Genomic DNA, 60,948 nt, shown 5'->3' with positions numbered 1-60,948 from the left:
TTTAAAAATTATGTATTATTTTATTTAAACTTAATTTTAAATTTAAGATAAGTAGATATTTAAAGGGTAAACTACAAAAATAATTATCTTTGTGTGCCTCAAATTATATTTTAGTCATTTATGTTATTTTTTTGTTACGAAGTGACTAATCTACCATTAAGCTTCGTTACCTTCCTAACGGCGGTCCTACATGGTAGTTCAAATGAGTTTTAAATGTCAACTTGGATATCTTACATGATAGTCTAAATTAAATTTATCTAATTAAAAACCTATTTTTATCTCAGCAACTAGATATCCAAGTTGATATTTAAAACCTATTTGGACTGTCGTGAATGAGGTAATGGAGTTTAATGGTAAAGTGACCATTTCGTAACAAAATGATAACGTAAGTGACTAAAATGTAACATTTCAAACATAAGTGACTAAAATATAATATGAGTCAAATAAAAGTGACTATTTTTGCAGTTTACCCATATTTAAATTAAAAATAAATTTTTATTTTAATTAGTACATTATATCTACCTGTTTGAGAAAGAATATAATGTCAGTTGTCGCAGGGCAGTGAAGTAGTGTTGAAATGAAATCAAAAGAGAAGAGCAGATAAAGATGGAGGGGATTCAACTGTGAATAAATCCCGCTTACATTGGCTTGGCATCTGGCTTCATTGTGAGACAAAACATGCGGGAATCAAGACAGAGGTAAGTAAGTGCCTGTTTGCATTATTTCCACATGGTCATGGTCATAGGAACATAACCAAAGCTGTAGCTGTTGAAGAAGAAACAAATGGCTGCGCTTCCTTCTTCAATTCACGTTCACCTACCCCTTCCCATGTATAAAGATGAGCCCATATCTTTCAACAAACCCAAATTGCAGTATCGGGCTATTGTGAATAAATTGGACCTCGCCCGTAAAGTGGTTGATGAAATTCCCCAACCAAAGGCTTACGCCTGGAACCAGTTGATCCAAACCCATCTCTCCAATAACAATCCTCACAATGCTCTCTCTGTTTATCATGGGATGATGCTTCGTGGTATCCGTCCCGACCATCATACTCTCCCCCGCGTCTTAACGGCTTCCCGTCTTTGCTCCAACTTAGCGCTTGGGAAACAAGTTCATGCCCATGCTTTCAAGTTTGGCTTCTCCTCCGACCTCTATGTCATCACTGCTTTAATAGAATTGTATGGTCGTTTGCACGCTGTCGAAACTGCAAAATGGGTGTTGGATAATGCACCCACTTCCAATTCTGTTGCTCGTACTATACTAGCTAAGTTGTACTTAGTGGACAATAAACCCCACTTGGCTATTGAAATATTTAACCAAATGCTTAGATTGAAGGCTGACATTGATCCAGTGGCATTGGTCACTGCTGCTGGCACATGTTCCCTCTTAAAGTCACTGCAACAGGCAAGAAAAGTGCATCAGATTGCTAGGGAATGTGGTTTGGAATTTCATCTACTTGTTAGCAATTCACTAATGAAAATGTATATTGATTGTGATAGTCTTGAGGAAGCTCGATCTTTGTTTGATGCAATGCCATCTAGAGATCTTATTTCATGGACGGAGATGATTCAAGGGCATGTCAAAAACGGGGGATATAACGAGGCCCTCAAATTGTTTCGTCTAATGACTAAGGCTCGAATCAAACCTGATTCCCTCACGGTTACAAGCATTCTTCCAGCTTGTGCAAGAGTACCGGCTCATAAGCAAGGGAAAGAACTACATGCTTACTTGTTTAGGAATGGAATAGACATGAATCTAACAGTCCAGAATGCTTTTATGGACATGTATGTCAAATCAGGTTTCATTGAATTAGCATCAAATGTTTTCACTTCCATGGTGGAGAGAGATATTATCTCTTGGACTATAATGATATCGGGATATAGCTTGAATGGACAGGGGGCACAAGGACTAGGATTGTTTTTGGAGATGGAGCAAGACTCCAGCTTAGAGATAGATGAGTTCACATATGCTGCAGTTCTCCATGCTTGTGTGACTGCTTGCAGGGTCGATGTAGGAATGTCTTACTTTGATCATATTAAGGCACCTACTGTTACACATTGTGTTCTGATGGTATCCCTTCTAGCTCGTGCTGGACTCTTCAATGACGCACGCACCTTTATTAAGGAACACCAGATTGAGAATAGGGTGGAGGTATTAAGAGCTTTGTTAGATGGATGCAGGATCCACCAGCAAGTAACGATGGGGAAGCGAATTGTTGAGCAGCTTTGTGAGTTGGAGCCTCTCAATGCTGAGAACTATGTTTTACTGTCGAATTGGTATGCGGAGAATGCAAAATGGGACATGGTTGATAAACTAAAGACAACAATCAAAGACATGGGTTTGAAACCTAAAAGAGCATACAGTTGGATAGAGTTTCGAAACAAAGTTCATGTGTTTGGAACAGGAGATGTTTCCCATCCCAGATCTGAGATGATACATTGGAAGTTGCAGCATTTGATGAAGAAAATGGAAGAAGAAGGAGGAGATAGACCTAGTTCGATATTTAGCTTCCATGATGTCGATGAAGAACGTGAATGTATTCTAATCGGACATTGTGAAATATTAGCCATATCTTTTGGGCTTATCAGCACACAAGAAAGAGCAACTGTTCGTGTTACAAAGAATCTCCGAGTATGTGGAAGCTGCCATGACTTTACAAAGGCCATATCCAAGATAGTAGAAAGAGAAATTATTATAAAAGATCCTAATTGTTTCCACCATTTTAAGAATGGTCACTGTTCATGTGGAGGTCTTTGGTGATTTCTTTTTTGCACCTTATATCTATCTGTTTATCTATCTATCTATATATATACTTAGAGCTTTCTGCTGATACCTAATAACAACATTTAAAAAAAAGGTTAATACATACGATGGCACTTGAACATGGCGCTTTGTACCTATTTGGTACCTAAACTTTCTTTTATGGACTTGATAGGTTTTAAACTTAAAAATCATAAGTTAACTTGATACTCATTTATAGGTATGTAACACCGTTAAAAATATGATGATGTGGCATTGACGACCAATAATATGAAACACATATGTTGACATGTGCATTTGAATAATCATTTATTTAGATTTATTCTTGATAAATTTTTTTTTAATTTTTTTTAAATTAATATTAAACTATATATCTCGAGGCAAATTTATTCAAGAAAATAGATAACTTAAAAGAAAGCCTTTTGTTAAAAACGCATATAGCGAAAGGCTCGTCATGGATTGGAAAATTATGCATCTGAGTATGAACAATGGGAATGCTACAGCTATTACTCCTTCAATCAGTAAGTGCAAATTGATTTTTTTTTTTAAAAAGAATTGGGTTTGGGCGGTTGGGTCAAGCTGAAGTTTGAGTAAAATCCACTACTTGTGATATTTACAAAAGTTCCTAATTATATATATGTTAAGTTCTGGATTAATATTTGGTACAATGATAATGTATTTTTTTATTTCACAAGTAGATTTAAAAATTGATTATGTGTCTCTTATTTTTTTATATTTTACTAAATTCTTATAAAATATTTATCAACCTTTTGACTTTACTTGTGAAATCTAAAAACTTCAAAAATATTTTCCCTTAAATTTTTGCTTTCAATAAATAAATATATAAATATATTAAGTTTTATATCTAAACTCTAAAAGAATAATCTTATCTATTTCAAAATAAAAAAATAAAACAACTAAAAAATATAATTTTATTTACTTCAAAATAAAATAATTAAATTAAATTCAAGCCTCTTATTAAACTTTAAAAAATTGGGGGCAGTTGGAATCGAGGTGAAATGTATGTGGATTGGAGAGGAAAGTGGGTTTCACAATTCATAATGGCACTTTTGAGCCTTCTATTCTTCAACCTGTTCTTTCTCCTTCTATTCATCACTACATTCCAATAAAGGGGTTTTTCTAAGATACACAAACCCCGATGAGCAATTCATGAACCAACGGGATAAAATATAAATGTAAGGCTGAGTAATTATTAAAGCAGTAATGCATTTTTTTTTAAATTTTCTAAATGTGTCTGTCTCATAAATTATGTCATATTTAATAGTATAAATTATAATTGTACGATTATATAATTTATATTCTTTTAAAATATTAGCTACTATAAAATTAATATGATAAAAAATTATGTCATTGTTATTATGATACACTACATATTTGTTGGATTATTCCCTATTTAATATTTAACATATGCTCATTATCCTTGATCAAATTCATCATCCGAATGTGAATATGCATCATTAAGATTACCAAGATCTCATCCTTCCATATACTCTTCAAAGTATGAATAATCTCAATGTTACCTATGATTGAAGTTATGAAATATGCAACATTCTAACACTATCTAACATTATTTTTTTATGTTATACTAATGTGATATTGTTAATATGAGAAATATTTTTTTAGAACAACAATGTCTTCTCAACCACATTTTGAAGCATTGAATATTTTAAATTAAAGAGTTCGCGAGTTGTCTATGGTGCTTCTGCTTGGCACCATTTTCTCAAATGGTATCATACTCCTTGATACGATATTTTGTATTTGAATAATTAGCATCAACCTTATAATATTTGGGTTCATATTTCAAAGTTTGTAATTTTAATTATAAAAACTTAAATAAACTTAATTAGAAGAAAAACTTATATTAAGTTATATCCCTATTTATAATGCGTATATTAAGCAAAAAAATAATATAAATTTTATAATATATATAATCATTATAAAAAAAGTTTTACAAATGGCATAATGTCAAATTTAACCCTCAATGTTTACATTTTTTGTCAAGTTGGCCTTTTTTTGTTAAATTTGGCATTCAACCTTTTAAAAAAAAGAGTCAAATTTAACCATTAACCTTTAGAAAATAGTTAAATTGTTGTTTTTTTTAAATGAAAATACTAACTAAAAGGTTAATTTTTAAACATGGTAGCTCGAATGAGAATTCACCTGTACTTCATGCTATTTTTTTTGAATTTGTATGAAACTTTTTAAAAAAAAAAATTAAATTTTAAATTTTAAATTTTTTAAATTATTTGTTGACACGGCATATAAGACAAATAGTGCCATGTCAGCATAGAAGTACACGTGAACTGACATATGTTAAAGAAATTAATGTTTTAGTCAACATTTTTGTTAAAAAAAGCAATTTGACTCTTTTTTGAAATGTTGAGGACCAAATTTAGCAAAAATGTAAATATTGAGGACTAAATTTAACATTATGCCTTTTACAAATTGTCCAAAAACTTTGGAAACACCTCTTATAAATAATACAATTTTTTACTTAATTTTAGAAATTTATGTATTTTTATAAATAAGTAATTTTAAAAAAAGCTATAACATTTTTATGAATAAATATATTATTTTTTATAATATATAACATGGATACATAAATAAGTTCTGTATATTTCTTAGCTATAAATTTTTATAAATAAATATATTATAACATTTTTATAACATGTAAATCATTTTTTATAACTAACTTTTTTTTTGTTATAACTTCATAAAATAATATAATATACTTTCAAAAAAATTTTAGGATTTAAATAATATAAATTTTTGTTATAACTTCATAAAATACATAAATTATTTTTTTGAGCAATATACACAAATTATTTCCATAATATATTTTTTTTAGGATTTACAATGTAAGAAATTATTGGTCATAATCATCCCAAATACTCATTCTTGTTCACGCTTATAATATAGTTTTTATAGTTTGTATAAAAATATTTTTAAAAAATTAGATTTGAGTGTAATTACCTACATAATTACTCCAATTGTCACCCCCCTTAAGAATTGAAAAGTGTAATTGAGATGCTCCAAGTACATCTAATTTTGTGGGATCCTTCACTCTTTATCCGACTCATTTATGAATTTCCTCAAAAAATTCATTTTGTTAAATATTTCTAACAAAATGATCACTCTTTATCCGGCTCATTTCTGGATTTCCATTTTCATGCCATCCAAAATTTTAGGGGGTTAAATTTTGGTACACCATAATATCTAAGAACATTCTCTTAGAGGTTGTGGTATTTTGTTAGAAATATTAGTATTGGCATGAAAATTGATTTTTTGGTATTCCCTATAAATTTTGATATACCAAAAAATATATAAAGATATGCTATTAGAAATTTTGGTATTTCATTATAAACATTTGTATTATTGGCATGACAAATAAATTTTTGGTATACCAAAAATTCTAACAAAAATTGTATGAAATTTTAGTATTCTCTTAGATATTTGGACATACCAATAACTAAGGATATGATATTAGAAATTTTGGTATAATTGTTTAGAAATTTTGATATATCAAAACATTTAAGGATATGCATTTAGAAATTTTAGTATATTGTTAGAAATATTTATATTAACACTACTAATTCGTGGCTCTAGTAGATTAATAATTATTTCCCATAATTGATTTAATAACAGTCTTCCCCAAACTACAATCCTCAGAGTACTTGCCTACTTCGTTATAACTATATTACAACATGACCCGTATACTTGCAAACACTGCCTCAAATCTATATATTTAGTTGCAGTATTCACACTCTAGACGTTGGTACGCCCAGAGCCTTTTTGAAACACCAAAACAAATTGATTCTTCAGGGACTAATCATCAATTTTTGCTTTTCCTCGATTAACTTCGTTTTAATCCAATCTGTGATCTATACAATTATTTTATATAACCAATCAATACCAAACATTTTCATATTATGACATGATATGAACAAACCTATATGAACTCAATTTTTTGACATCCCTAAAATGTTATATTTTATTGAATTTAATCATTAAATTCAGGATAGTCATAGTTGTAAATTCCTAGCTTCAGATTAAAATTCAATTTCATATATTTTCATTAGGGACTTTATACCTTCTATTTCTATCCTAATTTCATGACAAGTTTTAATTTTATTCAATTTGGTCCCTAATGTAACAAAGTTACAAATAAGCTAAATTAACTTTACAATCTAGTCCTTTTCATAATCTAATCTTAAAACCTATCAATTTCAAGCTTAATTCTTCAAGAAATCAATAATGGCAACTTTCAAAATCTTTAACAGTTTTACAAATTAGTACATGGGCTAGTTAAATCAAATCCCACGACCTCAAACCTATAAAAATTATAAGAAAAGGACTTTAATTACATACCAGTTCGCTTAGCCAAATGTCAAAAGCTTAAAAGGATTTTTCTCCTTTCTTTCCTATGAAGAATCAGCCATGTATAGAAGAAAAGATAAAGACATTCTCTTTCCTTCCACTTAAAAGCTATTTATATGGTAATTAACACATAATTAACTTAATATTTCTTAATTAATGAACATAATCACATACTTAACTTCTATTAGTAGAGATGATCATCATTTCCCACTAACTTTCACCAAATATTGGTTTAATTACCATTTTAGAATCTTTAGTTAATTTCTATTTAAATCCCCAAGTTTTTAGTAAATTAATAATATATAGCTATTGAACTTTACAATTTAGTCCCTAAGTCTTAATTAGCTATAATTCGGTAAAATTTATGGACCAATCTTTAATATATTTTTATATTAGCTCTATAATATTCATATTTAATATTTACGATCTCGGTTTATAAAAGTAGGTTTCTAAAATCGTATTTTTCGGTATCATTGAAAATCGAGCTATTACACTGCTATATAAAAATGTGATACAATGCATGAATGATATGTGAAAGCATGATAATGAAATGAAAGTGATATGAAAATGATATGTAATTAATAAATTATATGTAAACTTGTGCATATTGATATCATAAATGCCCTGTTAAACGATTTTGGATACAGTTATGGGTATAATTGATATTTCACAGGATTCATTATATGAAGATATCATAGTGTTGGTTGTATATTACTTCTGTTATAAACTAATGAGTGTTGGGCACATATTACTTTGGTACTTACAAATAAGCATTGGTGCGCATATATATATATACTTTAGCTGTGACAGCCCAAAATTGACCCTAGTCGGGAAGTGGTTTCGGGACCGCTAAACCGAGTCATAAAAATAATTAGCTGTCATATTTGATGCTTATTATATGTATATATGCATGTGTGAAAATTTCATGTTTGAATTTTGTTAATTGTAAGTGAATTTTATTAAATAAGACTTATGTGAGAAAAATTAGAAATGTGCTAGGCAAATGTGAAGTGGCCTATTAATGCCTGTTATGAAAATGATGGGTTTGCATGTCAAATTACCCAAAATTTGAGCTAGTGGCCGGCCATGCTATGGGTGGAAACATGTTGGGAACATGTTGGCTTAGTGTGTTATGTTAGAAAGAATAAATAAAGGGTTAGTAATTAAGTAATGAAAAGGGAGGGGTGATGAAAACAAAGTTGTCTCCCCCTTACTCCCCATTGCCGTGACTAGAGAAAGGGGAGGAAAAACAAAATTCTTCCTTTGTTGTTCAACATGGCCGAATGGAAGGAAGAAGAAGAGGGGAAGTTCGGCCAAGGTGGTTCTTGAGATTAAGGTACGTTCAATGTTGCTTTTGGAGGTTTACACATCCTTTGGAGGGTTAGCCTACTTCTATTTATCTCATGGATGAAATTAGAGTTGTTGGAGAGTTAGGATTCGGCTAAGAGGCTTCAAAACTTTAGTTGATGCCTTGATACTACTAGCATGTTAGCTATATGGGTGTGTTAAGTTACTTGAAATGCTAGATAAATTTGAACTCCCTACCAAATTCTTTAGGCAACCCATGTTAGAAATTTCGGTATTGAGATGCCTAGATCTTTCGGCCATTGTAGCTATGGAGGAATAAAGTTTTTGTTTCTTGTTAAATTGGATGAATCTTGTTGTATGAGTGCTTAAACAAACTATAATTAAATGGATGCATAAATTCAAAGTGGGAAGAAATGGGCTATTATATTTGATGCTAATGTCGAATATGAAGATGATGAACTTGAATAAATAATATTCAGCTAGCATGATAAGTTATGAAATATTAAGTAGATGATATAATTGATTGATGAAGTGGCTAATAAGGATTTCTAATGAAATTGTTGCCAAGGCCGAATGTATCATGAAGTAAATAAAAAAATTCTAAATGTGCATTATGTGCTTATATGTGTATTCGACCAGGGAAGTTTGACATGAAACTTTGATAGGTTTGAGAGATGAATGACCGAATGAGCTAGAGGTTATGTATGGATGAATTTTATGCACATGTGTGTGTGTGGCATTAGTAGCTAATGGCATTCGGCATTGTTTAATTAAAATTAGAAATGAATGCTTGAAAGTCAAATAGGTCACTCTAATGACCAAATATGCTAAAAGCTAATATATGGACAAATGATACGAACGAATTGTTTTTGAAATGTATATGGTTGCTATATATATGTGTTTGATTGAGAAGTAAATTTGTTTGATTTAGCTCAAGAGCCTAGAGGATCAAAGTTGGATAAGGGAAAGGAAAAAAGTGATCGAAGAGCCGTCGTAATCGTTCGGCAACTTCCGAGGTAAGTTTTAAGTGATTAAACGTTGAGTAAATTCAATTATAAAGGGACATGATGAGTTGATTTAATAAGATATGATGTGGCCATGATATGTTCTAAGCTCAAATGGTAAGTTCTTAAGTGTTTGAGCTTGGGAATTCAAGGGTAATTTGAAATAGTCTGCTTAGGACAGCAGCAGTAACGTGACTTTAGAAAATCACCATAAATTTATGGATTTGAATTAGAGGCTGAATGAGACATGAAATTAAAGCTTAATGAGTCTAGTTTCAAATGAAATCAAATACAACACATTTTGAATTCTGTAAAATGAGAAATTTGATTGGTAGTGAAGAGTGGTCAGATTAGTCAAACAGTGAAACAGGGGAAACTTTAAGAAAAATCTGGTATTGATTGGCCAAACATAAAATTCTGGAAATTTTATGAATGGAAGATATACGAGTCTATATTCAGGAAAAATTAACGGAAAGTGATTTGGAGTTTTGTAGCTCCAGTTATAAATAATTTAGTGACTATTGCTCAGGAAAAATAGCTTGTGCTGAATTTGAGATTATGTTGTGAACCTTGATAAACTTGTTTTAGTTGCTCATAAGCTATTGATTAAACCCATACTTGAATTCTAAATCGTGATATTGCAAGTTTATGAGTATTCGAATATGAAATGATGATAAGGCCTAATGGCCGATGTGATGAATGTGAAAGTGTATATATGTGATAAGGCCTAATGGCCGATGTGATGAATGTGAAAGTGTATATATATGTGATAAGGCCTAATGGCCGATGTGATGAATGTGAAAGTGTATATATGTGATAAGGCCTAATGGGGCCTAATGGCCGATGTGATGAATGTGAAAGTGTATATATATGTGATAGGGCCTAATGGCCGATATGATGAATGTGAAAGTGTATATATGTGATAGGGCCTAATGGCCGATGTGATGAATGTGAAAGTGTATATATGTGATAAGGTATATATGTGATAGGGCCTAATGGCCGATGTGATGAATGTGAAAGTGTATATATGTGATAAGGCCTAATGGCCGATGTGATGAATGTGAAAGTGTATATATGTGATAAGGCCTAATGGCCGATGTGATGAATGTGGAAGTGTATAAATGTGACAGGGCCGAGTGGCCAACATGATGGATGTGAAAGTGTATAAATGTGATAAGTCCCGAAGGGCATTTGTGTCAGTACTATATCCGGGTTAAAACCCCGCAGGCTTTATGCGAGAATATTATCACTGATTAATGTCCTTAAGCTTCGTGCTTGTACTATATCCGAGCTCTAAAGACCTGATGACTACGTGTGGGGATTTTGTCCGGGTAAGACCCGATAACTTCGTGTGGAGATTATGTCCGGGTAAGACTTCGTAATAAGAATTGCTTATAAATATATTCAATGCGAAAGGTTAAACAGGTATGTACTCCAAGTTTATATGTGAGCTTGATTTGCACTAAATCATAAGGTAGTTATGTGATGCATACGAGAGCAATCTATGAGACTATTCCTATGATTATGTGACATCGGATCAGTGTGGGAGGTGATGTGAAATCATACGATATATCTATGTCACATGAGCTCACTTTTATGTGGAAGTTTGTCTGCCTATTGTATATGATGAGATGTGCAGATTCGGTAAAGGGATGGTATGCCCGAAGGAAGAGTGAAATAAAAATACGAACAACTATGTTATAATTTGATTGTTATCTGTTGACACTGCTTAAAACTTACTAAGCATTGTAATGCTTACTCCGTTTACTCTGTTTCCTCTGTTTTATAGATCTCATTGCGAAGCTACAGGCTCGGGGATCGTCAGCAACTAGTCACACTATCACTATCCACTGTTTGGTACTGCTACGTTTCGGATTGTCTTATGGCATGTATAAAATAGACTAGTGGCGGAAGAATATTTTGGTTAATGTATATAGCCATGCGAAAATGGCTTATATATGTTTGAGCATAATGTTATAATCATTTGGTATGGAATGGTTAATCACTATCATAATTTGTGCTATTTATGCTAAAAGGGCTAGTTGAATCATGGAAACTATGAAATAGGTAAAGTCTACCTTAAAGGCAGATGCCGGCAGCAGCAGTGATTTAGATTTGGGAAAATCACTAAAAATAGTAGGTTTGGAATTAAATAATGAATAAATTATGTAAACGAACCTTGATGAATCTATTTTCATAGGAAAGTAACAAAACGATCATATGGACAGTATGTTAAGAGATATTTAGGTTCTCGTGAGACAGGGCCAGAACGGTTTCTGGATTCCCTGTTCCGACTTTGGAAATTCTTTATAAATTAACCAGAGATAATTAGGAGTCATTCCATATATGTATAGATTCCTCTCTGAGTCTAGTTTCTATAGAAACAAACGGCATCAGTATTGAAGCTCTGTGCAGGGAGATATCCAAGTCGTAATGCACAAAGGTCAGTGTAGTCGATCCCTGTAACATGGGAGACTTTGACTAATAAACTGTACTAATTGGCCCAACCAAAAATTCTGGAAAAAAATATGTAGATGGGCATATGAGTCTAGTTTCAGGTAAAATTTACGGAACTGGATTTCGAGTTTCAGAACTCAAGATATGATTTTTAAAGCGACTAGTACGCAGACTGGCAGCTTGTCTGGGAAATTTTTTTTTAAATGGTTTGAAGTCTGTTAACACCTCGTGTTCGACTCCGGCGACGGCCTCGGGTTCGGGGTGTTACATTTTATTGGTATCAGAGCTACGGTTTAGTCGATTCTAGGACTAACGTAGCACGCGTGAGTCTATTTATACATGCCATAAAGTGATAAAATGATAGTGTGATGATTTTTGGCTATTAAAATGTGTTTGCTGTATTGTAATGAATCTTGATCCCGATCGAGCTGTAGCAAGCTTCTGACTATGAGAATTTGCGATATAACTTCATTTAGATATGCCTAAATTATTAAGTTGATCAGGTACGTATCATGTACTCGTATTTGAATTTCGATTTGGATTGAATTATAAGGGTATAAGTGATGCAATTTTGAAGGAGTGTTATGACTATAAATGTGATTTTTTTGTATGTGGCTATGGAACTGGAAGCTGAATGGTCGATAAGCATGTTGCGTTTGTATTCAAGTAGTGTAAATGATATACTAATGTGTATTGCTATATGTGTATATGTATGTAGAGACGAAATTGTCGAATGTAAAAAGGCAGTGAAGCGTATAGAGTGGTTGGTTTTCAGCACTAAGTGTGCGGGCAATAAGTGTTCACGGTTGTGAGATTGGCACTAAGTGTGCGGGCAATAAGTGTTCACGGTTGTGAGATTGGCACTAAGTGTGCGGGCTTGAAATGCATAGCACTAAGTGTGCGAGTTTAAAGTACATGGCACTAAGTGTGCGTGGTTGATTATTAAGCACTATGTGTGCGAACCCACTATATATATATTTTCTATCAATTATTTATATTAAGGGTGCGACCTTACCGAGTCGATTTCGGACAGCGGAAAGGGGTAAGTCCTTGAGTAATAGAGCTTAAATTATGATTTGATTAGATCATGTTTTAAGCAAATCAAAATCATGCTCTTTGTGTGTGGCTATTGAGCCGAAATTGCAAGAATGATAAGTGTCTTGTGTTTGAGTTTTGCTAATGAAAATGAAATACGAATGTGTCATGATTTATTGTTAAATGTGCATGGTTATTCGAATGATGTCTGGGCTAAGTCCCGAAGGCTTTGTGCTAAGTGACCATATCCGGACTAAGATCCGAAGACATTTGTGCGAGATACTAATTCCGGGCTAAGCCCGAAGGCATTGGTGCGAGTTACTAAATCCGGGCTAAGTTCCGAAGAGCATTCATGCTAGTGATGTATCCGGGCTAAGTTCCGAAGAGCATTCATGCTAGTGATGTATCCGGGCTAAGTTCCGAAGAGCATTCGTGCTAGTGATATATCCGTGCTAAACCCCGAAGAGCATTCGTGCTGGTGTTATATCCGGGCTAGGTCCCGAAGAGCAATCATGCTGGTGACGTGTATTCGGGCCTTCGTGCCTAGTAGGCTTCGTGCCGGTAATTTGAGCAAAGTTTAAGTATTCATTACTATACGAATTCAAATTTAAATGAGATGATATGTTTAAAAGTGTAGATACATGATGTTTATAGACTTGGTTAAGTCATATCAATGTGTATTAACGAATGAATAAGAGCACTATGTATGTGAATAATTAGAGGCACTGTGTGTGTGCGAATTCCTCTAACCGAGCACTATGAGTGCGAGATCGGTCAGTGGGCACTAAGTGTGTGAAGTGGAATTCATGTAAGACCTCGTTTGGGACGAAGGCATTGATTTGAGATAGTGTGTAAGACCATGTCTGGGACATGGCATCGACTCGATATGTGAGAATATGTAAGACCATATCTAGGATATGGCATTGTAAGAGCTATATGTGCTATTGCTGAATGGACACTATTTTGTTAATCTTGTTCAAGAAATTATTTTGATTAAGTTTCGACATTCGAAAGTTTGAAAGAATTTTTGATGAATGTTGATAATTTTGGATACACGAGTTATGCGCTAGAATAAATCTCATGCCAGAGTATTATATTAGGCTTTATGCCTATTCGACTGTATACGGGTAACGTTAACTATGATTGAATGTGCTAAATGAACTAAATGTTCAGGTACGTGAAAGTTGAATTTTCTTTTGGAAATGAAATAAGTTGAATAGTGAGATATGATGGAGTTATTAAGGATATTTATTGGGATGTTTGAGTATATGTGTACTTTTGGTCAGATTACAGCTTATACATGAATGAAAATGTGGGTTACAAATATGTGGGTTGATGATGTGAATTATACATGTTAATATGTGCTTAATATGTGTTTGAAATGCATTTGTGAATTAAATTAAGTGATTATTGCTTATGAAATCAAGAAAATGAGATATATGTGCATACTTGCAGAAATGTTTATGTATTTGTCTTAGGATAAGAAAATGATTTTACGGATCGATGCGAAATCAGTAATGAATTACAATTGCTATCGATGAGCTAATGTTTATATGGATATAATTCAATAAGAGGACGTTATCCTAAACTATGCATCGGTAGAAATTTTCGGGGACGAAAATTTCTTAAGTGGAGGAGAGTTGTGACAGCCCAAAATTGACCCTAGTCGGGAAGTGGTTTCGGGACCGCTAAACCGAGTCATAAAAATAATTAGCTGTCATATTTGATGCTTATTATATGTATATATGCATGTGTGAAAATTTCATGTTTGAATTTTGTTAATTGTAAGTGAATTTTATTAAATAGGACTTATGTGAGAAAATTTAGAAATATGCTAGGCAAATGTGAAGTGGCCTATTAATGCCTGTTATGAAAATGATGGGTTTGCATGTCAAATTACCCAAAATTTGAGCTAGTGGCCGGCCATGCTATGGGTGGAAACATGTTGGGAACATGTTGGCTTAGTGTGTTATGTTAGAAAGAATAAATAAAGGGTTAGTAATTAAGTAATGAAAAGGGAGGGGTGATGAAAACAAAGTTGTCTCCCCCTTACTCCCCATTGCCGTGACTAGAGAAAGGGGAGGAAAAACAAAATTCTTCCTTTGTTGTTCAACATGGCCGAATGGAAGGAAGAAGAAGAGGGGAAGTTCGGCCAAGGTGGTTCTTGAGATTAAGGTACGTTCAATGTTGCTTTTGGAGGTTTACACATCCTTTGGAGGGTTAGCCTACTTCTATTTATCTCATGGATGAAATTAGAGTTGTTGGAGAGTTAGGATTCGGCTAAGAGGCTTCAAAACTTTAGTTGATGCCTTGATACTACTAGCATGTTAGCTATATGGGTGTGTTAAGTTACTTGAAATGCTAGATAAATTTGAACTCCCTACCAAATTCTTTAGGCAACCCATGTTAGAAATTTCGGTATTGAGATGCCTAGATCTTTCGGCCATTGTAGCTATGGAGGAATAAAGTTTTTGTTTCTTGTTAAATTGGATGAATCTTGTTGTATGAGTGCTTAAACAAACTATGATTAAATGGATGCATAAATTCAAAGTGGGAAGAAATGGGCTATTATATTTGATGCTAATGTCGAATATGAAGATGATGAACTTGAATAAATAATATTCAGCTAGCATGATAAGTTATGAAATATTAAGTAGATGATATAATTGATTGATGAAGTGGCTAATAAGGATTTCTAATGAAATTGTTGCCAAGGCCGAATGTATCATGAAGTAAATAAAAAATTCTAAATGTGCATTATGTGCTTATATGTGTATTCGACCAGGGAAGTTTGACATGAAACTTTGATAGGTTTGAGAGATGAATGACCGAATGAGCTAGAGGTTATGTATGGATGAATTTTATGCACATGTGTGTGTGTGGCATTAGTAGCTAATGGCTTTCGGCATTGTTTAATTAAAATTAGAAATGAATGCTTGAAAGTCAAATAGGTCACTCTAATGACCAAATATGCTAAAAGCTAATATATGGACAAATGATACGAACGAATTGTTTTTGAAATGTATATGGTTGCTATATATATGTGTTTGATTGAGAAGTAAATTTGTTTGATTTAGCTCAAGAGCCTAGAGGATCAAAGTTGGATAAGGGAAAGGAAAAAAGTGATCGAAGAGCCGTCGTAATCGTTCGGCAACTTCCGAGGTAAGTTTTAAGTGATTAAACGTTGAGTAAATTCAATTATAAAGGGACATGATGAGTTGATTTAATAAGATATGATGTGGCCATGATATGTTCTAAGCTCAAATGGTAAGTTCTTAAGTGTTTGAGCTTGGGAATTCAAGGGTAATTTGAAATAGTCTGCTTAGGACAGCAGCAGTAACGTGACTTTAGAAAATCACCATAAATTTATGGATTTGAATTAGAGGCTGAATGAGACATGAAATTAAAGCTTAATGAGTCTAGTTTCAAATGAAATCAAATACAACACATTTTGAATTCTGTAAAATGAGAAATTTGATTGGTAGTGAAGAGTGGTCAGATTAGTCAAACAGTGAAACAGGGGAAACTTTAAGAAAAATCTGGTATTGATTGGCCAAACATAAAATTCTGGAAATTTTATGGATGGAAGATATACGAGTCTATATTCAGGAAAAATTAACGGAAAGTGATTTGGAGTTTTGTAGCTCCAGTTATAAATAATTTAGTGACTATTGCTCAGGAAAAACAGCTTGTGCTGAATTTGAGATTATGTTGTGAACCTTGATAAACTTGTTTTAGTTGCTCATAAGCTATTGATTAAACCCATACTTGAATTCTAAATCGTGATATTGTAAGTTTATGAGTATTCGAATATGAAATGATGATAAGGCCTAATGGCCGATGTGATGAATGTGAAAGTGTATATATGTGATAAGGCCTAATGGCCGATGTGATGAATGTGAAAGTGTATATATATGTGATAAGGCCTAATGGCCGATGTGATGAATGTGAAAGTGTATATATGTGATAAGGCCTAATGGCCGATGTGATGAATGTGAAAGTGTATATATATGTGATAGGGCCTAATGGCCGATGTGATGAATGTGAAAGTGTATATATATGTGATAAGGCCTAATGGCCGATGTGATGAATGTGAAAGTGTATATATGTGATAAGGCCTAATGGCCGATGTGATGAATGTGGAAGTGTATAAATGTGACAGGGCCGAGTGGCCAACGTGATGGATGTGAAAGTGTATAAATGTGATAAGTCCCGAAGGGCATTTGTGTCAGTACTATATCCGGGTTAAAACCCCGCAGGCATTATGCGAGAATATTATCACTGATTAATGTCCTTAAGCTTCGTGCTTGTACTATATCCGAGCTCTAAAGACCTGATGACTACGTGTGGGGATTTTGTCCGGGTAAGACCCGATAACTTCGTGTGGAGATTATGTCCGGGTAAGACTTCGTAATAAGAATTGCTTATAAATATATTCAATGCGAAAGGTTAAACAGGTATGTACTCCAAGTTTATATGTGAGCTTGATTTGCACTAAATCATAAGGTAGTTATGTGATGCATACGAGAGCAATCTATGAGACTATTCCTATGATTATGTGACATCGGATCAGTGTGGGAGGTGATGTGAAATCATACGATATATCTATGTCACATGAGCTCACTTTTATGTGGAAGTTTGTCTGCCTATTGTATATGATGAGATGTGCAGATTCGGTAAAGGGATGGTATGCCCGAAGGAAGAGTGAAATAAAAATACGAACAACTATGTTATAATTTGATTGTTATCTGTTGACACTGCTTAAAACTTACTAAGCATTGTAATGCTTACTCCGTTTACTCTGTTTCCTCTGTTTTATAGATCTCATTGCGAAGCTACAGGCTCGGGGATCGTCAGCAACTAGTCACACTATCACTATCCACTGTTTGGTACTGCTACGTTTCGGATTGTCTTATGGCATGTATAAAATAGACTAGTGGCGGAAGAATATTTTGGTTAATGTATATAGCCATGCGAAAATGGCTTATATATGTTTGAGCATAATGTTATAATCATTTGGTATGGAATGGTTAATCACTATCATAATTTGTGCTATTTATGCTAAAAGGGCTAGTTGAATCATGGAAACTATGAAATAGGTAAAGTCTACCTTAAAGGCAGATGCTGGCAGCAGCAGTGATGTAGATTTGGGAAAATCACTAAAAATAGTAGGTTTGGAATTAAATAATGAATAAATTATGTAAACGAACCTTGATGAATCTATTTTCATAGGAAAGTAACGAAACGATCATATGGACAGTATGTTAAGAGATATTTAGGTTCTCGTGAGACAGGGCCAGAACGGTTTCTGGATTCCCTGTTCCGAATTTGGAAATTCTTTATAAATTAACCAGAGATAATTAGGAGTCATTCCATATATGTATAGATTCCTCTCTGAGTCTAGTTTCTATAGAAACAAACGGCATCAGTATTGAAGCTCTGTGCAGGGAGATATCCAAGTCGTAATGCACAAAGGTCAGTGTAGTCGATCCCTGTAACATGGGAGACTTTGACTAATAAACTGTACTAATTGGCCCAACAAAAAATTCTAGAAAAAAATATGTAGATGGGCATATGAGTCTAGTTTCAGGTAAAATTTACGGAACTGGATTTCGAGTTTCAGAACTCAAGATATGATTTTTAAAGCGACTAGTACGCAGACTGGCAGCTTGTCTGGGAAATTTTTTTTTAAATGGTTTGAAGTCTGTTAACACCTCGTGTTCGACTCCGGCGACGGCCTCGGGTTCGGGGTGTTACATTAGCATTGGACGCATATTACTTCAATTATAAACTGATGAGTGTTGGGCACATACTTATGAGCATTGGGTGCATTTTAGGTCTTTTGGTGGATAAATTCGTGTTCTGATCATGAATCCATATTCAGATAATAAGGGCCATAAAATAAGTACTAACTGATTAATCGTACAAGTTGATATGTGAAATGAATAGCTTATACTTGAATTAATCAATTGAATACTAATACTAATGCGATGAATGATAACATGTGAAAAGATCATGAGAAATGTGTATTAAGAGCCCTAGGGGCTGATGATTTTATAAAACAAATCTAACTAATCGAATTGTGAAAATGAAATATGAATGATGGTATTAAAATGTCACGCTTGTATATGAGATTGAGATAGCAATGATAATGAGATTTGAATATAAATGTTGATATTAGATATGATAAAGCTAAGGCTTGGAGGCGTATCAATATGTTCATATACAGAATTCAAAGTGAATGATAAATCATAAGAAAGCACTAATGAAATGGATCATGAGGCAATGCTAGAGAATGGAATCATGTATGTAAATGAAATTATAACTTGTTTACATTCTTAATTTGCTTATACATTGCTTTCAAATTATGTTAGCATCACTGAGCTCGTTTGCTCAGCGTGCAAATTTGTTTATTTCTGTGCACAAGTGAGGAATAGGTGATTAGGTCTCATGGGCTCGAGTAGATTGGTAGCATCCAACACTCACTTCTCAACTCAGTAATGTTTGTATCGTCTTTTGAATGCTAAGTTTGAGTTGACATGTACCTAGTGTAAATGGTAATAGTTAATCTCCATTTTGATGACTTGAGTATGCAATGTTAGTGAATTGTAATATAAGTATGTATATATGTGTGTAATGGTGTAGTTATATATGGTTATGATGGTATGTCATTATTTTTGCATAATGTTTAAGCTATCTCATGTGTTGCTTACGTACAAAATAAACTAATTTTGATGTGAGTTTGATAACTTGTGATCATGTTGGTGTCATATTTGATTGAATGTATTTAGGTGGTTTTAAATGGTGTTTAAAACATGAATTTTGAGTATTATAAGATATGGAAATGATTTGGTATTTTATAAGGTCAAAATAGGTGATTTTTGGGTTCGGACAAACTTATTTCAATAAAAGTGGTTTGAGGAATCAATACAAGTCGGTCAATAAGCAAAAATGAAAAGAACCAGTTACTTGTATCAGTACAAGTTAATGGATTTAACAATACATCTAGGCCAGAACAAGAGTCCTTCCCTATTTTGAGTTGTTTCGACCCTCAGAGACCCATATTTGGTCTTGATCATCTCAAAACACCTAAAACTCATTTTTAAATGTTTTAAACATGTTTTAAAGGTCTTAATAATGATTTTTAAACTATTGGAATGATTTGATTTAATTGTGTTATTGAATTCTTCTCTTGCTGAATTTAAAATTTAAGTTAGTTCAAGCTGCTCTAACAATGGATGTAGTGTTTCGCGTTTAAACTTGACGACCAGATTTTATGTGGGGCGTCATAGTCTTGAGAAATCGAATTATGGTATATGCTCTTAGAAATTTTAATGTTTCATTAAATATTTTTGTAACGCCCTGATTTATTTATTCATGTTTTTGTAAATTTTGACACAATTGTGTATCTGTTTTAATGGCTAAGTGTTCTGAGTGTGTGTGAGATCTTGGGTTCAATTTTCACTTTTGGTGAAACTTTGTTATTTTGGACCCAAGCCTTACCATTGTTGAGTGGGTTTATATTAAATTATCTGTTAATCCATATTAAAATGAGTTTGCTAGTTTGAGTGGTAAAGGAGTTGATGTGTTGGAGGTCTTGTGTTTGAATTCCTACGCGAGCGTGGATGTTATTTTTGCTCGCTGGTAAGTGATTTTTCAACCCTTTAACTTTTGGTTTGGGTTTAGCAATGTTAGTCTATGGTGGCTAAGCGTTGAATTTTGTGATTAGGAGAAGGTTGTGAGGTGGAAAATCTCACTTCAATGGCTTGATTCGAGGTTGTGGTCGTTCTTGTAAGCGGTAAATTGGTTTTGCGTAATTGGGTGAATCGTGTTAGGCTCGTAATTGATTACTAAAAGGTGTTGGACATTCTATTTTAGGTGCTGGTGGTCTTGGAAGTGATTTCGCGGCGAAAACGAACCAGGTGTGTACCCCTTACGTGTGAAAATCGAGTTTCAGTGAAAGCCGAAAGTGCAATCTTTCAACGCCACACGGGCGTGTGGTCGCTCGTGTGGTTGGCCGTGTACGAGACACGGCCGTGTGTCTGACGAATGTGCGGTCGTGTCTTGGCCGTGTGATGGTGTGGGTGTGGTCGTGTGGGCCACATGGGCTTGGCCAAGTTGGGTGTGTAGGCCACACGGGCATGCCACAAGAACGTGTGGGCTTTGGGCCAGGCCGTGTGAGCCACAGGGGTGAGGCCAATCTGGGCGTGTGGACCCACACATCGGGCCCATAATTCTAAAATTTTCCCTAAGGTCGCATGGGTCGTTTTGATCAACTGTGGGCCTACCGTAGGGTCGGTAAGAGCTAACCAAACTCTACCGTAGGGTCTATTTACGAGCATTTTATGCATAGGATTACTGTATTTATGACTTGGATGGGTTTTTATGGCATCCATCGCTTATATTCTGACAACTTGGCTGCATATTATCTGATATGAGTCATAATGGCACGATGTGGTGTGTAAGGATGAGTGGGTATTTTTAACCCCACATGGTATGTTAAAATGGTCAAAATTAACGTGTAGAGAATGGGGGTAAAATTCTGTATATATATTTTGCATATCTGATTTTATTATCTGTATCTATAAAAGATTTAAGTCCAAATCTAAATCTAACTGACTATGTAATAATAATATGGGTTGCATATCTAATTCTATTGAGTTACAAACTAAATTTACGAAAACTCACATATGTTTATTTGTTATGTTTAGATAATCCACAGATTTAGACAAATCAGTGTGACAAAAGACACCATATAAAACACCCAGAATAATGCATCCATACATTTCATTAGCAATGTGCATACATTTCTTAATGCAGTATATCATGAATCAAATTTTAGTACTCCATTCCATGCAAAAAAAAAAATCAAAGTTGAAAAACAATGTCAGAGTTGAAATTTATTTGTGTTCTTTAAACAAATTTCAGATTTGAGCCCTTATGTTGATTATCCTTTCAATTAAGTCTCACTGCAGAAAAAGGGGAACATTATTTAAGCAGATTTAGAATCCCACTTGATCTTACCACCGTTTCATTTACATGACAGTGAAAGCTAAAGTCCACGCTGACAGTTCCAATACAATTTTTAAATTAGACAAAATGTCAATTTAGATTTGGTCATCAAGTAAAATATGGCTACCTAGTACAAAAGTATTTCGGTGCTAAGAAATTAGCATATTATATATCCATCTGCTAGTGGCCAACAATTCCTACCAGGATTGCTGAAACCGGGGTATGTCTTCTTGCAATCTGCTGCCTGCCACCGCTAAAGCTTATCTGCAATCATCATCCAAAAATGGAGTAATCAGTACCTAGCATGCATGGTAGGAGCCTTTTAGTTCAAAGTTCAAACATAAAAACGATAAAAGTACAATAGAGGCACTTGTGTTAGGATTCAAATTACATTTTTTCAATTCTATTAAAAAATAAGTAAATTAATATCTATACATTGGATCAAAGCGCAAATTGATCTTTTTGATAAAAATTGATCCGTACATCAACATAAGGTACAGTGATACACCATTATAACTATAAGTATTTTGTTAGTACGCCCATTTTTAATAGTAAAAATGAATAAATTTTTTTAATAAAAAATTAATTTACTCTTTAATCTAACGTAAATAGATTACTTTGCCTATTTTTTAAGAAAAGAGAGCAAAATACAATCTAAATGCAATTTAACTTTTAATACAAAATCCAAAAGAGCTAGTCACCTCTCATGTAGAAATGCTGCAGCTATGGTTTGTCATCATATACAAGGTGATGCCTAATAACTCTTCTTTGTTCGTCCAACTCATAATGAGCTCTAAATTCGGAGCTAGAAAAGAAGGCCTCCAAATTAGTGATTTCATATTCTTCAGCCTGCGCAAAAGAATGTAATCCAAGTTCAATTATTAATCTGGTAAACGGATTATTAGTAAAATAAAAAACTTGATTCAAGTTAGTGTACCTTGGCTTGTAGATCTGCCATTTTCACATCAACATGGGTAAGCCCTGAAGTTGATCCAGAAAGTATTTCTTCAAAGCGCACTGCATTATTCACAAGCTCCCTAAGAAGTACAAGAAGAAGTCCATCGTAGTCTTTCTTGAAGGTTATGTATTGCCTGAAGCTCTGCAAAATACAATACCGGATTCTTCTAAGCCTTGTTATGAAGGTATGTATATTATTTTTCAAATTAAGAACCAATCAACTGTGGCCCTTCAAACATATATGACAATCAACAATGCCTCTTGGAGAGCAAGAGCGAGAGCATAAGCAACATTTACTGTTTGAATTCAAATAGAGAAAAATTCAGACAATCTAACAGTTTCAGTTCAAATAGATCACATAGGAAACTCTTAAAATCATATTGTAAGCTAACATTCAAGATTGCATTAGCAAAAGTCTGACAGAGCAACAATGCCCATGGAAGCCTGACATAGCTTGATATACAGTAGAAGATATCAATTTCGATGGCAAGAAAAATACTACATCAGGTAGTTAACTTGCCCGTACAAAACGAGCAAGCCTAAAAACATTCATGTAACAATTGTCAAAACAATCAGAATAAATATGTCAATGTACATGAGTGCTATGCTTGAGAAATGCAGGCTTTAAGAGTACTACCTTCCCCATCTTATTTATATTAGAGATGAAAAGAATAGAAGAAACGAAGTACTCAAATCTTTTTGCTGAACAAAATAATTAAGTAGAAAACGTACTGCACTATGGCATATTTTTAGAGGTATTAGCAAGCTATGGAGAAACTTTTTGCAATATGAAGTAAACCTCTCGCTATACCTTTCTTAAGGCTTTTTGTACCCCAAACTTCTGTGTTGAAATGAATGACTCAAGAAGGACACGAATAGCCATGTCCACATCTTCTTCTGTGACATGCTGCCTAAGGTGCATTCTGGCATGTGCTTCAGACATCCTGATCATTGATTCTATGTGCCTCACTGCTATAGGGACACCTTGTCCACGCTACAGAAGCACAATGAATATAAAGCATTGGAACATTAGAGCAAAAACACTTTCAAATTCACTCAAGCAAAAGGAGAAAAAGAATCACTCAAGCAATATGAGAATAAGGACTCTTACGGAAGATTCTTTTCGCAAATCAGCATAAACTTTGGTAAGCTTAGCCATATCTTTTTCATGGAACCTTGGGAAAACATTTAACTTGGCATATGTTAAATATTTCCTTAGCAATTCTTGAGAAAGTATCTGAAATAAAGACAATTTCATATGAATATTTGGGATACAAGATCTCAAAACTAGAAGCAGCTAAGAGTGCAGTTTAGAGTCCTTTACGAACGTTTGAATCATCTGGCCTAGCAGAGGCTTGAGCTTCTTCTTGGGACTCACTGAAGGCTTTGTCATCTAAATTAGCACCCTTAGGTTGAGACCTGAAGTGGCTGTCTACTACAAACTTTGCAAGCATCTCATCTGTCACAGGGTCAACAACATCCTGCATTTGAAATAAATTCTTTATCCAATTAAAACTTGCTAATGGAAATTCACAAGGAAAATTAATATTGAGCCCTGAGGGGAATAACCTTGACAACACATAAGATGTCAAATCGAGAAATAATGGGATCTGTCAACTCAACATTTTGAGAAAAAGTTTTCGATGAATCATATCTGCAAGCAAGTGTGCATATTAGTTTTATGAATTGATTCTTAAAATGATAAGTTAGGGAGGAGAAAAATAAATAACTGAAAATAAGGGTTCTAAAGGGGGGGGGGTTCACTATGAATGGACAAAAATGATAAATGCATAAGATAATGAATCTTAAGATTGGAGTTAAGAAATCCACTAGTTGGTGCTACTCATGGCCCATGAAGACTGTGCTAAAAGAAGCCATTGGGCAAATGATCTCATGTATAAACTGTCTATTAGCATACCTCCCTCCAATGGGATTTGCAGCAGCAATGACAGAACAACGAGCCTGGAGAGAAGTAACTATTCCAGCTTTTGATATGCTAATACTTTGCTGCTCCATTGCTTCATGTATGCTCACCCTGAATGCACATATGTTTCATTAATTTTATTGCTCAAGTAATCCCTCTGAAAGATAAAAAGAAAAGCCAAGGTGGAAGGGTGTTTCCCAAAGTTAATTAATCATAATGCCAACAATAATGCTAGGCTTCTTTACCTGTCTTGATCATTCATTTTATCGAACTCATCAATAAGACAAATTCCTTTGTCAGCTAAAACAAGGGCTCCTCCTTCAAGGGTCCACTCTCTAGTGACTGGATCCTTGTGGACAGCTGCTGTAAGACCCACAGCAGAAGCTCCTTTGCCAGTGGTATAAACAGCTCTCTGCCCCGTCTTTTCAACATACCTTAAAATAAAATCCTTCAAATTTTAGATGCATGTTTATTGCTAAGGGATCAAATTCACACCTAAGAACGGAGAGAGCTAGTGCATACTTAAGGAATTGTGATTTTGCTGTGCCTGGATCACCTAGAAGAAGTACATTTATGTCACCACGGAGACGATGTTTCCCTTCTACATTTTTCTCTTGGCCTCCAAACATAGCAAGAGCTATTGCAGTTTTTATGTCTTCATGACCATAAATTGACGGGGCAATGGACTTGATAATCTGCAAAAAGAGTCATCAAGCATTCAAGTTTGATATTAACCAAAAAAACGCATTCCAAATATTTGTTATTGAAACAGTGGCACAGTTCACATAAACAGAAAAACATTGTGAGTAACAAACCCGTTCTCCTATTTGTGTATCCTTGGCCAACTTCTCAATCTCTTCTTTATCTTCCTGAGTGAGTTTGTAGGCAGAAAAGAGATCCTGCTTCTTAGTAACATAGTTTGCCTCGACCACAGTGGCAAAGACAGGAAATCCATTCTTTGTGTTCAATGACATATCAAAATTATTTGTATAAATGCCAGTGACCTCCTGAAAGAAGTGACATTGGATGCAAAACAAAAATTAGTGTTCCCAACACGAGAAATAGGTGCAAAGCAAATACAAGAAGAGGATCCTACAATTTCTTCACCAGGACGAGCACAATCGATCAGATCATTGAGCAATATAACTTCCTTGTATCTTGGAAGCCTTCCTGCAGGCACAGTTCCTGGGCTTTCTTGGAGTGTGAGCTTCTGGTAGTTCCTGTATACTGTCTGCAACATGACAAGGAAGAATACATGATGAAACCAAATCATAGACATTGTTCATTAAATTAATATGAATAGGAGCAGAAAATTTATCAATAAACAAAACCTCTGGTAAGATTAATCCAACCTTATTGGCCCTTTAGCTAGAGTTGGTATAATTCTTGAATCATGATAACAAATAAAAGCTCAAAAACAGAATCCAATTTATAAACCCTTTCTCGTAAAAAAAGTCAAATACAGGCATACAAAAGGTAAAAACCCCACCTGTTCAACATTGACAGTAAATGGCCCTTTTGATTGGCATTCAGGGCAGGAACCAACCTTGACCTCTGAATATGAATTTTGGAAGAACGGTCCCAAAATTGATCCACACTTGTTGCAATCGTATTTTACCTGTTGCAACTGGGGAAAAACCCCAGAGCGTCTAGTGACAACACCCCCAATACGAACCATGGTGTTCAAATGGATTTGCCTAGAAATAACCAAGTGTAAAGGTAAGACTGAAACTATGAAAAAAAATACCATTTTTGTGATAAAAGTGAATATTCCAAGTTACCTAATATCCCGAATTTGATCATAAATTGGAAGGTTTGTAATACGGACATATATCTTTTGGTGGATGTTCTTGTAGTTTGGATGTAAATCAAAGACCACCCTTTGGGCAACATCTTCCATAACTTCTAGGACCGATTGAGGAGCATCAGCCAACCAGATTGCAATATTAGGATGAACAGAAATGAACTGTTTGTAATCAATCTCCAAGCTGCATTTGTTAGCTACAAAATGGAACAATGATCAAACGCTTTTGCAATTAATTTTCAGAAATTAAACGGTAGGGAAGTATAGATGATTTACCTGATACTATCTCGTTTACGAGGCGCACGTATTCAATGTCTCCATGTCCATTTTTTGGGTTCACATATGTAAGCAAGAAATCCCTGAACTTCTTGAAAATGAAGCGACGAACTTCATCTCTAGTAACCCACTCTCTCAAAGTTCCTTGAACCCGATACATCTCAAACTCAGCTTGGTCATCATCATCATCCTGAATATGACAAGCAAAGTTAGACGCAATTTGAAAATTCTAAATGAATAATGTTGAGGAGAGGTCTGAACCTCATAAGGGTAATCATCAGTTCGATCAGTCATGGGTACATCATCCCTTGAGTGGCCTTGCTGTGACCTTCCTGGTGAACTCTGCATGCCATCAGTGTCATCAGGCCTGAAATCAGCTCTTGTTCGCTTAGAAGGCCTATCGTTGTCATCATCTGTATCTGCAATCATCATTCAACTCTATACATTAACTACCTTATATAAAACCAAAGAAAAAGCCGGAGCAGTAACAAAAAAGAGTTCCTCCTAATGAGTAATTACCCCTCTTTTTCAATATTCCTCCTCTAACGGGTTAACTACAAACAATTGCTAAACTATACATAAAAGTACTACACTAATTTGAGCAATAAACCATAAACTGGTAATTATAAGAGAGCTAGATGCAATTTCTAAGACCTACGAAGCATGCTCATAATTTTTTTTCCATTACAAAAAAAAAACAAGTAGATACAAACCTTGGTCATGGAGAAGCTGGGGGAGCTTCCGATTAGAAAGGCGAGCATCACGGGCATCGAGCTCCAATTCGGCAGCCCTACGATCTTGCATAATCTGATCCAAATCTCTCTCATCCTCCATAGACTCATCTAGCCCTACTGACTCGTACCGGTCATGTGCATCCATCCCCCTATAATCCTCCATGAAATTATCATTGTAAAGATCTTCTCCTTCGTCTTCCTCTTCTTCCACCTCATCCACATCGTCTCTTATTATAGCAGGATCCACCGCCGCCTCTTCCTCATCCGATGAATGGCTGCTGTCGTGAGGTAATTGATCAGTGTTAAATCCTGCAGATGTCGGCGATTCTGGCGTCGACGGCAACGGACCACGGGAATCTTCTCCGGCCATTCTTCACTGACTCTCTTTGCTCACTGAAACAGAAACAGAAACAGAAACAGAAATGGCTCTCTCTTTTTCTTAGGGCGGACGAATAGAGTATAAAACCTCCTTTTCTTGGCGGGAAGTTTTGGCGCCAAAATAGAGTCCACGTCAGCTTTTCCTAGCCGGCTTCTAGCTTTGGGGGTAAACTACAAAAATAATCACCCATCTATACCTTTAGTTCTATGTTGGTCACTGAACTGTTATTTTTTTCAATTTAATCACTCAACTTTTTTAAAATTAAATAATTTAGTTAGAAAGTAAAGAAAGCTGATTTGGACTTTTTTATTGGTCTAATAACAAAATTATCCCTCTAAAGTTTACATATTTTTATCAATTTGAGACTAAATATAAAAATTTCAATAAATTTTAACCTTTAATGTTTACAAAAACTTTCATTTTTTTCTAATTCTAAAAAATTTAATAGATTTAACACTTAAAATTTACAAAAATTTTCAATTTAATTCTAATTGTAAAAGTTTAAAAATTAAAAAAAATGGATAAAATATTATAAAGAAGATTTAAGAATCTAAAAAAGTATAAATAAATTATAAATAAAAGACCAAAACATATGCATTAAAAGTAAAAAAGAGAAAACTATATCAAATTATTCAAAAAGAAATGAACACGAAATGGATTGATACTAATTTAAATATGACACTACCTTGGTTCAGTTCAACTGGTATTTTCAATTCTTAGACTAAATTTTTTGAGACTTTAGTCATTTGATCGACATATTTGGACTACTCATATTTAAAGATACTTGTGACATATCCAAGTCAGAAAGATTAAAAAAAGTTTCGATGTTTTTCATTTAATGAAAGATTTTGCGTTGCATTGTTTTCTCTACGTGAACATTTAGACTTTGTATATTTTTAAAATAATAAAAATTAAAAATAATTATTTTATAATGGTTTAAAAAACTGTTAATTTTTTAGAGGATTTTAATTAAATAATATGATACTAATTTAAATATGACACTTAGATAAATGTATTTCAGCCAACTTGATTTTTTAGCATATTCACAAATGTGGTGGCAGTTTAAAATAAGCACAATACGAATGGTGTTAATTACTTTTCTTGTTCAATGAATTTTGGAAGTACGTTAAAGAATACTTAAAAATGAAATTTTAAATATTTTTCTTTTTTGAAATTTTAAGAATTAGGACTAAATTAACAAAATTTGTAAATGTTAAGGCCTAAATTTATTTAATTTTTAGAATTTGAATTAAAATGACAAGTTTAAGGTCAATAATCGTATTTATGCTATGAATAGCATTTGAATTTGATTATTTGTTATTTGATTTGATTTTTGAAGGGTTAAATGTTAGTAATTGATATTATATGTGTCGTAAAACTCTGTAACCCTAATCCGGTAACAGAAATGGGTTATGGATCTTACAGATAAGGTAATGGAACATTTTGCAATGATCGATGCAAAGCCAGGCGTTCAGCCAACTGTATCAGGTTTTCATCTTCTTTAGATGACTGTCCTAAGACAACGAAAGAAATAGAGCATATGAGTAAGGTTTCATATGCTTCAACAGTTGGAAGCCTTATGTATGCGATGCTTTACACCCGTCCAGATATTTGTTTCACAATAAGAATGGTTTGTTGATATCAAACAAATCCAGGTCTCAAGCATTAGCAAGCTGTACAACATATATTAAGGTATCTTAAAAGAATCAGGAATTATATGCTTGTGTATTCTGGAGAGAACCTTACTCCTATTGGATCTACAGACTCAGACTTCCAAACCTGTAAAGATATTGGATCTACAGACTCAGCCTTCCAAACCTGTAAAGATTTAAGGAAATTGATGTCAAGAAATGTATTCGTTCAAGGTCGTGGAGCTATAGTATGGAGAAGTGTAAAACAAATTTGCACTGTTGACTCTACTATGGAGGCCGAGTATGTGGCTACTTCTGAGGCAACGAAAGAAGTAATATGACCTCGAAAGTTCTTAATCGAACTTGAAGTTATTCCTAGTATGGAAAAACTATAACATTGTATTGTGATAACAGTGTTGCAATAGCAAATACCAAGGAAATGAGAAGTCACAAATGGACGAAACACATTGATCGGAAACATCACTTGATATGAGAGGCAGTAGTCAAAGGAATTGTAGATGTGATGAAAGTAGCTTTTGAAAATAACCATGCAGGTCCATTTACTAGGACTTTTTAACAAATACATTGAGGATGTGGGAATGCGAAACATGATACAATTATTTCACTAGGGCAAGTGGGAGATTGTTGGGAAATGTGCCCATATTATAGTAAATATGTAACTGTTTTCTATTTATTGGAACGATGAATAAATAAATAAAGTTAATTTCACACTTCACTATTATGTATTTTGTATTTCTATCTTTTATATTTTGCATGCATAGTAAAATTGTGATAAGCAAATATTAGCTCATTGATTGTCTAAGTTCAAATTGAAGATAAGTAGCATTGTAAGAACATTTATATTGCCAGAAAGATGACTTACTTTAGTAAGTAATCTAAATGAGTCCATAATCCCGTAAAAGAATCATAGTAAGCATTTGATTCAAATATAAAGAAGGATTATTATGTCGTCTACAATTCCAATTCTGGCTAGTCTTGGGTATCGGAGCAGTTGACTCCACGAGTAGAGACATAGATATAGTCATTTGGTAAAATAATACATTAAACTGGACCCAAGATGAATTAATTCTGAATTTGTTTGTGAATTAATTCACTTGTGACGTTCATGGCTTGATTTACCTAAATCCTGAGTTAGTCGTAGACCACGTGTATGCAACTCATGTGCTTTGATATAAGTGGAGGCTTATGCTCTAAAGATGGTCGAGCCCGTAGTTGGTATGTTGGGTGTATGACTTGTGTATGGTATGGTTTTACTAGCAACAGTGGAATTTATAGCTCAATTAAAGAGTTAATGATATCCTCTCAATGGCATTGTGTGGATTGATAAATATGAAACATGGCCACGGGTTTCTCGTTCTCGAATGAGCAATTTACCAGTCCTTTGTTAACAGTAATCATATTAATCTTTTGGTGACAATGAGATAGAATAAAATTGTATTGAGTGAACGAATTTAACTCAAATGAATCAAGAATATCATACAAGGGTAACACACACGTGATGAGGTCATTGGACAAAGCAATTGGATTAATTGATTTCGTAAATAGTATACAATAAGGAGTTTCCAATCATGGTACTTCTTGTGGACTGACTCCATGATTAAGTAATTAGGAATTATAGAAACGATGCTTTTGGACATAATTTCAATTACTGGAGCCTAATTGCATATGTCCGACTGGTCCCTCCGCTAGCTCAACAAAGCTCGATCAAACTGCATTTGAATTAGAAGAAAGTTCTACAACTTTGAAAATAATTTAATTGAATCGTTTTATTCGATGTGGAGTTAAATTAGGTGGTCGTGAGAATTGTTCAACTAGAAATTTTGATTAAAGAAATTTCTTAAAAAATTAATTTGAAAAATCTAAGTGATTTTTGAAAAAATTAATTTTGATCAAGTAAAATTAAATTAATCAAATTGATTAAAATTAATATGATATTTTTGGAAATTAATTTTCAAGTAAGACAATAGGTCCAATGGACAATTGAACTTGAAAATTAGACTTGAGATCGTAAATTGGGCCTGGGAACCCAAAATCGAGACCAAGACCCAAAATCTGGTCGAACTGGGCTGATGGTCCAATCGGTGGCTTGATCGGACCGGTTAGGTTGTCACTGACCCAGACTAAACCGGCTCAGGTGCCATATGAGTGTCTCAACCTGCATCACCGGACACAGCAGAGCCGGCGGCTGCGATGACGGTGTCTCGATGGCCAGCAACGGTTGGTCTTCGATGGTTGAGCTGTGGAAGAGTTACACTCTTATTGGGACTCTACCAAAGAATTTGATTTCAGATTAATTATTCCATAAATAACTTATTTTAATAGTTTAATATTAAATTAAATTTAATACTTATCTCAATAGTATTTTATTAATTTAATATGAAAGTGAGTATCTTAATATTAAATTTAATTTAATATGAAATTTAATCTAATATTTATTTCGATAGATATTAAAGTGATTAAGTTTAATGATAGTTGAACTTTATAAACTCTCCTTATATAAAAAGAGCATTAGGTCATTATTTTTCACACACTTGAATTCAAGAGAAAGTTGGAAAGAGAAAATTAACTGAAGAGATTATTTCAGAAAATTTTTAGAGATATTTTTCTGATTTACAACTTGACCCAAAAGTTTAGAGAAATTACGAAATTATCCCAGTAGTAATTTTTGTGAAAAAATTTCTAATTCTAAGTGAGCACACACTCGACAGATGTGAGCTTGAGGATAACAGAGAGGACTACTCGGTTGAAGCACTCATCCCAAACGAATAAAAAATGTATAATTTTGATTAAGTGTTTATTACTTTAGATATCACAAGTAAGATCTTGTTTTTGGAAAAAAAAATTAAAACTTTGGTTTTTCCCTAAATTTATTTTTCGTTGCGTTTTCCAACCATTTTTCCAACATACTGAAGCCAAGGAAGCTTGGGAAATACTAGAGACAGCTTATGAAGGGACCAATACAATGAAATAATCCAAGCTTCAGATGTTGACAACTAAATGTGATACTTTTAGGATGCAGGAAATAGAGACCATTGAAGGGTTTTATGCAAAAGTCTGTGACCTAGCAAATCAAGCTTTTGCATTAGGGAGTGAGTACTCAAATTCTAAACTGGTGAGAAAAGTGCTTAGGTCACTACCTAAGAGGTTTAGCATAAAAGTAACTGCCATCGAGGAGGCCAATGATATCAATGCAATGAGGATAGATGAGTTAATTGGATCTCTTCAAACCTTTGAGATAAACTTGGAAGAGGCCAAGAAGGGCAAGTCGAAATCTGAAAAGAACATTGCCTTTTCAGTGGAAGAAATTATGCCTACTGAAGAAAGCATTGTTATCAAGGAGATGCAAGAATAATTGGCTTTGCCTATTTAAAGGTTCAGCAAGAAAACAAAAGACAATTTGGAATAAGTTAACAATTTGAGTCATCTAATGCTACCCAAAAGGGAAAATTCAAGAACAAATCTAAGTCAAGTGAACCTGTTAAGGAGAAGAAACAGAGAATTCAAAACCAAGATAATTTATAATATTTATAGCAATAAACCTTTTCTCAAAAAGTACTTGCGCTTTGTGTGAAACGAATTTGAAATGGTCCCGACTCTCAACCAAATGGCCATCTCCGTTATCCTCATACCTGAATTGCATTGAGTGTGGGTTCGAGCAATATGAACCAAACACAGAACAAGAAATGATTTAATTACTTTTAGTAGGAAAGTAATTCCCTTAATAGAAATTGGTAAAAATTACAATTCACAGAAAATATAATTTATTCTTAGAAAATAAATTCTCACTAATTTCTAGCAAAATAACAATTTATGAAACTTGTGTGTTTAAGAACTTATGTTAATAGCTCTACCAATGTCATCTATTTATAGGAAGAGATACAATAATCCTGCTTAAATAAGTATAGCACAAATAATATTTATTTAATAGAAAAACAATCTTCTAGTCTAACTAGAAGAGGAAGGCAGCACTGTTGGAAAAACGAGTTTGGAAAACATTTAATGAAAATTATACCTTTTCGATTTGTCTAGGATGAACACTTCAACTAAGTAGTATTCTTCGTTATCCTCAAGCTCATATCTGCCGAATGTGGGGTCGCTTTGAATCAGAAAATTTTTCACAAAAATTACCAATGGGGTAATTTTGTAAATTCTCTAAACTTTTGGGTCAAGTTGTAAATCATAAAAATATCTCTAGAAATTTTTTGAAATAATCTCTTTAGAAAATTTTCTCTTGAATTCAAGTGTGTCTAAATAATGACCCAAGCCTCTTTTTATATAAGGAGAGTTTAGAGAGTTTAACTATTATTAAACTTAATCACTTCAATATTAAATTAATATAATATTTATCAAGATAAATATTAGATTAAATTTAATATTAAATATTATTAAAATAATAGAATGTTTATCTATAAGATAAACATTAAATTAATAAAATACTATTAAGATAAATATTTAATTTAATTTAATATTAAACTATTAAAATAATATTATTTTTGGAATAATTAATCTGAAATCAAATTATCTGATAGAATTCCAATAGAACTATAACTCTTCCATTGCTCAACCACTAATGACCAACCGCCGTCAGCCACCAGAACATTGCCATCGCAGCCATTGGCACTGCCGTGTCCGATGATGCAGGTGCGACACCCTTATAACACTTCGAGTCGGTTCGACTGCTGCTGATTTGGTTCGGGTCAATGATGACCCGACCGGTCCGGTCTAGCAACCGGTTGGACCATCGGCCCAGTTTTACATACCAGGCCCAATTTGACTAGTTTTTGGGTCTTAGTCTCGCTTTTATGCTCCCGGGCCCAATTTACGATCTCAGGTCCAAATTTCAAGTTCAATTACCTATTGGGCCAATTATCTAACTTGAAAATCAACTTCCAAAAATATTATATTAATTTTGATTGATTTGATTAATTTAATTTTACTTTATCAAAATTAATTTTTCCAAAAGTGACTTAGATTTTCCAAATTAAATTTTCAAGAAAATTCTTTAATCAAATTCTTTAGTTGAACAATTCTTACGACCACCTAATTTAATTCCACATCAAATAAATCGACTCAATTAAATTATTGACAAAGTTTTAGAATTTTCTTCTAATTCAAATGCAGTTCGATTGAGCTTTTGTTGAGCTATCAGAGGGACCGATCAGACATATACAATTAGGCTCTAGTGGTTGCAATTATGTCCAGAAGTATCATTCTGATAATTCGTAATTACTTAATCCTGGAGTCAGTCCATAAAAAGTACCATGATTGAAAACTTATTATTATATACTCTTTACGAAAGCAATTCATCCAACCGCTTTGTCTAATGACCTCGTTGAGTGTGTGTTACCCTCGTATGATATCCTTGATTCCTTTGAGTTAAATCCATTCACTCAATACAATCTTATTTTATCTCATTGTCATCATTGTGTCTTCTTAAATAATTAATATGATCATTGTCAACAAATGACTATGATAAATTGCTCGTTCGAGAACAAGCAACTTGTGGCCGTATTCCATATTTATCAATCCACATAATGCTAATGAGAGGATATCATTAACTCTTTATTGAGCTATGAATTCCACTGTTGCTAGTAAAGCCATGCCATACACAAGTCATGTACCCAACATACTGGCTATGAGCTCGATCATCTTTGGAGCATATGCCTCCACTTATATCAAAGCACATGAGTTGCATACGCATGGTTAGTGACTAACTTAGGATTTAGGTAAATCACACCATGAACGTCAAAAGTGAATTAATTCACAAATGAATTCAGAATTATTTCATTTTGGGTCTAGTCTAATAAATTATTCTACCAATGAATACATCTATGTCTCTACTCGTGGAGTCAACTGCTTTGATACCCATGGCTAGCCATCTCCCCAATTGGAATTGTAGATGACACAATAATCCTTCTCAGTGTTTGAATCAAATGCTCACTTTGATTCTTTTACGGGATTATGGACTCATTTAGATTATCTATTGAAGTAAGTCGTCTTTTTGGCAATGTAAACATTTTTTTACAATGCCGCTTATCTTCAATTTGAACTTTAGACAATCAATGTGTTAATATTTGCTTGTGACAATTTTGCTATTCATGCAAAATATAAAAGATAGAAATGCAAAAGACATAATAGTGAAATGTGAAATTAACTTTATTTATTTATTCATCATTCAAATAAATAGAAAATTGTTACATGTTTACTACAATATGGACACATTTCCCAATAGGCACACCCCATAAATTCCCTTAGGGTTGTCGCCCTTCATATGTTTATTTGAGACAGATTAGGCCTTTCATATATTGGGTCCAATTATATATGCTTATTGGACTTTTAACCCAATACTTTATAATTTAAAGAGGTAAAGTTGAAGAATTAGAATTCCTCGGTTGACTAATAATAGTGTAAATTAACCAATCATCTTTCTCCCCCTATTTCAAATGATTTGAAGGCATTTTTTCTAGAAAGAATGTCACTTGTTTTAAGAATGCAACATTGATAGGCACCAAATACTTGTTGAGGTTTGGACTATAACACATGTACCCTTTTTGAAGGTGAGAGTACCCCTCAAAACAAACAGTTTAAAGATTTTGGATCCAACTTAGTGACATTAGGTCAAACATCTCGAACAAAACAAGTCACTTGAAGCTGAAATGTCTAAAAACTTTGTATCTTTCAATTTTTTTGATCAAATCAAAACCCGACTTTATATTTATTCACTAGGGACCTCAAACTTTCAATTCATAATATAAACTTTGTAACACCCCTTACTCGACCTGATTATCGAGTCCAAGCTTCAGAATGGCATATACATGATTCAATTTAACCATGTATACATGATATAAATTATAATACTCCTTCATAATATGTTATACATTCATTTCTGGGTCATATACAAGCTTACGAAAGCTCTTAAAATGATTCAGGGTCAAATAAGGACCAAATTTTAAAGTTTGCAAACTATCGGGTTGATGTCGCGACTTTGGAGGTTCCTTGTCACAATGCAACTCACTGACTCCATCTAGTCACGGTGTTAAAGGCTCGAGTTGCAACGTGACTATCTATTTCCATATGGTACCGATTCTGCAACACCTAAACAATAAAAGTCCTTTTTCAATTCAACCATTTCAGTAGGGATAGCTTTCAAATATGCATATTCCTAAACTTTAACATCTTATTTTCATACTCATTACATAAAATTCATATTTTCAAACTAAACATGTATGCCAAGTTCCATAATTCTAACCATTTAACTATTTGATAGAAATACACATATATGTCACAAGTTATGCAACATCCCATTCAATTCAACTCTTTACCAATCTCAATTATATAAACTAACCATTTGGCCATAACAAAACTTACCATTTCTAGCTTTAAATATCAACATGATCATATATTGTGCAAAACCAACTCAAAACCTAGATACATGTCATTTGTCGAAACAATTGGAACTATACTGTAACGACTAATTTTTCACTGGTGTCGAAAACGGTGGTTTCAAAACCCCATTTCTGATGTTCGAGTACATAACAATTATTATTTAACATTTATGAGGTTAGTATAAATTTTAATTAAAGTTTCGTCCTTTGATTTTGTTAATTGGATAGTTAATTAATGTATAAGGACTAAATTGTAGAAGTGGTAAAAGTTAATTGCTATGGATTTTTAATTATTTGAGGGACCAATTGAGCAATTGGATCCTTCCAATTATGTTAAACGACAGTGGGGAATAGTTGTAACCTACCAAAATTGTTAATTAAGCTTAAGTTTAATTAAACTTAGGTTAATTAAGTTAATTATAATTAATAACTAATTAGAATATATAAGCAAAAATTAAAATAAATGAAAGCCATTTCTTGTTTTCTTCATCTTTCTCACAACACAAAAAGGATGAAAAATAAGGTTTGAAGTTTTCAATCTTTAGTCCTTCAATTGGTAAGCAATTTCAAGTTCGTTTCATGTAATTTTTATGTTTTTGAGATCCTGGGAGCTTGATTTAGCTGACCCATGTACTATTTTGCAAAATTGTTAAAGTTTTCAACAGTTTCCATTTTTGGTTTCTTGGCACTTTTGGCACTAAACTGCTAGATTTTAAGCTTAGAAATGAAAAAAAAGGGGCTAGTTTGTAAAGTTTAATTGTTAATTTTTGAACATAGGAACTAATGTGTAAACATTTCAAATTTGGTATAAAATTATTATAGATTATGGACAGTAGAGAACCTTAGAAGGATTTCATTGAGATCGATTTTGAAATCAAGGCACAATTTTGAAAGTTATGGTAATTTTGGTTTTACAGACTAAATTGAATAAAATGTAAAAATTTAGGAAATATTCAAAAAATGAAATTGAATTGACATATGAATATAATATGAGGTTATAAAGTATTTGGAATTGATAAAATGAAATGAATTATTGTATAGATCAAGATTTGAATAAATTAAAGAATAATCGAGAAAAAACAAAATTGTGGATTAGTCCTCGACATATTTATTTTTCTAGGTAAGTCATATGGAACTTACTATGTTATTTATGTTATGTTTTAATTATATTATAATGTCTATTAGTTAGTTTAATCATAATTTGGATGATTTGGGCATCTAAAGGACTAAATCGTAAAGTATGAAAAATATGAATTTTATGAATAGATACAATGTACTGGATCGATGTGAAATTGTTATATGATTTAATGATATGTATATGGCGATATTATAAAGTTTAAAATGATCCAGAAACATTAATAGTGTCTGTGTGAACTTAGTAAACGATTAGGATACGAATGGTATGCCATTATGGTTAAAAAAGGAAAAATGGCGTTTGATCAGAGATTTTATTTAACGATGACTTGAGATCTAGCATGTGTTGTGGATTCTTTGAAGCTTATGTGATCAACATCGAATATGGCAACTTGTGTAAGCAACTCTAGTCTGAAGCATATGTGAGTCGCCCGAATATGACAGCTTGTGTGAGCAAATTAGTCACGTACATCCAAGTTCAATTTACTATAGTTCTTTGAGCAAAAAAAGAAAAGAAAATGGTATTAAATGGTAACAAAATGGCTGAAAAGAATGTTCATGAATGAAATTATATGTGTTTGCAATTAGTTTATAAATTGGTTATGACATGTTGTAGGATGAATTGTAAATGTGTATAGAATTATGTTATAAGTTCATATCATGTAAATGAACTAACCTTTGAATGTATTTGATGATGTGCATTTTGAAAATAATAGGATGCCAAAAGATTTCCATGCTCATTTCCAATATGTCTTAATTGCTTATTATTAGATTATTAAGGTAAGTAAATTTCGTATGGACTTACTAGGCATTCGTTATGGTTACCCGTTACTTTTCCTTTTACCTGTAGATTGTTAACTTGCAGAACCTGTCGATTGGATAAACTCAAATACCACACTACCTTACCATAGACTCAGTAGTCTTTTGATCGTTTTAGTCCAGTTGTGTGGCATGTATACAAGAGGTCTTAATATATGTGTTTACTTTGGATGATAGTTTTGATTTAAACATTGGTTAATCCTTGATTTTGGGATTACTAATGGTTATTTACAATTGTATATATTTTAGTATCGTGTTAAGTCATAAAAAAGGTATATGAATGTTTAACATGAATGTGAAATGGCTTAGTAAAATGATAAGTTTGGATGGTTAAATGGTATGTGTAACATCCCAAGACCGGGTTTGGAATTTTGGCCTCGCAAGTGAGGGTTCACTAGTTTAAATTATGCATGATAACCTAATTCAATTATGTGCCAAATATGCCATAAATGGCCATTTCCAGACCATCATCAACATACCAAGAGTATTTCATTTTACAAGAATTTTAAAGTACTAAGATGACATAATTTAGTGAGGTGTTATGGTTCACCAAACCAAATACAAACTTCAAAACATATATATACCTAAACTCCACTAACATATTCACAAGATTCCACGACAAAAAATCTTATACAAACTATCTATAATCAAAATTTTAAATCAACTAATACGCCCTAGGTACATGCCAAAAACACAAAAAAGAACACTACACGACGTTGAGTACAAGATTCTTGTAGGATGCTGAGTTTGAGGCTACTATTTACCTAACCTATAAACATGGAAACTGAACCATATTAATTTGATTTCACTTATTTGAATAACCACAAATATATTTAAAGCATTTGAGTTTAATTCACAACTTTAATAATCTAATCCAAGAAATATATCACATCTTCCAATGAATACATATATACATAAGTAAATATAATTCTTCCTTAGTAATATCTATAACCAACCTTTTCAATGGTTTATATACCCTTATTGTATAGTCCAATTGATACACTGCACCCGGTGCCTAGCGGATAAACCGTGAAAGAGTTTGTACCTAGCACTAGTCAGATAAACCAAAAAATGTGTGCCTAACACTAGTCAGATAAACTGACGAAAGTTGTGCCCAGCGCTAGTCGGATAAACCGACGAATAATAAGTGAGCTTAGCTTTAGTTGGATATACCAAAGGTATTTGCACCCAGTGCTAGTTGGATAAGCCAACGAATAAATAGTAAGCCTAGCTCTAGTTGGATTTACCAACGATATTTGCGCCCACAGGTAGTCGGATAAACTGACGAATAAACAGTTATTTATTTTCACAATTTCCTCATTCATTAATTAACATCATCATTTAAATACGAACATAAGATTGTATATCAAATATTTAAATAAAATCTAATTATCAATTAAATGAATGAATAATAAAAAGATTAAGTTCGAGACCACGAACTTACCGAATTATGGAAGCTACTAAAACCGAAAACAATCACTCAATAACCTTCTCATTTCCATGATTAGCAATTGATCCACTCGATTTTTGATCTAAAAACAATAATTTAATTTAATAATCGAACCACCAAGAATATTTATACTCAAACATTTAACCCTTTAAACAAATTTCACATCTTTGCAATCAATATATATATAAACTATTTTCCAGCATTCCTTTAACCACTATAAATCACAATTTAAACCATGTTATTTTGAATTTACTACATTTAAGTCCCTAGAAGTTATTATCAACAAAAAACACCACACAATTTGACCAAATTAACCTACAAGACTTAAGGTGTGTTTAGTATTGCTTCTAAGAAACACTTTTGAGATAAAAATATTCCTAAACAAGTTACTTTTTGAGAGAAAAAATTACTTTTCCCAAGCCAAAAATTGGCCCAAAGGTAGTTTTTTGAGAAGCTGAAAATTATAGCTTCTCCTCAAAAGTACTTTTTTCTCAAAAGCACTTTTAAAAAGTATTGCTACACTAAACCTTATACTGTAATCATCACTTCAATGACATTTAATATTCAACAAAATAATGCCAAACCTTTGAATTTCTCATCCACGGTAACTTCCACAATTATCATTCACTCTCAAAATTTCAACATGTGCAAATTAATTCACAACATTAAAATTTCAAAAACATAAATTTTATAAAATAAAAAAAAAACCAAATTTCACTTACAAATTTAAACATACATTAAAACTCTTGGCCAAGCAACCTCTTCTCCCTTTCCTTTATTGCTTGGCTTTCTTCTCCCCGCTAACTATATCTCTCATCTATTATTATTATTATTATTATTATATAACCTTTTATATTAATTTTTAATTTAATTATTATACTAACATAACACACATATATATATTACTAATAATATTGATTAAAACCGTCCATCATCACATACTTATATAATTAATGGCTTATTTATTTGATAAGTCCCTTGATATTGATCCACCTTATAATTTAATTTAAATTCCTATATTTATCACTTATTTGATTTAGTCCTCTTATTTAATCAAACACTTAATACCTAAAATTATCTAACTATCATTCAATTCCCTCCTAAGGCAACTCTAAAAATATTTAATGAAAATATTTATAAACCCGATTCATGAAAACGGGGTCTCGAAAGTACATTTCTCGACACCCCTAACTTTCAAGTCGTTACAAATATCACATTAATCAGTTTGTTTCAAATTTATTTTTAAACTTCTGTTGTGCTCATCAAGTTATTTCCCCAAATAAATCTTATATTTTAATAAGAGTTCGTCTTTGGTTTCTAACCTTTTGAAAGTTCATATAGTTTTCACCGATTTGTGAATAGAGTCCACACTCTAGCAAACTAAGGTCGAGATTAGCGGAGAAGATCGAGTGGTAAAAAGCCAAAAACGACAAAGTCCGCCTAATCCAAAAACATAAGTATAATTCAAGTAATAGGTTTATTGCTATAAATATCGCAATCGTTCAAATAAAATTTTTAAACTTCCAATATGCTCACAAACATTATTTTCAAACCGAATCTTTCGACAATTACTTGGTTGATGAAAAAGTAGCATGGTCCCGAGTCATTTGTCTAGGACAAATAATTTAATTACTATGTGTTAGTAATTGACTTTTCATAAAGGAAGATGTAATGATTAACATGAGATAAAAAAGGGGTTACATTGGGTGAACGAATTTAACACAAAGAGATTAAGGATATTTTATGAGGGTAACACACATATGACAGAGTCATTGGACAATCACTTAAAAAGTTGCTTTCGTAGTGGTTTATAATGGAGAGAGTTCAGTCGGGGTACTTTTAGTGGATTTAACTTCATTACTAAATAATGTTGTAATTAATAGATGAAGAGTCGAACCTTAATTGCAAAATATTTTAACCCAATTATACATGTTCAATCGGTCCCTCCGCTTTGCTAGTCCAACACAACCCTTGATGATTTACATTTGAACCAATGTGATAAGTAAATGAAAATAACGAATTAGAGAAATAGATCATATGTATCACTATTCGCAATGAAAGAGGTGACTTAGATATTAAATTAATTTATTCAAACTATTATTTAATTGATTTCAATTAAATATTGAAGTTTGAAGTGAAAATAAAGTTAATTAATCATCGTAGTTTATTGAACAAAATAGTTAAATTTATTTACTCATCGAATCTAGTGTGACAAAGTCATCATGACTTTAATGAAATTAGAATTTGTTTAAGAAAATAATTTAATTGAGAGAATTAATTAAATTTATTTTAATTAATTAAACAAATAATATTTTGAAATAGAATATTAATTATTGGATTGGTTAAACTGTATGAGTTGGTTTAAAGTTTAAGGAGAAGCAAATAATTATACCCAATACATGAGACAACCCTAATGACTCATCTGATATGAGATGGGCGGCAAACTTAGTCCCAGAGGGGGTTTCTGTCGCCCGCCACATACTCCCATTGGAACTATGTGTATTTTTTGTTAAAATATAATTATTCTGTCACTTATTGTTCAACTGGAATTCTTGTGTTTTTCTCTGAAATTAACGACTATGGGATAGGTCAAACCAGATCGTTGTTACTTTGTCAAATTATAGTGAGATTTATTCTACTAATAAATTCTATTCTTCGAGAGAGTTTAACTTTGGTTTCTAACACATAGAGAGAGTCTAAACTTCCCTACTGGAACATCAATAAAGTTTTCATTTTGTTAACTAATTTGTGAACTTAGAACCCACATTCTAAGCAAACTTGGGAACTTGAGAATAGCAGAGAAAATCGTGTTGATAGAAATTCAGAAAACCATTAATTTTGCTTGACCCAAAACATAAGTACTAATTTGATAATAGCTTATTGTTATTATTTCTACAAATATAGTGTAATTACAAGTTTAGTTCAATTACTTTACAATTACAAGCATAAATACAAACTAAAAAGTAGATTTAAGCTATTACATGAACAAACAAATGAGGAGCCATAATAATCTTAAAAAATCCATTCAACAGACTAGACCTATATATAGCAAATGTGCAAAATGGGATTCAAAACTTGTATATAATGAAATTTGAATTTGGATATTCTAAGAACGAAGACCTCAACCTATGCAAACATGCAAATGCCTTAATGTTATATTCATTTTATCCAATTATTCAATAAATTAACAATATTACTTTTATTATTATTACATAATAATTAATAGTATATTAATAAATTATTATTTTAATGTGAATTCAGTAATATAATTACAAATAATTAGAAAAAGTGGAAGAATACCACGTTTGATCCAAACATGATTACACTTATTATAGGAAAAAAAGAGTACAGGGATGCATGAGTTTCCAAAGAAAGAAGTATTGGGTTCCTTGGTTTTCTACATGCATGTTCACCGCCCCACTCCTAAAGCAAAGCAAAAGCTGCGACAACATTTAAAATATTAAAAAGAAAAAGGGCAAGAAAGCAAAGCAAAAGTGTCTTTTCACGTCTATATAATTTCATCAAATGCTAACTCATTTCCGGAAACTTATTCTACAGTTAGCATCATATTCATACCTGTTGATAAGCTGATTCCCTTGCTGTCTCTTTCATTCGCAAATTCACCAATTAATCATGAAGAACAACAAGACGTCTGTTTCCTTAAAACAGGTAATCTCTTCTATGGTGACGAGTTCCATAGCCAAAGCCAAATCCATAGCTGTTAAGAGCAAAATGAATGCAGCCAAAGCCAGACTGATCATGTTGACATTGATGAAAAGCAAGAAAGCAGTTTTGCTTGGTTCTATCTCCAACAAGATTAATGGACTCCTTGGCGACGATAAGGAGGAGAACGACCAAAGCAAAGCCATAGTTCCATATTCATACGACGATGATGATGATGGTGATGGTGATGAAGATGAAGATAAGTACCCAGATTTGACCCATTGTTTGTTCGATGAGGAAATGGAGTTGGAGGCGGAGACACAAGGCGGGTCCATCATTGAGATGGTAAGGAACTCCAAAGAAGAAGGAGAGGATTTCAGGTTAGAAGACGAAATCGACCACGTTGCTGACTTGTTCATAACCAGGTTTTACAAACAAATGCGCTTGCAGAAGCTCTTGTCTTTCAAGAGGTATCAAGAAATGATGGAGAGAAGCGTTTAGAGGCTTTAATTTAACCTTTTTACTATGTTTTTTTTTTTTTTTTTACTTTTGTTTGCTTTCGATTTCTTTGATTTTTTACTTGATTTATCATTCAACAAACTCAATTTTTTACTAGAAATATTAATGTATAAACCTATCCAACTTGTCTAATTCTCATTTCTAATGTAGCCAGTGATATGGGATTGTGATAAAAGATATTATATTAAAAGTAAGGTTATATTTTTTCTTTTATATTAAAAAAATAAGTAAATTAGTCTCTGTATATGTTATATCAAACAGTAAATCAGTCATTTTTATAAAAAAAATTCATCCATTTGTATTGTTAAAATCTGGTGTGATTGTGAAATAATCAGACAGTGACATATGGCATGTCATGTGTACCTCATGCTGACATATAAAGACGAGCTTTTAATACTAGAAATTGATGAAATTTTTAATAGAATGATCAATTTACTCTTTGATCGAACGTATAGACACTAATTTTAAATACCTTACATACATTATACGCAATATAATTCATATAAATTCTAAATACTTTTTGGCAATATAAGTAGTTTATAAAATTTAATTTGAACAATATTTTAAATAAATTTCAAAATGTAAAATGGAAGGAATTTACCTTTGGGGATGATAAATGAGGGCAAATATATAATATAGCTAAAAAAGTGATTTTTCTAAAGATAGGAATGGTAGCTTTTCAAAAACATTATTTTTATTTAAAAAATATTGGTTTAATATTTTTTACATTTAAAAAAAACACTTTAAACTTAAAATTTATTTTAAAGTAATGCTAAACAAAATTAGTTACCAATTAAATCAAATTCTCTGAATTAAAAATTTCATAGAAAATTTAATTTAAAATAAATATAATTAAAAAAAAGTAATATAAAAATAAATAATATTTATCTTAACATTTTTATATAATTTAAATTTAAGATAAATGGATAAATTTATTAAGCAATTTAAATTTAAAAAGCAATCGATAAATTCAATATATTTTAAACACATAATTTAGAAATGATTTGATTAAAATTTAATATATTTATATGTATATAATTAATCAAGTATATCTAATTTGGCTTAAAATTTTATTTATTATTTGATTAAATTTAAAAATTATCATAAAATAGATTATTTAACTAATATTTGGAAATTTTAATTTCAAGATAATTAAATATATAAATTTATTGTTTTTTAATTATTTAATTATTTATATGTTATAAAAAAATAATTTTAGAAATTAATAAAATGAAATAATTTGTATTTATATTTTTTTAACTTTGTAAGTAATCATATATATAATATTAGAAATTATATATGCATGAGTTATTCGAGTTACAAAATGCTTCATTTTTTAATTATATAGGAGTATATATAGAAACCTTGAGTTCTAAAATATTTAAAGTGAATCCCATTTTTTAAATTAAGTTTTAAATATAATTTTCTTGTAATTAATTAATAATAATAAATATTTAAAACCAGGTTTGAAGTATACCGCAAATTTTGTATTTAAATAAATTCAATATGATTTACTCCTTTTTTATAAATATTAAAGTTGCAAATATTATTTCAGGTTAATATTTTATTAAATTCTAAATATAAAATAAAATACTTTCAAAACTTTCATTTTAGTTTGTAAATCTTTGACATATAATTTAATATAATTAATTTATATTAGTATCCAATTAAATCTCACTAAATCAAACATTTTGAAATAACAAAACTTTTATACCATTTTGAAACAGTCTATACACAAATAATGGGGATTTAGTTTACAAATATTATTTCCAAAATAGAAAGCACAAAGATTAAATTATTAAATAATTTAACATTTTTTATTTGATACACATAATTAAATCTATGTGTAGGGGCGAAATTAAAATTTCTTTTTAGCGGTCGAAATTAAATTGTAATTTTTACGATAGAAAAAATATAATTTCACTATTTTAATAGACTATATCTTTATAATTTTTAAAGAATTAAATTAAATTATTATATTTTTAAGGGAGGCCAAAATGTAATTTTACATTTATTAGTTTAAAATTTTAAAAATTTTAAAGGAGTCATAGTAAAAAATTTTCATTTTAGGGGTTCTAAGTTCCTTGCCAGCCCCCTAATTTTACCACTGCCTATGTGTCGCACGGATATATAAACTAATATATATTATAAAAAATGTATGGAAGTAAAAATGGAAACTGTGTGTTATAATTTAGCTTTTTAAATTTCAAAATATTATTTTAATTATATTTAAAGTGGGTCTCATTTTTAAATTAAAAAAATGTAGGAAAGCAAAAAAATGAAAACTTTGAGTTTTAGATTAATTCTTTAAATTCCAAAATACTTCATTTTTAATTATATTTAAAGTTAATCTCATTTTTAAATTAAGTATTTTTCTTACCATTAATCATGGCATAGTGGAAACATTTTATTCCCCAACATAAATTCCTCTTAATTATATAAACACATTTTAATAAATTCCACCAACAAATATTAAAAAACACTTTAATTATACACCCAAAATTAAAATGGAAATTCAATATTTTTATTATTTTGGCATTTCATTCAAAACTGCAAAAAAAACTTATTTTAATTGGTAAAATGTGTCTCAATATTTGGATTTGGACAACAATTGTTTCCAGAAATTAAGTAATTGAAAAAAGAAATACAATACAGTGTCCCATTTTTAATGGGAAATAAAATTATAACTATTAACCTTTTTATAAAAAAATTTAAGCATTATAAAAAAAATAAAATTATAATCTGAAATTGTTAGTAATTTAATGCTTAACATTTCAGAATAAATTTAAAAAATTCAATTTATTTTAGAATACCTAAAATTAATGGTAATTGTAATTAGATTATGCCTTTTTTGCAATTCAAGATAAACTTATTATTCAAAACTATTTAACTAAATTGTCATAATTATTTTGTTATGGGCCTCAATTAAGGTTTCTTACTCCTTATTACTCTATCTTTAAAATTATTTATACCTTCTTCACACCTCTCACATTTTCACCTATTAATCTAAAAGAATAAATCAAAATCCAAAGTGTCACACCCTGTTTCTTTTAAACTCGAAAATTAGAAACATTTAGGGGTTAAATTGAAAAGAGATCGTAAGCTGACGGTCTGTATTGAGAGATCAGGAAAAGATAGTAACTAAAATTGGACAGGGTTGAGAACCAAGTCTAATTCGGTTAGATTAAAACTAGCCGGTCCCTTAGTAGAGACAAAATGATTGTCAATGAGTGGTTTTTACACGGCCAAAGACCGTGTAGGAAGGGTTATAAATAGTTGAGAAATGACTTCTTAGAGAGACTTCTTTTCCTATCTGTTTCATTTTCCTCTTCATCTCATTCCTTGGTTGCTTCGAAGGATAAATAGCTGTGGAAGCTCTGCATGGGGCGATGATTGTGAGGTTCGAGTAGGAAAAATAGAAAATCCAATAAGTTGGTAAGGTCCTGAATCCTTTAGTGTACGTAAGATTTAGGAACCAAAGTTACGGGTTTCTAGAACCATTTTAGGGGTTTTGCATGTTCTAGAAAATTGAGTTTTAAAATGAATTGCGGAGTTTAACTCATGACTTTGGGTTGTCATGCTTAACTTCCAAGAGAATGGAAGCTCTAGCATTCGGAAAAGCTAAGTTGGGAAGGCAAGAAGGCATCAGGTGAGTTTCTGCACCCTGCCTCCTCATTGATAAACGTTATTGTGTGATCATGCTAGTTATGCGATGATTATTGTTAGCAGGTAAATTTTACCATATGCATGATTAGTGTATGCATGGTATGAGAGGGAAATATTGATAGGTTAGATAAAGATAGAATTGGAAAAAGGGATAGAATTGGAAAAAGGGTGATTTCTGCTGTATGGTATTTGTAACACCCAGTTTCCAATAAACTCAAAATTAGGAATAAATAAGAGGCTAAATTGAAAAAGACCACAAGTTGGCATCATATAATGGAAGAAACAAGAAAGCTAGAAATCGAATTGGACATGGTTGAGATCCAATTCTGGTTCGGTTACAATGGAATCAATCGGTTCTTTAGTGGGAGGCATAATGATTAGTGATGCACGACTTTCGTGAGGTTGGAAGAAGTGGGGGAAGTGTTATAAATAGCTAGGAGATAGCTCCCAATGATGATTTCCTCCCCCGACTTATTTTTATTTCTCTTGTTCTTTATCTTTTTCGATAGGTTGAAGAAGGATTAGACATGGAAGGTTCTGCATGGAGCAGACTTTGTAAGGACAAAGCTTGAGAAGTGGGGAAACTAGAAAGTGGGTAAGATTTTTAACCCTTCTGTATACGTAGGGTAAAGTTTACGAACACTAGAACTATTTTAAGGGTTCTGCATGTTTCTAAAAAATGGGTTTAAGTTAAAGTTTTAAGAAATTTTGATAGGAATAGAAAGGAGGAGGTCTCTAATGAATAAATGTGAAATCGAATTTTAATCCAAATCTAGGAATTGAAAGTTATGCTTGTTCCAAGTTTAGGGACTAAATTGAATAAATTGAAAAATATGCATGAATTGGTAATTGTTTGTGAATTGGCTGGAAATTTATATTGATATATGTTTTATGATTGTACATAGCTAACGTAGATGCTGGGCCATCGAGAGGGAAAGCAAAAGCAAGAGTTATCGACGAATGACGAAGGGCCCCGATTTATATTTCTATGATTCAGGATCAATTTAATTGTTGCATATTTATGATGTTTTGCATGATATAGCATTGAGGTGAGTTATCAATGGCTATTTAAACTAAATTGTTATGATTGAGATTGATTTTTGAGACAAGGATTAAATTGAATAGAATGAAAAAAAGTATGATTTAATTAATGTGTTATTTGGTATGAATTTGTGTTGAAATATACTATATGATGTGATGACATGACAAATTGGTGATGAGATTAAAGCACGATATAGAAGGTGCAAAAATAATTTCCTACTGACACACCTGAAGACTCGTACCCGATACCACAGAGTAAACTAACACACAACCAACCATCAAACCAGCAGGCCCATTCTGACACTAGAATACAGAAACAAACTCAAATGTCTGATTAACCCTTACCTACAAATCTCAAAACTTCTAACCCAAAAATCCGAGACGTTACAGGGATGGTAGAATAATTAGATATTGAATGCCATCGTTATCCAGCTATCCGGGATGATAAAATGTAAGAATAGTTAAAGCCATCATTGTCGGGCCATTCGGGATGGTAATTTGTTGAATAGTGTGAACCATCGTTGTCGAGTCACTTGGGATGGTGTAATGAGTCTTGATAGCAAAAGTCATCATTGCAGGACAACCTAGGATGACAAGAGTAGTATAGAAGTTATAAAATGTTAATGAATTGGTATAATATGCTTATATGTGTGTTAAGATAGATAAGGTACGTAAACTACTATATGTATCGGTTGAAAATGAGCTCTGGAGGTCGAACAAATATGAATGAGTCTATAGGCTCCAGAAAATGATTAAATGGTGGGTTAAATGATATATTGGTGTTAAATGAGAATGGAATTGAATGTACTGAAATTGGAAATGATTTAAAGATAGGTAGTGGATAAGTTACTTGAATTGATTAGACTACTGTTATAGTGTGAGAAGTGTTGGGTCGTAGTGTAAAAATTGGAAATATGAAAAGATTAAATTATATGGATGGAAAAAGAGGAAAGACTAGAAGGGAAATTTAAGCATGGAAGTACATGGAGATGTGGTTGATATTGAAAATGAATTTGTAGCATTTGATTTTTAATGATGATAATGTGATTTCTTTTAATAAAATAATATATACAAAAAGAAATGATGATAGATATTTTGTTGGAAAGATGATAAAAAGAGAGAAGAAGAAAAAAGTCGTCATCATCATCCTCTAAAGCTTTTTCTCCATGTCTCACTCTATTTTTTCAAACAAAGTTTTATTTTGCTTTCATTTTAGTCCTTTTCCTCCATTTTTAACTTATCCCATGCTTTAAACTCAAATTTCCACCATAGATTTTCGTAAATCAATGATAGAAACTTCATGACATGATTAGTTTTTGGTGGAACTAGCAATAGTACATCTTGGAAGTGAAGAAAAGTTAGGGATTTGTGTAAGCAAGGTAAGGATGATGAGCTTTTCTTAAGAGATTTCATATTTATCTCATTTGGTGTGCATGGAAGTGATATGTGAACATGGTATTGATGTGTAAATGTTGTGTATGTTTATTTGTAATGAAGAGAATGGGAAGAGGAGTGAACATCCAATTGGTGATAAACGCAAAGATATAGCAAAAGAGTGAAGGAAGAAAGAATGGGTCATCTCAAGCAATTTTTGTTTGAAGTATATCAAAAGTTTTATTTTATTTAATTAAAACCCTAATTGAAAATTTGATAAATTGGTTTGGTAATATTCATGGGATTTATTAGTGTATAAAAAATGATATTTTAAACTACGAAAATTATTTTAAAGTGAAAGTATATTCTTATAGTGAAATGAAAAGTGTATGTACAGTAATTTGAAGAATAAAGACTTAATTGCTAAGAGTACAAAGTTAGATAAGTGAAAAAAATGTTAATACAAAGTATTCAAGCGAAAAGTAAAATTTTAATAAGGTGAATGTCAAGTAAAAATTGATGATTTTTAATTCTATTTAAATAAAGATTAAATTGTAAAATAGTAAAATTTGAATTGTTTCATTGTTGAGAAATAGTGATAAAATTTTATAGTATGTATGTCGAAGTAGACAAAATGAAAACTAGTAGGATATAAATAGCATGCCATTAGGAAAGTAATTAAGCCCGCAAGTGAAAGTGACACTATGATGTGCAAAGTGATATTCATACACTTCAATGCATCTTATCAAAAATTGGGCAATAACATTATAAGGCAAGTGAGTAAGTAATTTGAAACTTGTAGAATTGGTATTTTAATATAGCTACTATGGAAACAAAATTAGTGTAGGATGGCTGAAAGTAATGATAGTAGTATATATATGTTGAATATATTCTAACTAATTCCGGTACTGCATTTAAAGTCTGTAAACAGCGATACACAGCCGCCTAAGTCTTAATAATGTTAAATTGCCATAGTTCACAACTAGGTTTTTAAAATTCAATTGCTAACAACATTTCATTTATAATTGAAATTTCCTCATTTTATTTGGTTATGGCCTAATCATAGCTGGGTTTATTTGTGGTTTAGTTTTACCTAAATTTTATTAATTTTTTTTAAACTTCTATTTTTTAATAAACAACGAATCAGAGCAAGAATCGATCTGATTCAAAATCTATTAATATAAAATTCCTTTGAAATGCAATAAGTTGGATATTTATTTGCTTTTTCTATCAAATTATTGACATTTTAACAATATGTTTGGCTTATGTAGGAAAGGAGGAAGAAATGGTTGGATTAAAGTAGATGAGAGGTTCAAGATTGGGTTAAATTACTCTTTCTATTATTAAACAGATGAATATAGTCTTTATATCCTTAAATAAAATTATATTTTTCAATTATGACCATAAAAAATATGTATTTTTTCACCCAGGAAAGAATATCTATTTTTAAAATCATTAAATATTAGAAAGGTGGTTTTCAAAATTTGTATGTATTTTTTTATCCTTTTTATTTGACTTTTTTTATAGAAAAATAATGACTTGAGATCCGCCTAAAATATTAATGGAAAAAACAGAAAACCTTCCATATAAGTTGTGACTTGGTAGAGTTTTGAGTTGTAGAACTGCAGAAGAGACAAAAGGCGACTGAAAATGGAGCATCCATATGTGCCCAGGGATCTGCAACTGCCTGGATATGTCCCCGTCTCCCTTTCTCAGTCCACCATTCTTACCGTCTATGGTCTCTCTTCCCTGCTCGTCGTCTCCCTTGTTTGGTTCCTCTCTGGTTTGTCCCTCTTTCTCTAATCCCATTTTCGATGTAAATCAAAACACCTTCATTTTCACTTCAAATTCTGCAGGCTTTTCACATGTTTTGGGGTTTGGTTTCTTTCTTATTAGCTACTTACCAATACGTTGAAAAAAGTTATTACAACTTGCTGCATTCTAGATCTACTAATAGACCGGAGGAATCCTAGCATTGATCTGTGACATGGACTATAAGTGTCCCGTTAAAGGACTCTAAACTTGTTTCAATTTAGATATTTACTTGTTTTTATACCAGGGCGATCGCGCAACATATCTAAACTTGATAGATTGTTGATGTGCTGGTGGGCTTTCACGGGACTTACACACTTAATTCTTGAAGGATATTTTGCATTCTCCCCTGAATTCTATAAAGACAAGACTGGATTTTATCTAGCTGAAGTTTGTAAGTTGCTCTTAGTTTTGAATGTTCTTGATAATTATTAATAGCTCAAGTACCATGACATCCCTGTACTAGGATTTAGATTTTAATTTTGCCCCCTTTACTAGAAGAATGGACAAATTAATCCCTGTTGATGGAATAATCTAATACTTACATCTGGCTTGCTATGTATTACACATGCCGACGGACATCAACCTTTTTTTTAGCAAAAATATTCATTTGCTATTTGATCTTACGTACAATGACTAATTTGCTCAATTTTTTTAGTGAAGGGGTAAAAGCAATCTGACTTCTTGTACAAGAGCCTCCATGGTACTTTTACCCCTACCTTCTATTTATTCATATGATTTAATGGCAGGGAAGGAATATAGCAAAGGTGATTCAAGATATGCAGGAAGAGACTCAGCAATTGTTGCTGTTGAAGGAATGACATCAGTTCTTGAAGGTCCACCTTGCCTTCTAGCAGTGTAAGATTTGGCTTTGTTTACATATACATCTATTTCCTTCTACTTTGATTGTTGTCATTGACAAATGCTTTTTTATTTTTATTTTTAATTTGGAAGGTATGCTATTGCCAAAGGAAAAGGATATAGCTACATACTTCAATTTGCCATCTCTCTGGGACAGTTATATGGTACATTTGTATATTTCATAACAGCTTACTTGGAGGGTGATAACTTTTCTGCAAGCCCATTTTATTACTATGCATACTATGTTTTGGCAAATTCGTTTTGGCTTTTGATCCCTTCGCTCATTGCTATCCGGTGTTGGAAGAAAATTTCTTCGGCTGTGCAGAGCCAAAGCCAGAAGAAGAACAAGATTAGGTGATGTAGACTGCAAAAGGATATCTTTGTTTAGCACTGGTGGACCATCTTGAAATAATTTAGGCATTCCAGTTAGAAAAAGATGACATTTTCAGTCTTCAATGAATAATGTTAATTGATTTTTAATAGACTACAAACATGACCAATCTTCTTGAAACTCTGCTTCTATATGCTTCATGCTGTGGAACTGTGTGAAGTTTGATATGAGAAAGCTAAGCTTGTTCTTTGTAGCAAAGCATAGCAAGCTATGTTCATTGATCTTGTTCCTACTCTTCCCTTCTTATTAGAATCAATTTGTCATTTGGATCCATGTTTTTGCTTGGATATTATCCAGTGGCCGGTAAGAGGACCATACAGGTCCTTGTATTAGTAATGAAATTACATTTTGTCCCCTATTAAAAAATAGGCAAATCAGTCCACGTACATTAGATCAAAAAACAAATAATCATTTATGTTGAAAATTTCATCCATTTGTATAGCTATAAATTGACATAGCTAACAAAATAACTGGATAATGATATGTGGCATGCCATGTATACTTTATACTAACGTATGGAGACCAATTTTTAATAGTAGAATTGAATGGAATTTCTGATGAAAAGATCAGTTTCCTTTTTGATTTAACGTATAAGGATTAATTTGCTAATTTTTTTAGTAGAGAAGCTAAAATGTAATTTAACTCCAAGTATAATAACTTCTGTGATACTTTTACCTTCATCAATACCTCAAAAAATGGCAAACAACCAACTGTTGTGTTTTAGTTAACAGTAAGTATGCTTTGTTTTCTCCGAAACATATATAGTTGTTTGTTTTCTTCCATTTCTGGATATGTTGGTCATCAGGACAAGAAAAAAAAGGGTGAATATATCCGAAAGATCCTTCTATTATAAGGGCCTAATCAAATTAATCTTTACTATCAAACGGATCAATTTAATTCTTATATAATTAAAAAGAATTAAATAAAACTAAATTGAAATAGAATTAATTTTACTAGAGTTTATTTCTAAAGCTTTTATTATTTTGTCAATAAAATTTTTTATTTATTTGGATTGAAAGAAAACCTTTTAAGATAATTTTTATATAATAAATATTAATTTTATTATAGTTGAGTTGGGCAGAAAAATAAAAAAAGCAGGAGAAAATAATTTGCCCGCTGCCAGGCCGAAAATATTAATGTAACACTCCAACTTTTTAAATTTAATGGCGGGGAGCAGATTTAGTTCGTGATTAATTTTTACATTTTTTGAAAGTTAAAAGATTTAGTTTATGTATTTTTATTTGATTAATATCAGTTTTAGTATTTTTTTTAAATCGGTAAATTTTAATTCATGTATTTTTTAAAATTTGAAATTTAAGTTTAGATTCAAACAGTAGCAATTAAGTTTGTTTGGTTAAATTCAATTACTAGTATTGTGTTATGCATATAGTTGTAGATTTAGTCTATTTTCTTCAATTGGATCGTTCTAAGTTTCTATTCTTTTTCAAAATTTGAAATTTCAATTTTAATGTAAATGACCGTCAGTAATCTATTAATTAGATTTTTAGTGAGTAATATGTGGTAGTAATAAGTTACCATGACATTGTATATATAATAATATGTTTGGCATATTAGATTTTGAAAATAGCAGAACTTTAGTTAATAAATATAACAATTATTATTTCGTGATTACTGAAATTTTAAAATTTTGATAGTACATGAAATAAAAAATAGTAGTAGAAATTAAGGTAATGGGAGAGAGTAGAGTAGGTAATATTTATAAAAGTGTTAATAAATTGCACTGTCCTGGTAAATTTAGTAGAATAGTTAGGATATAATTTACATGCTATAAGGATTAATGTGCACATTTGTGTTGAAGGTGATGATACATACCTTATGGCATAGTACGTAAGTGTATTTTAGACCCATTTTTTCAAGGTATTTGAATAGATGTACCTTTAACGCAATGTGTGTTAAAGTGTTGGTTGAAATCCTGAATATCTGAGTATATTTTACTAAAGATAAAATATTTAGTTGTTAATAATAATACGATGTGTTAATGAATATGTCTCGCAATAATTAAACATATATACAAAGTGAAACTATTGAATAAAGAATTGAGAATTCACCTAAATATGTCTAAACATTGGGTTGATGAGAAAGTGGAATTGAGTTTGACTTTAACTATAATGTGTGTAATGGGAAAAGGGAAATTTTATAATGAAATTGTAATTCTTGTGTAATAAGAGAACTTATGTAGGAATCAAAGGTTCTAATGTCATAAGTGATTGTTCAACAAATGAACCACGAAGTGGTAATCTCCTTATAGGAGAAAGGTTCTAATGCCAGCTTTGAGCCTTAATCAACAACTTAGTAAGTGAATGAGTCTAAATTCTCATTGATTAGTGGCGTAATTGAACTTAAGTTTCATAGTTATAAAATACTCAACTCTAATAAGACTAAATTCTTCAAGCTTAAAATGTTAGTGGTTTAAATGCGTAGGTGGTGGACCTTTTTTTTTTTTTTTGCAAAGTTAAAGATCGTGTCTTTGAGGTATCACATCATCGTGCAAGGTGGGAAGCGATTAACAAATTTAAAATATATTATTTTGCATTGGAAGAAATTGTAATGACTTGTACATAAGTTAAAGTGTGTTGAAGCTTGGTATTGTTTTTAGAATATTAAAGAACTTTTGAATGCTTTCAATTTAGCCTTAGAAAAGATTTAGACATATTTGTGACATGGATTTGAGTTCTAATGTGTTTTGATATTGTTCTAAAGTGATTTGAAACTTGTTGGCATGTTTTGATGATGCTTTTAAGTGTTTTTGAACCAATTTTGGGGGTCCACTGCATCTAGGTATCAGTACTTTACAAGTTAGTAGCTAAAATATTATAATATCATGGCAATGTTCCAATACATAAGGATCATGTATTGATACCTTTGCCATTGCACCTCTATTCTTGGGTTTTTCAAGCCCAAATTAACCTCGAACAAGGTCCTACTATTATGGTTTTGAAAAAAAACTTTAGAAATGATTTGAAAAAGTATTTTAAAACATTGAAAATGATATTTTAATGAATCAAAGTGGAAAGTGACACGATAATTCAAGAGAATGTTTTATTATCCCATTTTTAAAAGTGTATGTTTTAAGTCAAAGAATAACTAAAGATGATTTTATGTTTTTTATACCTTTCCAAAGCTTGGAAACTGATTTAATTAAATTCTTAAAATAATTTTTATAAGTGCAAACATTGTGGTAATGGGTGTAACAATGGTACATGAGGTTGAAAGGCAATTTGCCAACTTCAATGCTTGGGGAGAAGTAGTTGTTGCCTTTATATTTGACTAAATTTCTTAGCTAAGGGAATATTTGTGTGAGGCTTGTTTTGAGGCATAAAGAATATTAAAAAACGAGGAATGTGATTTCTTCTTCTTTCTCCATTATTTCTTCTCTTGTTCCAATCATCACAAAATGTTGTTGTTTTTTCATTTTTAGTAGGCCAATCACACCGTGCCATGTGGCATTTTAAAAAAAAGTATTTTCTTTTATCAAATATTAAAAAAATATAAAAATAAAAATATGTTGGTCTAATTTTACTCTATAATTGAATCTAAAATTTTCATCAGTCATTAACTTCCACCCCATCGCACAATTCAAATCATTCATAAATTACTAATTTACTCTTCCATTGATTCTCTACTAACCTGTCTGTCTATTTTTTGTTTCGCACCTTGGGAGTAGAACATGGGATCTATTCTCCTCTTAAATTAATTATTCATACCTCTCTTTTACTTTTCATTTCAATTTATATTTTTTTATTGTGATCAAGTAAAAAGATTCTTTTTTATAATAAAAAGTATAATTTTTAAAAATTTGATTTATTGATATGATTTTTTTCAACTAAAAATTTACATAAAATTTATATCTCAGATTATTTATACGGATGGACCCAACAAAAAAAATATGAAATTTGGGTGTTGGTGGAGAGAATGAGAATAATGAATGGGTTGGAAAGCAAACATTGGTGGAGTCTGAAAACAATTAACTTAGACATGTGGGTACCTGTTTAAGTTGCAGACCACAAAAGCTATTATAGATTTAGTATGTTATCCTGAATATAAAGGAAATGTTGTTTAATTGATTACATATTTTTATCAAATTCTTCTTATTTTCTTTCAGCATTAATTGAATTATATTGATATGATAGTTCATTTAGTTTTTCTGTTGATGCAGGCAATTGGAACTGATGGCTGCAAAACAGAAAGCTAATGGGTGAGAATAATGGAGAAAAAGCAGGGTTTATCAACCTACCTTTGTTGGGCTGGCAATGCCGTATTTTTAAACTCAACCTTAGAACAAGTACCATCATCTAATCATTTAAGGGACTGCCTTAGGCCTGCTTTTTAATAGAGCTGACGATTGTTTATTTTGAAGCTTCTACCAACTACTCTTTTGATTTGTAGCATTATAATGTCAACAATATTGACACCATTAGCTTTGAATATAACAACATTTAAAATATATTTTATATATTTTTATATTATTTAGTAAAAATATGATAACAAATTTTATTAAATATTTTTAAAATAATTTTAAGGCTTCAAAAATGATTTTTTTTAAGTGTTTTCAATCTAAGTACAACACATTGACCAAAAAGTGTAGTACCTAAAAGTTAGTGTGCAAAAAGACAGAGATAGAGATATAGAATTCTTCTCAAGAGGTACAACACCCTTCCACCCAAGTACCACACCATTTTTCAAGAGGTACCGCACCGTGCTAACTAGGGTGCAATACCTGCGGCTCAATGGTCAAATTTTGAAGAAATGTATCGCACCCCAATGCTCTGCAAGTGTTTTTAAGCCCAAAATTAATGCTTCTAATGGTTAGAATTCATCCCCAACGGTTATAAACATCCATAAACTCATTCTTTAGTATAAATACAAGTCAAGGACACATCAAGACACAAGAGATGAACATCTAAGCATAGAAATCAAGAGAAAAGCCTCCAATTCTTTATTTCTTCATTTTCTTTTATACATACTTCTTAGGTGCTTATTGTTAGATCTTTTTATCATTATCATTTCCATTCTTTGAGAGAGTTTAACACTTGTAAACATACACCTTTGAAAGGTCTTCATTGTTTACATATTTTCTTTGAAAGATCCACTTAAGGTTTTTGAGATATAAAACCTTAATTAATTTGTAAAGGTTTTTAGTTAAACCTTAATTAATTTGTAAAGGGTTTTAGTTAAGTCATAAAAATTAGAAGAATATTCTATCTTAACCTTGTGAAAATGATAGAGATTATAAATATTATACATTTCTCTCAAAAGATATCAATTCAAATATAGTGAATTGAAAAATCTTTGGTTGAAATATACTAAGGTAATAGAGGTAGGCAAATGGGGCCGAGCCACCCTAAATCAAAGTGTCCAAACTTTTTTTCATTTCCTCATCATTGCTTGCAAAAAAAATTAAAATATCAATTCCCCCTCTTAATATTTTCGAGTCTAACAGTCACTAAAAAGAGTTTGTCTTGGCTTGTTTCGAGCATTCAGGTGGCCTTTATCCTTTGTAGATAACCCATATAGAGGTTCAGGGATTTAGAAGACCCATTCTGTGTTTACTGAGCTTAATTTGTAGTATTCCAACAATAGTCCCAACCAAGTGGGGTCTACATGTTTCAAAATGACTTGTGGAAGACTACGTATATATAATTGCAGTAAATCAGATATCTTCGCATGCTTTGCAAATGATATAATAAAGAAATGCGTTTTAATAGCTGCAATGCTAAACATAACGACTGGGGCGACAGTAGGGCTTATTTAACATGTGCTACACACTCTGAGATTTATCTTAAAAGATAGAGGCTTGTCTCCAGAAGTGCCTAGTGACTTTACGTTAGAAAATAAGGTTTGCTAGAGGATTTCCAAAAGGGACACAAACCACTTGTGCTTTTATCTTCATATTTTTAGGGGAAGCTTTCATATACCCCTACATCCTTTCTTTGTGAAGTCAAACTATACTAACTAAACCTAAACCAATTTCTTCTAAAAGCTTGGGCCATTTTACTTGCATGCTTTATTCAATGCTGTGAAGAAATTGCTAGTTGCTGAGGAAGAAGCTAATTAAGCAAGTCAAACATTTTCTGGAGAAATCATTGCTTGGTTGACCCTACATTGTTGAAAAATCATTGCTTGGGTTGGATTGATGGTAAGTTCCCGTCGGACTTGACTCTCATCCCAAGCTTGTCCCTTGAAATTCGTTGCCAAAGTAATCATACCCTTATGATCAAGTTCTTATGCTTTTGTAGATGTCAGTAAACCAGTTCTGAGAATGCCCTTTTATCTATGCAGGGAAGGGGTGTTTACGGCGATATCCGTGAAATATCGATGCTAGTACATCCAATGCACCTATTGACTTGTCTAGATTAGGTGATGATTCTAAGATTAAGGGAGAGACAAATGCAATGAAGTTCTGAGACTTGATCTAACAATGGAACTTAGGAGTATTCATTTATGCTGTTGCTTTTATTTACTTTTCATTTGTAGTGGAATCATAATTAAATTAATTTTTATTTTTGTGAAAAAAAAATGTTTAGATGTATGTTGTTTTCATGAAAATCAGTTTAATTTTTTCTTAACCAAAGTAAAATTTATTAAACCCAAAAAGGTAAACAAACTGAAAGGTCAACAATAAAATGTTTCTTGTGTAGTCTCACAACCTATGATACCAAAACACAACAATAAAAATACACACTCTAAACAGTAACATACACCATATCAGCAATAAGAGACCTCAAAACCAAATAAGTTTCTTAAAACAAATTATCACAAAAAACAAGTTTCTTAAAACAAAAACGAAAAGCGTAGAGGAAAAACAACAAGAAAAGAGAGTGAATAGACAAAGTGAGATGCGAACCAATTTAAAAAAAAAGATTAAAAGCCGATTGAGTCTTAATTTAATTGGCATAAACATTGTTACTAATGTAGGAGGACATGAGTTTAAGTGTACTGAATCGCATTATTTTCCTATTTATAGATTGGAGAGGACATATATATCAAAAGGCTAATATTATTTATATAATATTTTAATTTTTAAAAAATTAACTCACAATCTAAATATCTTTCTCCACCCCGAAATCGGGACATCTTATAAATATATTAATATAATAACTTTTTTTGATATA

General features: G+C 32.0%; 4 protein-coding genes across 4 annotated transcripts; 3 read left to right on the top strand and 1 right to left on the bottom strand.

Moving 5' to 3' along the window:
• The first annotated feature begins 544 nt into the window (after positions 1-544).
• Positions 545-2,830, top strand: LOC107941118 (pentatricopeptide repeat-containing protein At3g12770). Its single transcript, XM_016874644.2, has one exon. It carries the CDS (start codon positions 784-786, stop codon positions 2,758-2,760), a length of 1,977 nt encoding a protein of 658 aa, XP_016730133.1. The 5' UTR covers positions 545-783; the 3' UTR covers positions 2,761-2,830.
• A 19,133-nt stretch (positions 2,831-21,963) lies between these two features.
• Positions 21,964-28,103, bottom strand: LOC107888453 (DNA replication licensing factor MCM2). Its single transcript, XM_016812563.2, has 17 exons — positions 27,649-28,103; positions 27,197-27,354; positions 26,936-27,125; positions 26,637-26,856; positions 26,345-26,552; positions 25,952-26,086; positions 25,671-25,862; positions 25,378-25,550; positions 25,101-25,289; positions 24,850-24,966; positions 24,501-24,585; positions 24,260-24,412; positions 24,043-24,168; positions 23,743-23,925; positions 22,912-23,073; positions 22,676-22,823; positions 21,964-22,238 (listed from the first exon to the last, which is right to left on the bottom strand). Exons 1-16 carry the CDS (start codon positions 28,037-28,039, stop codon positions 22,698-22,700), a joined length of 2,808 nt encoding a protein of 935 aa, XP_016668052.2. The 5' UTR covers positions 28,040-28,103; the 3' UTR covers positions 21,964-22,238; positions 22,676-22,697.
• Positions 28,104-43,843: 15,740 nt separating this feature from the next.
• Positions 43,844-44,829, top strand: LOC107890174 (uncharacterized). The gene has a single exon (XM_016814669.2). The coding sequence runs from the start codon at positions 44,122-44,124 to the stop codon at positions 44,650-44,652; it is 531 nt and encodes a 176-aa protein (XP_016670158.1). The 5' UTR covers positions 43,844-44,121; the 3' UTR covers positions 44,653-44,829.
• Positions 44,830-52,031: 7,202 nt separating this feature from the next.
• Positions 52,032-54,036, top strand: LOC107888454 (probable 3-beta-hydroxysteroid-Delta(8),Delta(7)-isomerase). Its single transcript, XM_041077571.1, has 4 exons — positions 52,032-52,534; positions 52,811-52,957; positions 53,313-53,421; positions 53,518-54,036. The coding sequence occupies exons 1-4, from the start codon at positions 52,402-52,404 to the stop codon at positions 53,780-53,782; spliced, it is 654 nt and encodes a 217-aa protein (XP_040933505.1). The 5' UTR covers positions 52,032-52,401; the 3' UTR covers positions 53,783-54,036.
• The last annotated feature ends 6,912 nt before the right edge of the window (positions 54,037-60,948 follow it).

The sequence above is a fragment of the Gossypium hirsutum genome, chromosome A09 (genome assembly GCF_007990345.1).
Source record: "Gossypium hirsutum isolate 1008001.06 chromosome A09, Gossypium_hirsutum_v2.1, whole genome shotgun sequence".
NCBI classification, from domain to species: domain Eukaryota; kingdom Viridiplantae; phylum Streptophyta; class Magnoliopsida; order Malvales; family Malvaceae; genus Gossypium; species Gossypium hirsutum.
Note: the sequence above shows the minus strand (reverse complement) of the source record. Positions and strands in the feature narration are given on the sequence as shown.

Bases quoted from the DNA above. Each gene is read 5' to 3' on its own strand.
- LOC107941118 (XM_016874644.2), top strand. From the start codon at position 784: ATGGCTGCGCTTCCTTCTTCAATTCACGTTCACCTACCCCTTCCCATG.
- LOC107888453 (XM_016812563.2), bottom strand. From the start codon at position 28,039: ATGGCCGGAGAAGATTCCCGTGGTCCGTTGCCGTCGACGCCAGAATCG. The intron at 26,087-26,344 runs GTGGGGTTTTTA...GTCATGTTGCAG, and splicing joins TTACTGTCAATGTTGAACAG to ACAGTATACAGGAACTACCA. The intron at 23,926-24,042 runs GTAAGAGTCCTT...GTGCTTCTGTAG, and splicing joins ATTTGCGAAAAGAATCTTCC to CGTGGACAAGGTGTCCCTAT.
- LOC107890174 (XM_016814669.2), top strand. From the start codon at position 44,122: ATGAAGAACAACAAGACGTCTGTTTCCTTAAAACAGGTAATCTCTTCT.
- LOC107888454 (XM_041077571.1), top strand. From the start codon at position 52,402: ATGGAGCATCCATATGTGCCCAGGGATCTGCAACTGCCTGGATATGTC. The intron at 52,535-52,810 runs GTTTGTCCCTCT...TTTTTATACCAG, and splicing joins CCTTGTTTGGTTCCTCTCTG to GGCGATCGCGCAACATATCT. The intron at 53,422-53,517 runs GTAAGATTTGGC...TTAATTTGGAAG, and splicing joins CCACCTTGCCTTCTAGCAGT to GTATGCTATTGCCAAAGGAA.